This window comes from Oncorhynchus clarkii, chromosome 4 (genome assembly GCF_045791955.1).
Source record: "Oncorhynchus clarkii lewisi isolate Uvic-CL-2024 chromosome 4, UVic_Ocla_1.0, whole genome shotgun sequence".
In the NCBI taxonomy this organism is placed as follows: domain Eukaryota; kingdom Metazoa; phylum Chordata; class Actinopteri; order Salmoniformes; family Salmonidae; genus Oncorhynchus; species Oncorhynchus clarkii.
The window spans coordinates 70,186,810-70,258,898 of NC_092150.1; the positions used below are offsets into that span (position 1 = coordinate 70,186,810).

At 42.1% G+C, this 72,089-nt stretch overlaps 3 protein-coding genes across 3 annotated transcripts; 2 read left to right on the forward strand and 1 right to left on the reverse strand.

Moving 5' to 3' along the window:
• Positions 1 to 7,872: 7,872 nt before the first annotated feature.
• Positions 7,873 to 52,131, forward strand: LOC139408042 (uncharacterized). Its single transcript, XM_071151870.1, is given in 44 exon segments — positions 7,873 to 8,084; positions 8,309 to 8,394; positions 8,531 to 8,645; positions 8,845 to 8,960; positions 9,365 to 9,450; positions 9,586 to 9,729; positions 10,364 to 10,480; positions 10,653 to 10,781; positions 10,972 to 11,041; positions 12,999 to 13,063; positions 17,001 to 17,123; positions 32,139 to 32,386; positions 32,937 to 33,097; positions 33,250 to 33,432; positions 33,661 to 33,706; positions 33,972 to 34,084; positions 34,264 to 34,437; positions 34,599 to 34,647; positions 34,781 to 34,946; positions 37,924 to 38,127; positions 43,661 to 43,791; positions 43,793 to 43,836; positions 44,742 to 44,753; positions 45,095 to 45,099; positions 45,676 to 45,765; positions 45,921 to 45,997; positions 46,114 to 46,253; positions 46,339 to 46,505; positions 46,625 to 46,738; positions 46,882 to 46,987; positions 47,092 to 47,155; positions 47,254 to 47,331; positions 47,638 to 47,726; positions 47,858 to 47,923; positions 48,007 to 48,054; positions 48,143 to 48,302; positions 48,468 to 48,604; positions 49,163 to 49,252; positions 50,459 to 50,600; positions 50,750 to 50,913; positions 51,091 to 51,207; positions 51,313 to 51,375; positions 51,524 to 51,599; positions 52,045 to 52,131. Coding segments are annotated over 44 exon segments (4,785 nt in total). The 5' UTR covers positions 7,873 to 7,961.
• Positions 17,217 to 21,695, reverse strand: LOC139407211 (interferon-induced protein 44-like). The gene is made up of 7 exons (XM_071150776.1): positions 20,919 to 21,695; positions 20,773 to 20,824; positions 20,414 to 20,609; positions 20,143 to 20,295; positions 19,631 to 19,802; positions 19,219 to 19,319; positions 17,217 to 19,117 (listed from the first exon to the last, which is right to left on the reverse strand). The coding sequence occupies exons 1-7, from the start codon at positions 21,397 to 21,399 to the stop codon at positions 18,917 to 18,919; spliced, it is 1,356 nt and encodes a 451-aa protein (XP_071006877.1). The 5' UTR covers positions 21,400 to 21,695; the 3' UTR covers positions 17,217 to 18,916.
• On the forward strand, positions 21,608 to 28,768 carry LOC139407210 (interferon-induced protein 44-like). The gene is made up of 7 exons (XM_071150775.1): positions 21,608 to 22,375; positions 22,476 to 22,506; positions 23,382 to 23,577; positions 27,413 to 27,565; positions 27,825 to 27,996; positions 28,121 to 28,221; positions 28,335 to 28,768. The coding sequence occupies exons 1-7, from the start codon at positions 21,901 to 21,903 to the stop codon at positions 28,578 to 28,580; spliced, it is 1,374 nt and encodes a 457-aa protein (XP_071006876.1). The 5' UTR covers positions 21,608 to 21,900; the 3' UTR covers positions 28,581 to 28,768.
• Positions 52,132 to 72,089: the final 19,958 nt, after the last annotated feature.

Here is a 72,089-nt window from a genome sequence, read left to right on the forward strand (position 1 = left end):
CCCCTGGAGGAATCTTACCCTCCTATTCACCTGTCCTGTTTAACTCATCTGTGATGGTCCGTAGAGGCCTGTACTATGGGAGTCACTGGTAGCAGGGTTGTCTTATTGTGTTTGATAGTGATTTGCAGTAGTCTTACGTTCCGTTACACTTGTCATACTCACGTCTGATACACACGGTATCTGGCACATCTCTTTTCCTAATTTAGTGTTTTGGTTTAGTTTTATGTAGATTGTTATTTTGTAACCACAGCCCTTGTTCTGTTTGTCAATTTCTTTTCAACATGTTTTGAAAGTGAGAATACCAATAGAGCTATAATGGATTGCAATTATCAAATGAAACTTTAATTTGAAATGTGAATAGGATTGAGTTAAGTCTTAGACATATCACACAAACTTAAAGCACACAGCTCGCACACACATACAGGACATTGGTTTGTAATGTTATTTTTTAATCTCATGTCAGAGTCAATAGCAATGACAACACAATGGTTCTGTTTGATGTGTTTTATAAGTGTATGTCTATCTCCATAGCAAGAACTAAGATGGCTGTACTGTGTTTATGTACAGTATAGCTACATATTGACACTGTTGTCACATTCAATCATAGTAAACTGGGCACATCTCAACAGTCTAAAGTTGCCTCCTCCCCTCGTATTCTCTACCTCAACTGCACTGATCTGAAAAGACGTAATAGCAAATATGAAACAATATGACAGAAGCCTAGCTTAGCTTTCATCTATATGTCTGTGTCTTTTTCATTGTGGACAAAGTAAAGGGGACTAGGAGAGGAAGCCACATTTGTCTTTTGAGACATGCCCAGTGTAAGATGATACAGTGACACGAGCCAACCAGACGAGCTAAGTGACTTCTATGAGCGCTTTGAGGAAAGCAACACTGAAGCATGCATGAGAGCACCAGCTGTTTCAGACGACTGTGTGATCACACTCTCCGTAGCCCATGTGAGTAAGACCTTTAAACAGGTCAACATTCACAAGGCCGCAAGGCCAGACGGATTCACAGGACGTGTACTCTGAGCATGCGCTGACCAACAAGCAAGTGTCTTCACTGACATTTTCAACCTCTGTAATACCAACATGTGTCAAGCAGACCACCATAGGCGTTATTGCAAGAACACTAAGGTAACCTGCCTAAATGACTGCTGACAGGTAGCACTCACTTCAGTAGCCATGAAGTGCTTTGAAAGGCTGGTCATGGCTCACATCAACACCATTATCCCAGGAACCCTAGACCTACTCCAATTTGCATACCGCCCAACAGATCCACAGATGCACAATCTCTATTGCACTTCACACTGCTCTTTCCCACCTGAACAAAAGGAACACCTACGTGAGAATGCTATTCATTAACTACAGCTCAGCGTTCGAACACCATAGTGCCCTCAAAGCTCATCACTAAGCTAAGGACCCTGGGAGTAAACACCTCCCTCTGCAACTGGATCCTGGACTTCCTGACGGGCCACCCCCAGGTGGTAAAGGTAGGTAACAACACATCTGCCACACTGATCCTCAACACGGGGGCCCCTCAGGGCTGCGTGCTCAGTCCCCTCCTGTACTCCACATCACCAACGAACTATCATGGTCCAAACACACCAAGACAGCCATGAAGAGGGCACGACAACGCCTTTTCCCCCTCAGGAGACTGAAAAGATTTGGCATGGGTCCTCAGATCCTCAAAAAGTTCTACAGCTGCACCATCGAGAGCATGGTTGCATCACCGCCTGGTATGGTAACTGCTCGGCCTCCGAACGAAAGGCACTACAGAGGGTAGTACGTACGGCCCAAGCTTCCTGCCATCCAGGACCTCTACACCAGTTGTAGTCAGAGGAAGGCCCTAAAAATTGCCAAAGAATCAAGCCACCCTAGTCATAGACTGTTCTCTCTGCTACCACATGGCAAGAGGTACCGGTGTGCCAAGTCTAGGTCCAAAAGGCTTACCCCCAAGCCATAAGACTCCTGAACAGCTAATCAAATGCCCCCCCCCCCCCTCCCCATATGCAGGACCAGTCAAAGGTTTGGACACACCTACTTATTCTAGGGATTTTCTTTATTTTTACTATTTTCTACATTGTAGAATAATAGTGAAGACATCAACACTATGAAATAACACATATCATATGGAATCATGTAGTAACCAAAAAAGTGTTAAACAAATCTTACATATATTTTATATTTGAGATTCCTCAATGTAGCCACCCTTTGCCCTGATGACAGTTTTACACACTCTTGGCATTCTCTCAACCAGCTTCACCTGGAATACTTTTCAACAGTCTTGAAGGAGTTCCCACATATGCAGCAGGGATGCAAACTAATCACCTTTCGGCAAAATGTGTTGTTTTGAATCGAAAATAGATGACCCAAGTGATTCGTGTAGATCTAATGAGAAAAATTTGGGCGTGGGGGCTTGGCATCGGATCACACTACTGGCTGTAAGCGAACGAGTAATGCGCATTTGGAGCAATACTGGCTGTATCCAAGGCTCAGCCAACAACTGCCATTTGGATAGTTTGAGGTGAGGGAGAAAGTGTGGTGGAACAAGTATTGTTAGAGTTAAGTAACGTTATCTTGCTAGCTGGATCAAATTCTCCATTAGCTAGCCAGAGAAATGTTCATCAACATTAGCCATCTTAACTGATCAAATCATGTAGTTTATAGTGTGAAAATGAGCTAACGTTACAACATCAGATGAGCTAACATTAGTAACTTAACCTATTTGCCGTAGTATTAACTGGTATACGACTCCTTGCCGTTATAACGCGTTAGTTGCTTACTGGACCCTGGCAATCTGTGTGAAATGTTGACTAGTTAACTAGCTAGCAAACTAACTACTATCTGTGAACTAATGTTTAACCTCTACAGTTTGTGGTTCATTTTCAGAAAGAGAGAATTAAGTGAAAATGAGGCGTTGCTTGTTAAACAAGTGGATTCAGTGATGAAGTGTAGCTGGAGCCGGGCCTGGCTTAAGCTGGATGCCACTATAGAGGTGAAATGAACACCACACACTTCCCTCTTTCTCACTTTTTCAATACAGCAGATAAAAAAGGGGTATGCCAGGTGTACCATCTGCCTGAAGGAGATCAATTATGCCAACAAAGGGTATCTTGCTCTGCTGGTACATTGTAGAACAGATGTCCACAGGCAGAAAGTGTACACTGTAATAATGTTGTGTAGCCCAAAAACATGGCTTTTGTTGTGTTGAACTTGGCAGTAACACTGTGAGGGGGGATTATTACATTTTTTACTCAGTGAACATTATTTTTGCACACATGTAGCCTTGAGCACTTGATCGATGTCTACTATAGAGGCCACTATAATAGAGACAAAATATAATGCCTTTATGTTTCATTCTATTTCTACTTTAAGATGTTTTTTTCCCAAGTGCAATATTTAGATGTGTGTGTGTGGTCACACGCGTTCTATTATAAAGGCAGTCATGGCTAACTGCAATATTAGTGTATTGTTTTTTTTTCAAGACTTGTAGTGTAATTTGCTGTAAAGTCAAGGCAACTGATAACATTGGATTGCTTTCTTTACATTTTTTAGCTGTGAGTTAGGTTCACATTAACCATTTTTTATTTTACACACAGACTGAGCATGTAATTAGTTAAAACCTCCATTTCCCCCCTTTTTTGCATGTTTCGGTGCAAAAAAAAGTGTCACCTTTTTGGGCCCTCACCAGTTTGCATCCCTGATGCTGAGCACTTGTTGGCTGCTTTTCCTTCACTCTGCAGCCTAACTCATCCCAAACCATCTCAATTGGGTTGAGGTCGGGTGATTGTGGAGGCCAGGTCATCTGATGCAGCACTCCATCACTTTTCTTCTTGGTCAAATAGCCCATACACATCCTGGAGGTGTGTTTTGGGTCATTGTCCTGTTGAAAAACAAATGATAGTCCCACTAAGCGTAAACCAAATGTGATGTCGTATCGCTGAAGACTGCCGTGGTAGCCATGCTGGTTAAGTGTGCCTTGAATTCTCAATAAAATCACAGACAGTGTCACCAGCAGAGCACCCGCACACAATCAAACCTTCTCCTCCTCCATGCTTCACAGTGGTAACCACACATGTGGAGATCATTCGTTCTTTTACTCTGCGTGTCACAAAGACACGGTGGTTGAAACTAAAAATCTCAAATTTGGTCTCATCAGACCCAGACCAAAGGACAGATTTCCACCGGTCTAATGTCCACTGCTCGTGTTTCTTGGCCCAATCAAGTCTCTTCTTATTATTTGTGTCCTTTAGTAGTGGTTTCTTTGCAGCAATTCAATCATGAAGGCCTGATTCCCACAGTCTCCTCTAAACAGTTGATGTTGAGATGTGTCTGTTACTTGAACTCCGTGAAGCATTTATTTGGGCTGCAATCTGGGGTGCAGTTAACTCTAATGAACTTATACTCTGCAGCAGAGGTAACTCTGGGTCTTCCATTCCTGTGGTGGTCCTCATGAGAGCCAGTTTCATCATTGCGCGTGATGGTTTTTGTGATTGCACTTGAAGAAACGTTCAAAGTTCTTGAAATGTTTTGGTTTGATTGACCCTGGGTCTCGACCTCGCCCTGTGCAACTGGACTGGGTCCTGGACTTTCTGACGGGCCACCCCCAGGTTATGAAGGTAGGAAACAACATCTCCACCCCGCTGATCCTCAACACTGGGGCCCCACAAGGGTGCGTTCTCAGCCCTCTCCTGTACTCCCTGTTCACCCATGACTGCGTGCCCATACACGCTTCCACCTCAATCATCAAGTTTGCAGACGATACTACAGTGGTAGTATCAACAACGACGAGACAGACTATAGGGAGGAGGTGAGGGCACTCGGAGGGTGGTGTCAGGAAAATAACCTCTCACTCAACGTCAACCTAGCAAAGGAGATGATCGTGGACTTCAGGAAACAGCAGAGGGAGCACCCACCATCCACATCGACGGGACAGTAGTGGAGAACGTGGAAAGTTTTAGGTTCATCGCGGTACACATCGCGGACAACCTGAAATTGTCTACCCACACAGACAGCGTGGTGAAGAATGCGCAACAGCGCCTCTTCAACCTCAGGAGGGTGAAGAAATTTGGCATCTCAAACACTGACAAACTTTTACAGATGCACAATCGAGAGCTTCCTGTCGGGCTGTATCACCGCCTGGTAAAGCAATTGCACCGCCCTCAACCGCAATGCTCTCCAGAGGGTAGTGCGGTCTGCCCAACGCATCACCGGGGGCATACTACCTGCCCTCCAGGACACCTACAGCACCCGATGTCACAGGAAGGCCAAAAAGATCATCAAGGACAACAACCACCCAAGCCACTGCCTGTTCACCCCGCTATCATCCAGAACGTGAGGTCAGTACAGGTGCATCAAAGCTGGGACCGAGAGACTGAAAAACAGCTTCTATCTCAAGGCCATCAGACTGTTAAACAGCCATCACTAACATAGAGAGGCTGCTGCCAACATCCACACTCAAATCTCTGGCCATTTAAATAAATAGACTTAATAAAGGTATCACAAGTCACTTCAAATAACGCCACTTTAATAATGTTTACATTATCATACATTATTCATCTCATATAAATTAACCCTGTATTCTACAACATCTACTGCATCTTGCCTATGCCGCACACCATTGCTCATCCATATATTTATATGTACATATTCTTATTCATCCCTTTACATTTGTGTGTATTTGTGTGTATAAGGTAGTTGTTTGATTTGATTTGAGAGAATGCCAAGAGTGTGCAAAGCTGCCATCAAGGAAAAGGGTGGCTACTTTGAAGAATCTCTTGACTTTATTTTAGGAAATACTTTCTAACACTTATTTTTCTTAGAACTGCATTGCTGGTTAAGGGCTTGTAAGAGAGCATTTCACTGTATTTGGCTCAATGTGACAAATAACATTTGATTAGATTTTTGATACAGAGACTGGTGGAAGCGGGACTGCAGCAGAGCACATAGTAGCAGGCTGCTGAGTGTCCTTAACACAGAGCTTTGGTGAGTAGGAAGGCTGCAGTAGTGTGGTGTATCCTTGTTCACAACTAAAGAAGACATGACTATTTCCATATAATGTGAGGTTTTCATTTGTACATAATTGAACAAATAATAAAAGACTCCAAATAAAGTGTTTCTGAATGTTTTCTTTTCTGCCTCATCAGTGTCACAAAGGTCAATATTGGTCCTTTGTAAATGAACCCTGTTTTTTTGGACATTGACTTTGCTGACAAGACAATGGATGATAGTTTTATAGTTTACAGACAATAAAATTGTACACTCATTTAAGACGAGCTCAAGTCATGCTAGTTCAAAGTCCTGGGGGAAAAGACTTCAAAAAAAGTGATTTTCATTTATGGAAGACTGTACATTCTATTTCAAACATTTCATAACTCAAACTGAATGGAAGAAAGGGAATGCTTTTTTCCTTACAGTTTTCTAACATTGTTGCAGACATAAGAGCACCTGATCCTCATTAACTTTGACTTTCATAAATGGTATCAATCCAAGGAAAACATTTTACAATAACTTTCAGGGCACTTGTTATCAGTGCCCTCGGAAATAGCCTTCGCCACAATCATGTGATATTTATGCTAGGGCAAAAGACTGGACTGGTCATGTGACAGTAATCCAGGTTCCTTTAAAACAGGAGAGTCTATAGAAATTCAGAATAAGAGAAGAACCGACAGACTGACTGATTAACTGTCTGAGGATCTTCTACCACACAAACCATACAGGTAGATATAAGGATTTCTTCTGGTTTGTTATTTTAACTGGGTATTTCTCTCTAGATGCCAGTATTTGTGAGGTAGACTTGTAATGGTATGAAAGAACGAGCCATAGTTTATTTGCCAGAGCCTGTCACTGTAAGAAGAGGGAGTGTTTTTGAATTGATTGTGCTATTATCAACTCTAGTATTTGCAATAGCGAAACGTTAGTGTGTTAAAGTGTTCATTTTACGTCAGAGGAATGACAGTTTATATTGTAGTATCTGACAAGTGTATAATTACTAATAAATACTGTGTATAGTTGAACCAGCAATTTTGGGGTTTGGGTCCTGGATGCTGATTGAATGAAAGAGCATTTAAGCCATGTGTATATATCAGACAATATATCACGGGTATGAAGGAAAGCAACTTGTTTACTGTTCTATTGCCGTTGGTAACCAGTGTATAATAGCAATAAGGCACCTCAGGGGTTTGTGGTATATGGCCAATATATCAAGGCTAAGTGTAATGATGTGCGCTGAGAATCAGGACGCAAGTTCAGGGAGTGTTTTAATAAAATAAACAATCAACACACTGACATGAAAACAGAGTCAATAACACCTGAGGAAAGAACCAAGGGGAGGGACAGATATAGGGAAGATAATCAAGGAGGTGATGGAGTCCAGATGAGTTGTCATGAGGCGCAGGTGAGCAAGACGATGGTGACAGGTGTGCGGGATAATCAGCAGCCTGATGACGTAGAGGCCGGCGAGGGAGTATACATGACACTATGGGCTGTAACTAGTCGCTTTTGATAGCAAATGTATAGAATTGCAGAACATTTGCTATATAACTGCAACATTTTCTCTCACCCTCATGGGTGAACAAAAGCATGAGATGTGCACCATGGCAAAATGTTGAAATACAGTAATACACTTATTATTTATTTTTTCTCCCCCCAAAATATAAATAGGGCCCCATATGCGGTTGTCCAGCCCTGCCCCCTTCGGTTCTTATTTCTTAAATAGCCTGCAGTAAGGCCACTTATTTAAAGCTCTCGTTAATAAGTAACCATAGAACTCAAGGTACATTTTCATTCTCACTTCCACCTCTGCAGCTCTAGTGGTCTACTGGGAGGAGGCTGCATTGAGGTTGCAGCTCAGCACCTGTCACAAACTCTATTCTTACACTCAGTAGACAAAGAGTAGCCTACATCACGGTTTGAAATACAAAAGTTAAGTCATGTTGTCTCCTGTCCACCTCCAGGATGTGTCGTCTGGCCCTCCTGTGTCTTCTCTCAGCCCTGTCAGTTAGCTGGGCTAAGCCCCGCCTCCCTCTACTGTCTCCTGAGATGGTTCAGTACATCAATAACGCAGACACCACATGGACGGTAAGTCCTACCAGGTATTCCTGTTATAGCAGATTAGATCATTTTATAATTATAGATAGATAATAATCTAACTCATTCAAATATAATAAATAAACCCAGTCTATGCAAATGTTATCTTTGAAATCTTTCCACCGATCTTCATCTCTCCATATTCTCTCACTCCTCTATCTCACTCTTGACTCTTTCCTTTCTCTTGACGCTTTCCTTTTTTTACGTCTCCCCAGGCTGGCCAGAACTTCCACAATGTTGACATCAGTTATGTGAAGAGTTTGTGTGGAACCCTGCTGAAGGGACCCAGGCTGCCAGAGCTGTGAGTGTGTGTGTTTGTCTGTATGGATTGACCAAAATGGACCCAATTCATACTGCTCTCATATTAATGCCACCCTACACATGCAGGCCAACATAAGTTATCAAAGCCCAAGCTTGTTCCTCTTCTCCCTCCACAGGGTGCAGTCTGATGAGGACATGAGTCTGCCAGACAGCTTTGACGCACGGCTGCAGTGGCCCAACTGTCCCACCATCAAAGAGATCAGAGACCAGGGATCTTGTGGCTCCTGCTGGGTAAGACGGTGGATGGATGGAGAGAGGAATGGAGGAAAATATTAGGGAAAAATAGGAGTAAGGAGGAGATAGTAGCATTTAAAAGGGGCCTAATCACTGTGTTAATGCGATAGGAGAATAACTCATCTGAAATCTTAGTAGCTATGACTGAGTAGCTGTGCCTCCTAAACCTTCTCTCCCATGCATTTCCAACCCACAGGCCTTTGGGGCAGCTGAGGCCATCTCCGACAGGTATTGTATCCATAGCAATGGCAAGGTCTCCGTGGAGATCTCAGCTGAGGACCTGTTGTCATGCTGTGATGCCTGTGGCATGGGGTGAGTGCGTGTTTGGCTTTAAGTATAGCAGGTTTAGCTTATTCCCATTATATACTGAGTGTACAAAACATTAAGGAAACCTTCCTAATATTTAGTTGCAGCCTCTCCTTTTGCCCTCGGCCTCAATTCGTTAGGGCATGGACTCTACAAGGTGTCACAAGCATTCCACAGGGATGCTGGCCCATGTTGACGGCAATGCTTCCCAAAGTTGTGTCAAGTTGGCCAGATGGCCATCAGTAAGGGATCATAACTTTCACCTGTTCAGTCTGTCATGGAAAGAGTAGGTGTTCTTAATGTTTGTACACACAGTGTATATTACAGCCAATAGCAGTGTATGTGATAGCTCATGACACCATGACATTGTAAGCAAGCTCACATGGCATGACTGAGGGGTGTGTGTGTAGGTGTATGGGGGGCTTCCCATCAGCTGCCTGGGACTACTGGGCTGAGTCTGGGCTGGTTACAGGGGGGCTCTACGGATCCAATATAGGTGAGTTATGGATGGCTCTGGCACTGGCATTGTGAAACCTACAATATGGATGTAATATAAATGTCAGCAGTGGACTATATTGTTGGCTTTCTAGAGGATAAAATGACATCCTTAGTGACTGTGTGTCTCATACAGGCTGTAGACCTTACAGCATCGCTCCGTGTGAGCATCATGTGAACGGAACACGCCCCCCCTGCTCAGGTGAGGGTGACACGCCTAAGTGTGTGACCGAGTGCAACGCTGGATACACCCCCTCCTACAAGAAGGACAAACGCTTCGGTAAGAGACCTCACTGTGTACTAATGTTGAATATAACCTCAGACTTAAACAATGTTGTACGAGTGTATCTAAATGACTTCCAAGCTAAATCAGGTGTCACATTATCACATTTTAAAGTATTTCGTCTTAAATATACTTCAATATCAAAAGAAAATGTAATTGCCACAAGTATATTTAAGTATCAAAAATAAAAGTGTAAATGTTCCTTATATTAAGCAAATCAGATGGCAGAATTTTTTAAATCTTAAAAAAAAAAAAAACTGATAGCCTGGGGCACAGTTCAACACTCAGATATTATTTACAAATGAAGCATTTGTGTTTAGTGAGTCTGCCAGATCAGAGGCATGACCAAGGATGTTATCTTAATAAGTGTGTGAATTGGACCATTTTCATGTCCTGATAAGCATTCAAAATGTAACAAGTACTTTTCGGTGTCAGGGAAAATGTAGAGTAAAACGTACATTATTTTCTTTAGGAATGTAGTAAAGTAAAAGTTGCCAAAAATATAAATAGTAATGCACATATACCCGCAAAAAACTACTTCAGTAGTACTTTGAAGTATTTTTTACTTAAGTACTTTACACCACTTCTCAACTGTATACCTCAGTGTGTTGACCACTGTCGCCCCCTGTAGGAAAGCAGACGTACAGCGTTCCCCCGAAGGAACAGCAGATCATGACTGAGCTCTATAAGAATGGCCCAGTGGAGGCAGCCTTCTCTGTCTATGAGGACTTCCTCCTTTACAAGACCGGTGAGACTTGTATTTATTTTTTCCTCTCTCACATACATATCCACACAGAGGCGCAAGCACAGACAAACACACACCCACAGGCGCACACACACTCCATAGACAATGCATGCACTCACAGTTCTGACAGGTTGTAGACTCCCAAGGGGTCACTTTCTCTGTTCTATGTTGCCAGGTGTGTACCAGCATGTGACTGGACAGATGCTGGGGGGTCATGCCATCAAGATCCTGGGCTGGGGAAAGGAGAATAACACCCCCTACTGGCTGGTTGCCAACTCCTGGAACACAGACTGGGGTGACAATGGTGAGGGTGGCTAAAAGCAGACACCATTGCATACCACTGTCACTGTGACTCGATACTCTTATTTTGCTTTGTATAGATGGACACTTCAATATCTTCATGTGTAATACTGTTGATGTGACATGCAGTATAATGGTGTGATACGATACCTTCGGCCTAATGCATGACTCATCTGTATTGGTTCTCTTTGAAGGGTTCTTCAAGATCCTGCGGGGAAAGGATGAGTGTGGCATTGAATCCGAGATAGTGGCGGGGATACCCCGGCTTTAGATAAATATTTCAAGGCTGTGTTCAGAGGGTGCTCTCGATGGCCTATCCACCACCCTGCCTCCTAATTCAAAGCGAGGGTGTCCTGCATAATCCTCAGTATGGATGTCTGGGTTTCATAACTGATCCGTTTTAAATTGTAGATTCATTCTATGCTCTTAGGGTTGGTTTCCCAGACTCAGTTTAAGCCTAGTCCTGGACTAAAGGCTAGTTCAATGGAGATTCTATTTTTACCATGCTTTTTACTAGGCTTAATCTGGGTATGTGAAACTGGCCTTTTATGATGGTAATATTTAAAAGCTACTCATAAACTGCTTATGTTGTTGAATTCTGCTTTAGTCGTTATTTTCTCTACTTTCTCTATATTGACTGGTGCAATATTCAACTTGGGTATTTCTTCATTGATAAGCATTCACAAAAAGTGTAGAATACACAACAATTTAATATGTTGTTCATGTTGTTAACACAGGAAATACAAATTAGTTCCTCAAATCCTATCCCCATTCAAATGCCAGGGTCAGAGGTTCCATGCCTGTTCTATTCATTCTATTGCTACGATCACTTGCACATAAAAGGCAGACGGATCAACAAAAATGAATGAAAATACACATTTCCAAGATTACGATGTCTGGAGTGTGAATATAGCATATGTGTATTGGGCCATATACAGTGGGGCAAAACAAGTATTTAGTCAGCCACCAATTGTGCAAGTTCTCCCACATAAAAAGATGAGGCCTGTAATTTATCATAGGTACACTTCAACTATGACTGACAAAATGAGATTTTTTTTTTCTCCAGAAAATCACATTGTAGGATTTTTTATTTATTTATTTGCAAATTGTGGTGGAAAATAAGTATTTGGTCAATAACAAAAGTTTCTCAATACTTTTATATACCCTTTGTTGGCAAGGACAGAGGTCAAACGTTTTCTGTAAGCCTGCACAAGGTTTTCACACACTGTTGCTGGTATTTTGGCTCATTCCTCCATGCAGATCTCCTCTAGAGCAGTGATGTTTTGGGGCTGTTGCTGGGCAACACAGACTTTCAACTCCCTCCAAAGATTTTCTATGGGGTTGAGATCTGGAGACTGGCTAGACCACTCCAGGACCTTGAAATGCTTCTTACAAAGCCACTCCTTCGTTGCCCGGGCGGTGTGTTTGGGATCATTGTCATGCTGAAAGACCCAGCCACGTTTCATCTTCAATGCCCTTGCTGATGGTAGGCTCTGTTACTTTGGTCCCAGCTCTCTGCAGGTCATTCACTAGGTCCCCCCGTGTGGTTCAGGGATTTTTGCTCACCGTTCTTGTGATAATTTTGACCCCACGGGGTGAGATCTTGCGTGGAGCCCCAGATCGAGGGAGATTATCAGTGGTCTTGTATGTCTTCCATTTCCTAATAATTGCTTCCACAGTTGATTTCTTCAAACCAAGCTGCTTACCTATTGCAGATTCAGTCTTCCCAGCTTGGTGCAGGTCTACAATTTTGTTTCTGCTGTCCTTTGACAGCTCTTTGGTCTTGGCCATAGTGGAGTTTGGAGTGTGACTGTTTGAGGTTGTGGACAGAGGTGCCTTTTATACTGATAACAAGTTCAAACAGGTGCCATTAATACAGGTAACGAGTGGAGGACAGAGGAGCCTGTTAAATAAGAAGTTACAGGTCTGTGAGAGCCAGAAATCTTGCTTGTTTGTAGGTGACCAAATACTTATTTTCCACCATAATTTGCAAATAAATAAATTAAAAATCCTACAATGTGATTTTTCTGGATTTTTTTCCTAATTTTGTCTGTCATAGTTGAAGTGTATCTATGATGAAAATTACAGGCCTCTCATCTTTTTAAGTGGGAGAACTTGCACAATTGGTGGCTGACTAAATACTTTTTTGCCCCACTGTATGTATGCATGCATGTATGTATGTATACCTTGTGTCCCTCGGGGGCGTGCCCATTGATGACAGCCAGTGCGTCTGGGAGGGTCAGGCCAGTCGTCTCACCGTCCCCCAGAGCCAACACATCACACAGGGTCAGAGCTGTGGGCTTCTCCCCTTTCTCTGACCGGATGTCATAGCATTTGAGCTGCATGAAGGGGAGCAGGAAGGGTCAAATCAGATGTACAGTAGATCACAACATCTACAATATAAATGGATTGGTCTTGTATAAAAGGTAGATTTTCCTTATCAATAAAAGCTTGAAATGGTTTGTAGGCTACTCAAGCTGTCATTAGGTGGAAAATAGGTCGTCATAACATGATAACAAAAACAGATGAAGAAATGGGACTTGGATGACAGATATAGTAATAGGCCTACCCTCTTGGTAAAGACCTCGGCAGAAATGCCAATATTGGGCAGCAGAACAACTCGCCCATACATCACAGATCTGATAGAGCTAATAAAGCTGGATTTTTCTGACCCAGCAGCAGAACCCTGACCCGCTTCAGAGACTGGCAGGCTGGTTTGAAGGAGACCAGATTCTCCTTCAGAGCATCCCTGTCCCTAGTGATATGAGTTTAAGAGAAGTGATAAATATCATGAAATATTGTTTAGTCATCTGATGTGTTTTCCTTTGTTAAAACAAGAAGGCTACAACCAATGTCTTGATTTTGGTGGGGTAAATATTTGGTCATTGAAAATGTGACCTTGCTAATAAGTTGACTGTATAAATGACCATATCAACCTTGTTCTCTAAAATATTAGAAATAATGATATGCATAGCCTACTTCTCAGTCCACGCCAGGATCCTCCAAGGGCCGGTAAGCAGCACACTCCCAGCATCTTAGGACAGTGAACAGTAGGCAAGATCAGCGACATCTTAGTCCACGTATGGTACAGTAGTTACTGGCTATAATTAAGCCATCGGTTACCTTCAGAATTCCCTTTATAAACTCATTAAATTAAAAACAGTAAAGTAGGGGGATTGAAGTAGTGTTGGCTGAGAACAAAATAACAGTGATCACCGACGTACCTAGCCCTTGATCATGACTTAGTTCCTAGCCCTTGATCATGACTTGGTTCCATTACATTACACATATGGGTAATTGGAGGATGGCACCTTCAGTAGGGGGTGGTTTTTAAGATCCCCGACGCTCAATCTGAACACGGAACTCAAACCGGCTGCGCGCGTGCGCCATCGTGCATTTATTTATTCTGTCCCCCTTCACCAACCGCGATCACGACACGCAGGTTAAAATATCAAAACAAACTCTGAACCAATTACATTCATTTGGGCACAGGTCGAAAATCATTAAATATGTATGGCAATTTAGCTAGTTAGCTTGCACTTGTTAGCTAATTTGTCCTATTTAGCTAGCTTATTGTTGCCTGCTAATTTGTCCTGGGATATAAAAAAAAAAAAAAAAAAAAAAAAAGGCTTTTTCATCGTTTAATTTGTATTCTGGCTTCACAAATGTTGCCTTTATGGCTCAAAGTAGACTGGAGCGCAAGGTAGTTGAGGAAAATGTCTGTCCCAAAGCACTAGCTATGAAACTTCTTCTTTGATGAGGTTTAACGGCAGTTGGCATCCAATAAATGTTGCATTACCGCCACCTACTAGACTGGAGAATACTTATACTTTGCATTAAAAAAATATTTTTAAAAAATACAACAAATACACCACACTCACAAAAAAAATAAAAAAAATAAATACCATACTCCATTATTTAAATATATTTAGTCGTACTTCAGGCCAACAGCCTGAAAGGATGGGGTACAACCACTTAACACACTTTGTAACTCTTCTGATGTAGTCTCACACACACAAATACCTTTCTGCAGCTGCCCCCACAACCTGTATTTTCTGCAACTTAAGATTCGTCCCTACAGTACCGTTGATAAGAATTGCTATAAATTCAATCTTGCTTAAACATATATCACTTGTTGCCCTATCCCTCTGTACTGGTACAGATCTTCTATTCACACCACTCCTCTCGGGATCCCTCCCCTTGACCCATCTTACTCTATTTTCTTCCCTCCCTCAGCATATGACCACTTCTGCACTACTCTAACTCTGAAAACCTCAACCTGCCTTTCTTGCACGGGACATTTAGGATCCCCAGCCCCATGGGCACCCCTACAATTAACAAATACCACTACTTTCCCCGATGCTACACATTCCTTTGTCTCATGCCCTTCTGCACATTTCTCACACCTAGGAACCTCCCTCCTACACACTGGTGCCACACGCCCATAAGCTTGACACATGTAACAACTTAATGTATTTGGTATAAAAGCTCGTACAGGATAACTTATATATCCTAACATCAATTTGTCGGGCAAAGACTCAACATCAAAACTCATAAGAACAGACAATGACTCTTCTGTTTCTCCACTCACGCCGCTCTGTCTCGTCGCACCAAACGACAAGCATCAAACACAGAGAATCTTCCGCTTCAGTTGGTCAACTTTCACATTTACCTTTACCCCAGTAATCACTCCTTTCAATGGTGCCCTTCACATCTCTTGCCCCCATTTGTTTGACACGGAGCGCCTGCTCCCTCTGACCAGCAGAAACACAAACAATTATCACAAGACCACTTCTGGTTCCCCTCACTGATTCCACAGCACCCAACTCTGTTTTAACCCATCCTGAAACATCAAATGGATCAGCCAAAATGCAAGGGCCCACTTTTTCCCAAAACTTCACTCCTACTGGCACAGATTCATCTTTATCCTGACCCTCGGTGCAAGCCTTGGGCTCCGAGAACTTCACCACACCTACACTTCCAATACTTTTCCCTCATTCACTTCCATTTTTCTTCCTGTCTTCAACTCACTCTGCTTACATTTTCCACCATTTTTCTTTAACAAACCATCTCCCTTTTTCCCTCCATTTTTAACAGACTCAAGATCAACCTGTTCCTCCCTCTCTCTCTTAGACCTCCTCTGCCTCTCTTTTCCCCTCCATTTCTCCTCCATTTTCCAGGTATAAGTCTCCTTATGATAATACTTTACTTCTCCTGACATACATCTTGTTCTTGCCTTGTCAAGGGACGCCATTTAACTGGCTGTCACAATATCCGTACAATCAGCACAAACCCCTCGGGATGTAGCGCTCATCAGTGCATCCCACTTGTTCACCTGGGAAACTAAAATTATTTATTTCACTGATTATAAGGGTGGACTTAAATTGGTCAGGGCCAAAGGTTAGTATCACCAGTGAGATTTGGTCTATTAGCCTATAACCTGCTTTAGAGAAAAGGAATCATCAAATATTGTAAGAGCTTTCATTGTCTGCTTAGATGCCCCATTTATTTATCCTACAGTTCTAACTTGGTGTACAGGGAGAGCACTATAAGATTGGCCCATGTTCTGAATTCTGTCGCTGTACATTTCAAAAGTGCTAAACAAATGGTTATATTGTCCGTCCTAGGTCACTCATTGTCTTAATCTATATTACGGATTGCCTCTTATCCACTTGTCGTTCCCTTATGTCGTAGTTAGTACATCTCAATTGTCAGTAGAAACCACATTTGTTTAATCAAGTCAGCCATATCAGCTATGTTTTGTTAAAAAGCAGTAAATGAGACTGAATTAACTTTTTCGCTGCCAGACAAGGCTCCGCTGATAGCCAGGTGTAGCAGTGGTAATAAGTTAGGGCCCACAAAAAGCTGTCCTAACAGTTTGTGGGCACCGTTTGTCACCTTTATAGTGCAAGGAATGTATTGTTTAGTGTTGTGTTGTGGCTTTGCTGGCATGTAATTCCACTTGTTAATTTTTTGCCCCACCAAGATTTACATGCTAAAATCACCACTGTCAAGGGCTAATAGTACACGCCACTGTGGTCCATCATTGGAAACCTAAATGTCAAAGTGGCCACTTATTGAAGGGTCATACTGTTAAATGGTATTGCTCCATTTATAGTAGCACCAACTGTGTTACTACGCAGCCTACAAGGAAGCATTGTAAGTCCTGTATAAAAAACTTGTCAACCCACTTGCTCTTACTGATCTGTGTTCTCTTTTGAAGGTTTCTTCAAGATCCTGCAGGGAAAGGACGAGTGTGGCATCGAATCAGAGATAGTGGCTGGGATCCCACGACTTAAGAGGAGTCCAGGCTTATCCCCAGGACTGGGGTCGACTCAGAACTGTGGTCCATTTAAAATAAAATTGTCTTCAGTTTATGAAGTGGAAATAATAAAACATTCCGTATTTTTTACTCTTGTGTGTAAAACCTAGGAATATCTTTGGAACAAGTAGACATTTTATTGAAATACATATTTGTTTTTACATGTTCATATTTCCAATGATCAGAAGCACGTTGATGGCTAGCTGTTAAGTACAAAACAATAGTTTGTTCTACATTTTTATATTGCAATGACTATTATGTTGACTGTACTCCAATGGCAAGTTGTTTAAAATAACCTAAGAGGCCTTAGGTTTCAGCAAAAACTGAGTTAATGACATTTGAAACAGAGCAGAAAAAAATAACAATGGTGAAAGACAGTATCTTGAAAAATAACCAACCTATGAACTCCATTTAAATCCATGAGCTCACAGTACCATTTAAAGACATATATAGACATTACAAACATATTCTAATGACCGATGTTGGGGAAGTAAAGCGTTACTTATTCAGAAAATATTTCCCCACCGTTTCCATGATCTGATCTGGACTTGTTTCGTCATTTGGTCCTCCGGCGAGCAGAGAAAGCTATTTGGAGAATTGTCACGACAGCTGTCAATAAAAATTGATAGAGGGCGCACCTCTGATATTTGCCATTGATCGCTTCTGTGATAGCAAATCCAGTAGAGGGCTTCACCGTCTCGTGGCAAGTGTGCGCTCTATGCAATGGTCGCACTGGCGGAATATTGCGAATGAAAAGGAAATACAGAAGTTTTGCTTATATAATAGGCTCGGTTGTGCAACAACATCCATTTCATTGGATGACATAAATAGTCAATTCCTATTTTTCTACCTTTATTTTTTCATTAGTTTAACTTTCCCAATGCGAGGGAATTTATCTGACAACAGACTCTCTTCAAATGATTTCCCTGTTCCAAATTATCCATCTTCATGAAATTATTCAGCAAATAGCATGGTCTACTCGTAGTTTTGTATGTATGCCTATTGCCTATGCATATAGACTATAAATTACCATTGCGCATTGTTTAGACAGACTTTAAATTTTATGATCAGTGCGCTGGAATATGGCTGCAGTTTGTGGATTATCAATGTGTACAATTTGTTTTATATCAAGCCAAAGGAGGACACATGGAATGATTGATTTAGATGGTTGAATTTACAGAAAAGTAGGGCGATATTTTCTTGATTTTAAAATGGATGAAAACAACAATGCTTAGCCTACATCTCACCAGTGGAGGCTGCGGAGGGGAGGACTCTTCATTATAATGGCTGGAACTGAACGATATGGCATCAAATGCATGGAACCATGTGTTTGATGTATTTGATACCATTCCACTGATTCCGCTCCAGCCATTACCACAAGCCCATCCTCCCCAATTAAGGTGCCAACAACCTCCTGTGCATCTCACAGTGCATAAAAAGGTTGTCTTGTGTGAGAGGCTACGTATACTTTGGTATAAATCTTCAATGCAAACATAAATACATCAGTGAATAGATCAGACTACACCACTTAGGAAATAGTTGTGACCAAGATATTCCTGATTGGGTTGAAGGAGAAAAAAAAAAGAATTAGATGAACCTATCTTTTGTAGAGTGTGCGTGGCTTACCTCCCTCTGAGGCTCAGAAAGTTAAACAAACTAAGATTTTGAGATTTATTTTCATGAAAGCAACACAAAGTAATATAACAAGTAATGCGTTACTTTCATGTAATATTACTTTTTCAAGTAACTACTCCCAACACTGCTAATGACACATGCATTGCAGCACAACACCCTTCTACCCAGTTACTTATCAAACATTAAACCGTCACTGGACTGGCATCTGCAGGGGTTGAAGGGCAGTAATCCTCAAATGTGTCGTCCACAGCTTGGAGAATGTGATGAACTGCACTCAGCAGCAGGATGTCAGTGTTGCAGCTCACAGACAACTCACTGGAGTAGTTCTTAACTGGAAGCACATAGGACACTGGCAAACCCACCACCTCTGCTGCCTTCTGCATCTGTGGCACAGCAAAACATAAGATTGAAGATGGATTGCAGATATAATGGTTTTACAACACATTATGCTACACCTAATCTTCAACTTTTGAAGTAGGCCTACCTTCTCCTGTAGGATCCGGCTGGAGTAGACAAACTTCACATCCTCTTGGACGGCATGACACACCTGGTCCACATGGGTCAACAGAACCACCTGGGGGATGTCTGGAGAGGACGGTGTCATATAGATGTAGGATCTTAATTGTATCACTCTTTTGCTGTTGAGAATGTTCCTGCACAGCAGGAAATGCAAACTTGTAGTGTATTTGAGTTTTAAAAAGTCTTCGGAAGTTTGTAATTTCCACGTTGACATTTCAGACTGATTTTCCTTATGTAAATTGTATCAACCTCTGTAAAAATGTGAATTAATTATAATCCACATAATAATTCACATTTCCTGCTGTAGCAAACTGGCTCAAATGAAGATCCTACATCTGGATACAGTAGTCAATGTGTGTGTGTTTCTGAAATCTCACCTAGGTCTGAGATTTCAGCTTGAAGTGTCCTCAGTGTCTCTGTAAGGTCCTCACTGGTGGTCATGACTTGGCAGGCATTCAAAACGAACACCGCACAATGGATTTGGTCATTTATCGATGGAACAGGTCTGTAACCTGAAGTCTCAGCTTTGATGGGCGCTTCACTTTGAAACTATTGTGTTGGACAACGTCATTGTGTTGCCATAAAAAGCAAACATAACAAATTAATTAATATTGTTGCGATCCAGTAATGAGCCATGTTATAATTCCCACAAAGTGGGTTAACCCTATTGACACAATGCAACCCAGTGGCCTGGGTTCACGGCCCTGTCCCTATGTTAGCTATAATGTGTGTATGTTGGTTACAAAGTGAATAATATGCATAACATGTTAATAATATAACATCTTCAGTAAAATATTACATGGAGGTTCCTTTGATCTTTATCCCAAGCAAGGCTAGGAATCATCATGAAGACATTGCTACTCCCAGAAAGAAAACAAATGCTACCTACCTTGTGTCCCTCGGGGGCGTGCCCGTTGATGACAGCCAGTGCGTCTGGGAGGGTCAGGCCAGTCGTCTCACCGTCCCCCAGAGCCAACACATCACACAGGGTCAGAGCTGTGGGCTTCCCTCCTCTCTCTGACCGGATGTCATATGACTTCAGCTGGGTAGATAGAGAGAGGCCAACAATGTTGTCAGTCTTTTGTAAGAGACAAACTCAGACAACTTTCTATCTCTGTCAAGGCATTATCAATCTTATATGCTAAAAACAGACACTATACCTTCTTGTTGAAACCCTTTGTTGCAGTGCCAATAAAAGGCAGGAGAAGGACTCTTCCGAACATCACAGATCTGACAGAGTTGATGAAGCTGGATTTTCCTGACCCAGGAGGACCCATCAGCAGAACCCTGACTTGGTTCAGAGACTGGCAGGCCGGTTTGAAGGAGACCAGATTCTTCCTCAGTGACCCCCTCTCTCTGGTAAAATGGGACATCATAGAAAGAGTCGTAATATTACATCAGACAGCCTGCAGACGGCTTTTAGACCACCAATACTAAGCCACAGACTAGCCTCTACTGGTGTAGAACAGATTACTTTGTTATTGATAGATTCAGGAAATTAATTTCCAATGTGACCTACTTCTCAGTCCACGACAGCTCCCTCCAAGGGTTCAGCAGCATGTCTCCAACACCTTGAACATAAAAATAACAAACAATTACAGTAGGCCTAGACTACATTTTCAGAGAGTACATTTAATTCATCACATTGTATTGGGGCAGAATTACTTTGAATGCGATGCAACTCCACAACCATGAAGGGCACCTCAAACTCGTCACTCCAATCCGTGGGTGTGTAGGTATCATCGAACCCCACATCAACACAGAGTGTTTTGTCCTTATTGCTGTAAATGTTTAGGCAACCCCCAAAGCCTATTTTTTCTTTATTAAAAATGATTGAATTATGGTGCTTCACGACAGGAAAGACGTTTGCTTTTTGATGGTCTATTTCGAAGACAAATGCCCCTCTGTCCTCTTGGCAATAAAAACCAGGTCGTTTACTCATATATCCCCCCTTCATCGTGCCGGATTCCAAATAAACGATTACGACGAATCTTCCCTCTTGATCGAATTTAGAAATCAAATCGCTCATCTTAAATCCACGGTGGGGCACCTTGTAGAGCAGGTGAAGTCGGACAGGTTTGGGAAAAAACTGTAACAACTGTTTCTCGCTTCCCAAATCCAGTGCAGATACGGCTGCATGGGCCATGGAGAAATCAAGCGGAGATAACTAGCCTGCTACGAAATCAACGAGCTATATGCAAATCAAATATGTGTGCCTATTTCCAAAAGTAGTCTGTTTGGTAAAAATGTCCGCACCGCAATCAATAATGGTCTCACTGTGGAATGGCCATATCCACATATGCCTAAATAACTGACTATCCGAGGTGAGATATTCCACAAAAACGAAACTTACTGTAGCCCAACCCACATTTACTGTGCACAAAATAACTGCGCCCAAAGGACCGGACATGAAGGCATTGGGAGGGTGAGCAATTCGTAAACAACTATTCTATTTTCCTGGTAGCCTAGGGTGGGTTGGCTAATATTTTGTGATTGGTGACAGGTTTCATTTCTCGGAAACACTCTAGGCCTACTATTGATTTGGTGCGGGTTCGTAGGCTATCCATTAAACCGGCTCAGAGATAAGACTTGGAATTATTTTATTTGCATAGCTGTAGTAGATTTCATCGTGACATCACGTTTTTTAATGGCTTCAGTAGTAGCTGCATTGAGTTTGGAGCAAGAGACGCATTTGTTGAAGCTCCTTCCCGAACCTGCCCAACTTCACCTGCTCTACAAGGGAAGCCGCCATGGGTTCAACATGCATACGTTGAGATCTAAATTTGACAAAGAAGGAAGATTCGTTGTAATAGTGTATTTCAATTCTGGGGATGTAAAGGGGGGTTACCTGAGTAAATCGTCTAATGAGAGTGAGGACCAAGACGCATTTGCCTTCGAAATAAACCATCAAGAAGTAACACACTTCCCTGTTCTGGATGACTCTAAGTCTAAGGCGACGCATTTTTCAACCGCTATGTCAAATGGTTGCGTGACGTTTGGGGATTGTCTAAAGTTGTACACCGAGAATAGATCCATTTGCGTGGAATCGTGGGATATTATGTATCACCAGGGTTGTTGGCGGGAGCCGGAGTACCTGGATGTTGAGCTGTATCGAGTTGGAAGTAAATATAACTATATTCGTCACCCAAATTCATTTTTAATTTCTGTCATTATTGTACTGTTATTTGTAGTGATTATGCTCTTATTCATTTTATATTCAAGGTGCACGGAGGGAGCTGCCATGGACTGTGGAGTAGGTCACATTGTGAATTAATTTACGGAGTCCAACATTCATTAACTTTAAGCAGTCTGCTTCTGCTATGACAACTAGAAACACTATTTGAAGCCTGATGCAGACCTGGGTGCGAATACTATAAGGTTTTTCAATGACTTTCACATAGACTACATTTCAAAGTAAGTTTTAGGATATATTTTCTTAGAAAATACAAGCTGTTGAATATTTGGAAATGTATTTGAAAATACTCATACATTGACAAGTGTATTTTCAAAGACATTTGTATTTGAACCCAGGTCTGTTTGGTGCTAGGGGTATTTTAAATATATTTGGAAACAAGTAGCCTATTTGAAAATAGTTTCAAATAGTCATCATAGGAAACATTATTTGCAAATACATAGAAAATAAGTAGTTAAAATACAAATACTTAAGCATGTCTTTGAACTTGGGCTGTCAAACAAGAACATTGTTTTATTGAGTTATTTGCAGGATTTGCTTTGATTTAATTGCGATTAATGGTAAATTCCGTATTTGCTCAAATAGAGCTGTTATTTACAATTTTCCATGCAAAAAAAACATTTCAAGTATATTGACGTCTGATGTTGTCTAAAGTAACTACCAAATTAGGTACATTTAAAAGCACATTTTCTTTAACCTCAGTGTCAACTAGTTTTTACATGGCATTGTACATTTTAGCTGTATAGATCTATTTTGGATGTTTAGAGTATTTCCAACGCTTTCAGACAATGCGATTAATCACAATAAAAAAATGAGTGCACTAAATGTCAAAATGTTAACTTGAGTTATCTGATTAACTCTGACAGCACTTATTTCAACCCAGGTCTGATCTGAAGTAATATTATGACTATTTCTGTGCAATTCCATTTAACCAGAGGGAGGGGGTCACTGAGGAAGAATCTGGTCTCCTTCAAACCGGCCTGCCGGTCTTTAAACCGGGTCAGAGTTCTGCTGATGGGTCCTCCTGGGTCAGGAAAATCCAGCTTCATCAACTCTGTCAGATCTGTGATGTTCGGAAGAGTCCTTCTCCTGCCTTTTATTGGCACTGCAACAAAGGGCTTCATCAAGAAGGTATAAAGTAAATAATCTGTAACAAGGAGTATTTTGCATGATACAAACAGTGCCTAGTGAAGGTCTACACACCCATTGCACAGTCTTCACATTTTGCTGCCTTAAAATGTAATCTAAAAAGGGATCCACTTATTTATTTTCCTTTCGATCTACACAACCTAATCTACATTATTTTATACACAACAAAAATATAAACGCAACATGTAAAAAGATCCCAGAAATTTTCTGTATGTAGAAAAAGCTGATTTCTCATAAATTTTGTGCACAAATTTGTTTACATCCCTGTTAGTGAGCATTTCTCCTTTGACAAGAAAATCCATCAACCAGAAATATGTGGCATATTAAGAAGCTGATTAAACAGAATGATAATTACACAGGTGCAACTTGTGCTTGGGACAATTAAAGGCCACTCTAAAATGTGCAGTTTTGTCACACAACACAATGCCACAGATGTCTCATGTTTTGAGAGAGCGTGCAATTGGAATGCTGACTGCATGAATGTCCACCAGAGCTGTTGGCAGAGAATTAAATGTTAATTTAAGTCGCCTCCATCGTCATTTTAGAGAATTTGGCAGTATGTCCAACTAGCCTCACAACTGCAGACCACGTGTAGCCACGCCAACAGGAAATGTGAATTATGTGGATTATAATTTATAGACGTTTTTTGTAGGGGTAGATACATTTAGTTAAATCGTTGAAATTGTTGCACGTTGAGTATATATTTTTGTTCAGTATAATTGCTTTTGTCGTGACTTGACTTTAAAATTCATCTGAAGACTGTCATTTATCTAATTAACTAAGTATGTTTAATTGTTACCTGATTAACTTAATCATGTAACAATTAACTCATTAGGATTTGGGGCACCACAAGAGCAGTTTTTTAAAGAGTTACCATCTCCCGAATGAAACTCTAAAAGGTATTTACCTATCACATCATATAAACAGTCAACTTATTAATCATAACCTCGTATCATATCATCATTCTGAACAGTCGTAACCTTACTTATGATTCAGTACCACACAAATTGGTTTAATTATTTATTTACTAGCTAATTAAGTGGGAACACAGGATAAACATACACACTCTGCACCTGTTATTGACTGGAGACGTAATACGCTGAAAACAGGCCCCTAGTGGAATGACAACAATGTTGATGCTTGTTAAAGAAGAGATGGAGAGAAAGGGACAGAGACACTTAACATTGGTACATTCAGAAAGTACTCTCACCTACAGTAACCATATACTTTGACCACAAACCGCCACCCGCTTTGAGTAAGAAATTATGAATGTATTTACGTGAAATGCCTGGGTTCGCCGGGGGTCTCTTGGTGAACAGGGCAGCCTTGGAAAGGGGTTTGGGCCTTTTCGCGGCACGCTTGTAAGGCTTTGATAGTCCGAAATGGTTCCAACAAGTCTTCTATTGTTGTCCTTCTTTGTCATTGTCCAGTATCCGGTGACTTGTCGTGAAGTCCTGAACAGAACTACAGAGTTGACTTTCGTTCCATTCACTCTTGAAGAGGCTTCTTTGAAGATAGGCTAGCCAGCCGTATCGATGGTTTGAGCTGAGTAATAGGATAGTCCTACTTCAATTCACTTTGGAAGAGGACAGCTTCACGTTTTTCTGTTCTGATGTGTTTTTTCTTAACCCATCATTTATATAGTTTGCTCAAAAGGGGCGGTTCTGGCAGGCTGGCACGCTCCCTGACCTCTCTCCGGGCGGTAACTACTCAGTATGTAAATATTATGGAAAACAATTATCTTATAGCTTGTCAAAATACATCCCTCTCTTAACAAAAACACTTTCATAATTTGTCATATTACATGCACAACGCATAGTATGGAAACTTTGTATATGTAGTGGGTATACATTCCAAGTTACAGTATTTCCTTTATAACATGTTTAAAACCTCTTAGAGCTCCCCCCTACTTTGTGCAATTTCTGCCTGAAGACATACCCAAATCTAACAGCCTGTAGCTCAGGCACAGAACCAAGGATATGCATATTCTTGGTACCATTTGAAAGAAAACACTCTGAAGTTTGTGTAAATGTGAATTGAATGTAGGAGAATATAACACAATAGATCTGGTTTAGATAAAACAATGAAAAAACCATATGTTTTTTATTTTCATTTTTGTATCATCATCTTTAAAATGAACAAGATAAAACAAACATTCAGATAGGATGATGGGGACAATTTCAGTGGAAAATATAAGAGGGCAACAGTACTTGTGCAAAGTTTCAGAATGATAACTTCCAAAATGAGTGTGCTACATGAAATTTATCAAGAAGTCACCCAGGTGTCCCACACAAGTAGCCCACATGTACCCAAGTGGCCAAATTGGTGAAGGTATACATTTTGAAACAAATAACTATATACAAAATACCAAAATGGTAATCTAACACACTTTCAATATTTGGAAGACCCTCAGTCCTCTATCAAATCAATTTATATAGCCCCAGCCTAAAACCCCAAACAGCAAGCAATGCAGGTGTAGAAGCACGATGGCTAGGAAAAACTCCCTAGAAAGGCAAAAACCTAGGAAGAAACCTAGAGAGGAACCAGGCTATGAAGGGTGGTCATTCCTCTTCTGGCTGTGCCGGGTGGAGATCACAGTGGTTGTAGAGGGTGCAACAGGACAGCACCTCAAGAGTAAAAATGAACAGTTTAGGGTTCCATAGCCACAGGCAGAACAGTTGAAACTGGAACAGCAGCAAGGCCGGGTGGACTGGAGACAGCAAGGAGTCATCATGGCAGGTAGTCCTGAGGCATGGTCCAAGGGCTCAGGTCCTCTGAGAGAAAGAAGGAGAGAAAGAGAGAGCAGACTTAAATTCACACAAGACACCGGATAAGACAGGAAAAGTACTCCAGATATAACATACTGATCCTAGCCCCCACCCACTTTGCGATATAACCCCACCAACTTTGCCAAAACTCTAGACAATATTCTGCTGCTGATGCCAGATGCCATAGCAGTCTCTTTCTGATGTAAAGCAGAGGGTCACTGAGCATGTGGTGCATGTGATGGGAGACTTAATCTTGCAAACAACACAGCAACGCCTCCATGCTGTGCCCTTTTGGCCCAAAACATATTTGAACTTTTTTTGGGCCTGCCATAATAAAGGGGTTTACATTTCAGCATTTCAGTTTTCATGAATTAGTAAACATTTCTAAAAACATAATTCCACTTTTACATTATGGGGGATTGGGTGTGTAAATGCAGGCTGTAACACAAAATGTGGGAAAAAGTCAAGGTGTGTGAATACTTTCTGAAGGCACTGTATGCTGCCCTAAGAGTTGTGCAAAGTTGGTGGAATGTATTATTCGAGATGATTCACAGCTGTAATGGCTGCCAAATGTGGTCCACCAAGTATTAACTCTCGGGTATGAAGACAAAATCAAGACAAATTCATTGATTTATTTTGAATACATTTTTAAAATGTCTTTTTCTTTCACTTTGAATATATGGAATAGGTTGTTTACATCTGTAGGGAAAAATAATCTAATTTAATCCCTTTTAATATGACATTTTAAGGCAGAAAAATGGGAAGACTGCAAGTGGTGTAGACTCACTAGCATCTTTAAGATACTGTAGATAGTGCCTTGACTGAGATAGAGAAACCCAATGAGTATAATTTGTAGCAGACAGAGACATGCTTGATGTTTGGGAACATCTGGTCTTCCATATCAATGTGTTCATGTGTGTGAGGACTCGCCCTGTGGTTGGGAGGGATGAGGAAATGTGTGTTAGGTATGTCTGTCTCTTTAGCAGTCGTCTGAGTTTGTCTAAAAAAACGTGCTCTCAAAACACTGTCCGCTCTCCTTATCTATCCAGCTGAAGTCGTATGACATCCGGTCAGAGAGAGGGGGGAAGCCCACAGCTCTGACCCTTTGTGATGTGTTGGCTCTGGGGGACGGCGAGAGGACTGGCCTGACTCTCACAGACGCACTGGCTGTTATCAAGGGATATGCCCCCGAGGGACATGATGTATAGTATTACCTATCTAAATGTAACAATACAATCAAGATTTTAAAAACCCTTAGTCTTACTGAGGATAAATATCAGAAGAGATGGGCCTATATTGCTTGCTATGGTTTGTCCACATTTGACACATGTAAACTTGGAAGGCCTACTTTTTAAATGTTTTATTGTTGATGCTGTTATAACCAACTTTGATAAATATACTAAATGTACAGTATCTGTTTTCTTTGCTTCTCATCAATAAAATGATTCTCCCACACAATAGTTTCAAAGTGAAGCGCCCATCAAAGCTGAGACTTCAGGTTACAGACCTGTTCCATCGATAAATGACCAAATCCATTGTGCGGTGTTCGTTCTGAATGCCTGCCAAATCATGTCCACCAGTGATGACCTTACAGAGACACTGAGGACACTTCAAGCTGAGATCGCAGATCTGGGTGAGCTCATCCCAAAACTTCAGAGGGCAAGTTTGATATCAGTTGATGTTATGTTTAACTGCAGATCATAGCTATAACTGATTTCTCACTCTCTCCCTCACACACATGACACCGTCCTCTCCAGACATCCCCCAGGTGGTTCTGTTGACCCATGTGGACCAGGTGTGTCATGCCATCCAAGAGGATGTGAAGTTTGTCTACTCCAGCCGCATCTTACAGGAGAAGGTAGGTTAAGTAATTCAAACGTTTTAATCAATTTAGATTCACTCAATAATATGATGGAACAGTATTTTTTAAAGTTTTATTTGCAATCTATCATATGTTTTGCTGTGCCACAGATGCAGAAGGCAGCAGAGGTGGTGGGTTTGCCAGTGTCCTATGTGCTTCCAGTGAAGAACTATTCCAGTGAACTGTCTTTGAGCTGCAACACTGACATCCTGCTGCTGAGTGCAGTTCATCACATTCTCCAAGCTGTGGACGACACATATGAGGAAAACCACCCTCCCACCACTGCAGATGCATCTGCAGAACCTCCATCTGCAGAATTTCACAACAAGCCCAGTAACCTTTTAATATTTGACTAGTAACCATTGGTGAGAAATCATGTGCAGTTGTTTATTGTGATTGGATAATGTTTTCTTTGTTTTCTTTTGGGTGTAATTTTTTTCTCTCCAGATGTTGGAACCTACTTATGTTTATTAGGTTTAAAAATAACAAGTTAATTCAAGTGAGACAAAGTATGTTGTTGTACAATAAACCAATGAGAAGATGACAATGTCTGTTAGATTTTATGTTGGCCTATTGTATACTTTGAAACAGTGACGTGGATGCCAGTGGTTCCCTACAAAATGTACAAATAACATACACTATTTTTTTCCTTCAATTTGCAAGAGTCTGCATCTATCTCACTGGAGAAAGCATCCGAGCGAGCTAAACAGCGCCCCTCTGTCTCTGTAGCCCATCTAGCTGATGCTGTCTGGTCAAAAAGATTGATATTGTTGCCACCAGTAGCATTGAATGCAAGGGAATCTAGTGAGAATTTGGCCTCCCTTGATATTTTTTGTTGTTGACAATAACAGCCAAGTGTTGAGCTAAACTGAGTGAGCTCAACTGTGAATGGTTCTGGCACACCAAAGAAAAGTGTCAAGGGAAGCCAGTTTGGATTTGGCTTCACACCCATCACATCAAGCCAAATGTCATTGACAGAATTTAATTGTTGCAACTTGTGTTGTCCTCAGGTCAGATAAAATTGGCCCTTTCCTAAATTAGCCATGGACAGAGATAAGAATTTGGACTTGTGGTTTTACTTAATTCTAAGTACTGGCCAATGATTATAACAGCGATTCTGATCCAAACATAAATTCATACATTGTGCCTCTGGCCTGAGAGGATAGAAGTTCAATATGTAGGTAGATTTAGTTGGCTAAAGTTATGAAAAGGATTAGGGTGAGTATATTTTTTTGTGTTTTTTTGCTAAGTACATTTTACAAAAGCTGGGGGGGTGTATGTGTGGACCGTGATAATTCCTTATTGATGTGGATAGCGAGGAACTTGAAGCTCTCGGGCTGCTTTGGAGCGCAGAGGGGCCTGAGCCCCTGATTCTGCCAGGATACAGATGGATGATGTAGATAGCCCACATAGGGGATTCACACTGGGTGTTTCAATAGAGCTTCAGTTGAGTAACATTACTCAAAATGTCAGTTGTAATTACACCTGCATGAAAAATCATCATATTTGTTTTCTTAGTGCTGCCTGAGTTAGAATATCCCACGATAAGCTGCCGACCATACTATTTACCAAGAGAGATTTCATCTATATTTTTCGTAGCTGTCTATTTACCGCTACAAACCGATGCTGGCAGTGACTGCACTCGAACTGTGTTGGGCCATAAGCAAACAAGAAAATGCACATCCATAGTCAGCGCTCCTAGTGGTCAGTGATTTTAATGCAGGGAAACTGAACTCCTTACCTCATTTTTACCAGCATGTCACCTGTGGATCTAGAGGCGAAGAAAAACTCAAAATCACCCTTATTACAGACACAGAAATACAAAGCCATATATTTGCCAAATCTGACCATAACTCTATCCTCCTGACTCCTGCTAACAAGCAAAAACTGAAACAGGAAGTACCAGTGACTCTCTCCCTACATTTAAAGTGCATGCCGCCACCTACAGTGATGGAATGTACGATCAATCACGATCTTCTCAATTCTGTACTACCATGAAAATAAAATTCTAAACCAAATTAATTGCTAATTTCACCCAGAAGCACCAGCCCCGACAGACAGTAGGTCTACTTACTACAGGTTACATCCATGTAAGATCCATCAGTCCACATTGTATTTCTAACAATCTGTTTTACGGCATCTGCATATGATACATCATGACTGATCCTATATCGCTGAACCTCTAGCCTCTCTCTGTACCTGGCATCCACCAAATGCTGCAGTGTTCTCCCCCACAATTCAGCATTTAACCTTCACATTGCTTCCACATTCACTGTAATCATGCGCTCCTTCACACATCTTTTCTTTCCTTTACACTGAGCAGCTAGCTACATGTCCCATTATTTGGCATTTAAAACACTGCAGTGCATATGGGGCTAATTACATAACATTGCAACTAAGGAATCCTATCTGACTTTCTCAGACCTCAGCATCACTAATAAGCTTTCACTTCTTTGACCCTCTTTCCTACTGATCAATCTTTTGGCCTCAATCACTCTGCCTCCCTTCACATTTTCTTCAGTATCATCTGTGGACATAGATATTGAGAGCCCAGTGATGACTCTACTCAATCTAGCATATGCACCAGGGACGTGGCTTTTAATCACCTTCCCATTTTCCATTTTCAGATTCTTCTCTTGCTGAGCCTGGCTACCACACAATATTAACACTCTACCATTTCCAATGAACCAAGCTAATTTCACTTCACCCACTTTTCTCTACGACATTAGTTAGTCAGATAAGGTGTAAGTGAGGCCCTGTTGTCTCATCAAACACTATCACCACTTTCCACCAACACATCATTACTCTTGCTTCCTACCTTGACCCTTATGCTTTCTTTACTAGATGCGCCAATGCTTTCTGTATCATGAGCTCTCTTCTTCCTGTTTTTCAACTACCGACCATTCACGTCCTTGAACCTCATCCTACCGCTCCATACCATCAACACTGACACACATATTGTTCTCAATCCAGCACAGCTGTTGCTTCACCAACTTTTCCTCCATTCCGTCCTCACTACTCGCTGCCATTTCCAATTTCTCGTCCCAATCGCCTCCTCTCTTCAATTATCTTGGACCTTTTTCAAAAGGAGGCGAGAGAGGACGGAGGAGAGAAAGCGCAGAAGTTGAGTAGTCTAATTGAGAATAAGGTCTGTCTCTCAATCCCCATCCCACCCCAGCCCAACAGTTGGAGATATTGCATTATCTAGCTAACTGCTGAGCTGCAACATAATTCCAAAGAAGAAGAACGGATGAGTCGACAAGGGCAGAGAAATACAATAACGGTGCCGATCCGGAACTGAGTTGTTGCTTTTTATTCGATTGATTCAATTTAAATGAAAACGATTTCGTTGCAGAATTACCAAGTTTGACACGAATAGAGGAGAAGATAACACCCGAAAGGCGCATCTTTAGATGTTTCTTGTCAAGGCAGGTTTACGGACAGCTGTATTACTTGGAGGTTGCCCTAGTGACATTAGCTAGCTAGGCTATGTAACTGTTTCTGTGACGCCGACTGACTTATATGTTATTGTTAACGTTTAATGTTTTTTTTTGTGTATTCGTCCACGATTTGCGTTTACTGGGAGTAGTGAGCGAGTTTCTCTGGATGTAGGCTATACCAACGAGGTTTTCTCCCAGGATCATCTTGCCAAAGCAGGCCAGAGTTGCTACTTTGTTTCAACACTTTTTTTTGCAGTCAGTAGGCTATCAGTGTTTGAGAATATCCACCTAACTTCCCCACTTTTGATTGACGCTTGAAACATTGTTGACCTTCTGTCGCAAGCTGCTAAAACGCGGACCCGGTTACGTTGTAACCTGAAGGGCATCTCATTGATAAGAAACAGTACGCATCTGTTCTGTAACTGCTGTGACAACGTTTCGCTTTGATATATATATTGTTTTACTAGGCTTAACTCTTTATTAATAGGCACTCCGTAGCTAGTAAGAGTCTAACGCCCTCGGACCTCTGTACGTTGACATTCTGCCTCCGCAAATCCCCCCTGACGAGTGTGTTTGCATTCGTGTGTCATCACAGCACTGTCATGCTGCTGTCTCACTCCGACCTATGGAAAGTGTGTTTGGAGAACATCTACAGACCCTACACGGTTGTCCTCGCCACCATCACCGCTGCCCTGTACTACCTCTGGGGCCGTGAGGGCCAGGTCAGTCGCTCAGCCAGAGACTAGCTGCCTTCGGGGTACTGTCTTCTGGCTTTGAGAGCATGTGCATCTGAGCTCCGTCTCATTTAACCTCTAGTATTTTACTCTTGAGTGCTTCATACCTCTATCTGCAGGCACTTGCATTATGTCCATCCCTCACCTTAGTTTTTAGAGCAGGTTGTAAGAACCAAATAAGTTAGCACCCAATATTGTATAGATATTGGACTTGATACCCCTATCGGATATAAATTAGGCCTGCACCCTGTAAGATATGCTTTCATCCACTGTTCCCCAGCACCTTTTACTCATATGCAGATTTTGTTCCATTGCCCAACCACTACAGCTCGCAGAATATATGTCCCACAGTGTGTGATTGTCTGTCTGGTTGTCTCTGCTTATTCCACACTGTTTTCACCCATTTCCATCTTCTCTTTCATTCTCCCTCTGTCTCTCTCACACCCACACTTACTCCTGTACACATCTTTGATTAGTCCCTTTTGCTTAAACACACACATGCTCACATACCCATGTCCTCTCTCTCTCTCACCCTCAGACACCAGTCCTGGTGTGTAGCGATGCATTCCGTGTGTTCCTACAGAGGCACTGCCCCGTGGTGGCTGAGCCCTTCAGCCCTACTCCCTGGTGCTGGGGAGGCCGGCTGCAGACACTGGTCAGAGTGCTCATCAAGTCCAGCCCCCAGGTCGACTACAGGAAGTAAAACAACCCAGAACCCACAACTTCCTTCCTTCCTTCCTCTCTACCCATAACCTCTCTAGTCATCTGCATATTGGGCCAACCTACTGTATACCATTTGAAACGTTATTCACTTAAAAGACTAACCCTCCTGTCTCCTCCACTATCCTCAGTGAGTTGATCAGGACGGCTGACGGAGGTCAGATCTCTCTGGACTGGGTAGATAACGGGGACAGCGCTGCCTACCCAGAATGCTACTCTCGTCCCACAGTGCTCATCCTGCCGGGCCTCACAGGGAACAGTCGTCAGACCTACGTCCTCCACGCCGTCAGCCAAGCCACCCGCCGCGGATACAGGTCAGCCTGAGAGGCCATGACCTTTCACTTTACCTGTCATGCTATATGGAATCCTTGGTTTAATCTCGAATACGTTCTTGTTTGTTCTGGATTGGACTAGATTGGTTTTACAGTGCAGTATGGTAACTTGATTGTCATCTGGAGTTGAGAAACACCGACATGGGGCTCTTTGTCACTGTGCTGAGGTTTGGAATCTGAGGTTAGATCTTTGTCTCTCTGTTTCCCCAGATGTGTGGTCTTCAACAATAGAGGGTTTGGAGGAGAAGAACTACTGGTAAATTTAGGGAATGCCTTTTTAAGTGCACTATCATGCATATTCCACCAGGGTCTGCCACAATGCAATTTTGCAAGCAGTTTGATAAGACATTATACTTCTGTTCAAAGGTTACATTGCACACAAACATCAAGAATGTAACATAAGGTCTGTGCAGCGCTTCAGACTCATAGTCTCATCCACATGTCAGCCCATGTCTTCTCTCCCAGTAGACTGATGATCCCAGTCCTGCCCCAGTAACCTACCCCCCCCCCCTCTCCCCCAGACCCCAATGACCTTCTGTGCGGCGGACACCTCGGACCTGGAGCGGGTGGTCCTCCATGTCAGGGAACTCTTCCCACAAGCCCCTCTGCTGGGCACCGGCGTGTCTCTGGGAGGGTAAGTGCTTAGAAAGGAAGAAAATGCTTAGAGGTTATAACTGCTTAAGTCTGTTCATATAGTTTTTTTTCTCCCTCTCTATACACTCTTCTTTCCCCCATCTTCTATCCTTCTCTTGTCTTTCTCTACCGCTTCTCCTGTCTTCTCCCTCACCCCTCCTATTCCTGACTGTATCACAGCATGCTCTTGTTGAACTACCTGGCTCGTAAGGGTAGTGAGGCAGGGCTTGTTGCCGGCCTCACAATGTCTGTCAGCTGGGACACGCTGGAGTCCTGTGCCTCGCTGGAACAACCAATCAACCGCCTGATCTTCAACCGACACCTCGCCAGCAACCTGTGCCAAGCCATTAACAGGTAAGACTGACTTGTCGTCTAGTTGTTGTGGTATCCATGTACGTGTTGCTGTGAATGTTGTTGCCATGGTTATTGGCCTTTCAAAATGGAACAAGACCTGTCATTACTAGCCTTGGTGTGATTACAACCCAAATATCTGTCTCTCTCTCGCTTTCTCTCAGACACAGGAAGATGTTGGAGACTGTGGTGGATGTGGACCATGTACTAAAGGTAAGAACCCGTTTCATATGGTTTATCTATGAGGTTCCATATCATTGTGTGTAGAATGAGTGTATTAGTTGTGCGCCGGTGCCCTTTTTTAAAATCTAACTCTCCCTACGCTCCTGTGTGTTTACCCTCTCAGGCACGTACTATCCGGGAGTTTGACGAGCGCTACACGTCAGTCTTGTTTGGCTATAAGTCCTGTCTGGACTACTACCAGGAGGCCAGCCCAAACTACAAGCTTCCCAGGACGACAGTGCCCATTCTCTGCCTCAATGCGGCCGACGACCCCTTCTCCCCCAAACATGGTGGGTACTGCCTGGGTCAGAGGGAGACGCGATTGGGCCTGGGGTATAGATGGTTCTTAATTAGATTTTGGAAGCAGCCCTCAAAGTTGATCATATATACAAAAGTATGTGGACACCCCTTCAAATTAGTGGATTTGGCTATTTCAGCCACACCCGTTACTGACAGGTGTATAACATCGAGAACACAGCCATGCAATCTCCATAGACAAACATTGGCAGTAGAATGGCCTTACTGGAGAGCTCAGTGACTTTCAACGTGGTACCGCCATAGGATGCCACCTTTCCAATAAGTCAGTTTGTAAAATTTCTGCCCTGCTAGAGCTGCCCCGGTCAACTGTAAGTGCTGTTATTGTGTAGTGGAAACGTCTAGGAGCAACAACGGCTCAGCCGCAAAGTGGTAGGCCACACAAGCTCACAGAACGGGACCGCCAAGTGCTGAAGCGCGTAGCGTGTAAAAATCATCTGTCCTCGGTTACAACACTCACTGCCTCTGGAAGCAATGTCAGCATGAGCTGTTTGTTAGGAGCTTCATGAAATGAGTTTTCCCGTGCACAAAGCGAGTTCCATACAGAAATGATTTGTCAAGATCAGTGTGAAAGAACTTGACTGGCCTGCACAGAGCTCTGACCTCAACCCCATCGAACACCTTTGGGATGAATTGGAATTCCGACTGCGAGCCAGGCCTAATCACCCAACATCAGAGCCCGACATCACTAATGCTTTTGTGACTGAATGAGCAAGTGTCCGCATACTTTTGGTCATGTAGTGTATATATTTGTTCAGTATATAATCACAACATTCAACAATTTATTCAATTTTACTGAGCTACAGTTCATATGGGGAAATCAGTCAATTGATATAAATTCATTAGGCCTTAATTGATGGATTTCACAGGACTGAGAATACAGATATGCATCTGTTAGTCACAGATACCTTAAAAGAAATGGGCCTCACAATGGGCCTCAGGATCTCATCACGGTATTTCTGTGGAACACAATTGCATTTTATCAATGGCAATTTGAATAGTTGTCCGTACCTTTATGTCTGCCCATACCATAACCCCCCGCCACCATGGGGCACTCTTTTCACAACGTTGATATCAGCAAACCGCTCGGTTGTGAGGACGATTGGATGTACGGCGGCTTATGGTATAGAAATTATGTCAAGAACAGCTCAAAAAATCAAAGAGAAACGACAGTCCATCATTACTTTAAGACATGAAGGTCAGTCAATACGGAACATTTCAACAACTTTGAAAGTGTCTTCAAGTGCAGTCGTAAAAACCATCAAGTGCTATGATGAAACGGCTCTCATGAGGACCACCACAGGAAAGGAAGACCAGATTACCTCTGCTATGATGAAACTGGCTCTCATGAGGACCGCCACAGGAAAGGAAGACCAGATTACCTCTGCTATGATGAAACGGCTCTCATGAGGACCACCACAGGGAAGGAAGACCAGATTACCTCTGCTATGATGAAACGGCTCTCATGAGGACCGCCACAGGAAAGGAAGACCAGATTACCTCTGCTATGATGAAACTGTCTCTCATGAGGACCGCCACAGGAAAGGAAGACCAGATTACCTCTGCTATGATGAAACGGCTCTCATGAGGACCGCCACAGGAAAGGAAGACCAGATTACCTCTGCTATGATGAAACTGTCTCTCATGAGGACCGCCACAGGAAAGGAAGACCAGATTACCTCTGCTATGATGAAACGGCTCTCATGAGGACCGCCACAGGAAAGGAAGACCAGATTACCTCTGCTATGATGAAACTGTCTCTCATGAGGACCGCCACAGGAAAGGAAGACCAGATTATCTCTGCTATGATGAAACTGTCTCTCATGAGGACCGCCACAGGAAAGGAAGACCAGATTACCTCTGCTATGATGAAACGGCTCTCATGAGGACCGCCACAGGAAAGGAAGACCAGATTACCTCTGCTGCTGCGGATTATAAATTCATTAGAGTCAACTGCACCTCAGATTGCAGCCCAAATAAATGCTTCACAGTGTTCAAGTAACAGACACATCTCAACATCAACTGTTCAAAGGGGGCTGCGTGAATCATGCTTCATGGTCGAATTGCTGCAAAGAAGCCACTACTAAAAGACACCAATAAGAACAAACTTGATTGGGCCAAGAAACACGAGCAATGGTGGAAGGTGGAATTCTGTCCTTTGGTCTGGAGTCCATATTTGAGATTTTTGGTTTCAACCACCATGTCTTTGTGAGATGCAGAGTAGGTAAACGGATGATCTCCGCATGTATGGTTCCCACCGTGAAGCATGGAGGAGGAGGTGTAGGGGTGCTTTGCTGGTGACACTGTTTGTGATTTATTTAGAATTCAAGGCACACTTAACCAGCATGGCTACCACAGCATTCTGCAGCGATACGCCATCCCATCTGCTTTGCGCTTAGTGGGACTATCATTTGTTTTTCAACAGGACAATGACCCAACACAACTCCAGGCTGTGTAAGGGCTATTTGACAAAGAAGGAGAGTGATGGAGCGCTGCATCAGATGACCTGGCCTCAACAATTACCCAACCTCAACCTAATTGAGATGGTTTGGGATGTGTTTGACCGCAGAGTGAAGGAAAAGCAGCCAACAAGTGCTCAGCATATCTGGCAACTCCTTCAAGACTGTTGGAAAAGCATTCCAGTTGAAGCTGGTTGAGAGAATGCCAAGATTGCAAAGCTGTCATCAATGCAAATGGTGGCTACTTTGAAGAATCTCAAATATATATTTTTTTGGTTACTACATGATGATTCCAGATGTTTATTTAATAGTTTTGATGTCTTCACTATTATTCTACAAAGTAGAAAGTAGTACAAATGTAAGAAAAACCCTTGAATATGAGTACTTTTGACTGGTGTGTGTGTGTGTGATCAATTGTTGGTCTTCATCTAAATGCTTCAAACTGAAATTCTCCTCCTTCTGTCTCACTCCCTTTCTCTTCTCTTCTCTTCAGCTCTCCCGGTGGCCCTAGCCAAGCGCCTGCCTAACGTAGCGCTGTTGGTGACGTCCCACGGCGGACATATAGGCTACCTGGAGGGCCTTTACCCGCGTGGGGAGGGCTACATGGACCGCCTGTTCGGCCAGTTCATTCAGGCAGCCTTCGATCACCCAGGGGACCTCAAAGGGGCCTGCAGCATCAAGGAAGAGCTTCTGGATTGACCTCAGACACCCTGGTCATGTGATTCGGTCCTGATTGTTCTGGGACTGACCGATTAACCTCACCGGCATTACCACCCTCTCTTCTTTTTCATCTCAGGTGCTTATCCGTTGACCAATCAGACAGAGCTTAATGCAATAGACACTGACATCATGTAGGTAGGGACTTACAGCCTTATATTACTACACACAGAATGAGAATATCTGGTCTTAAAGCCAGTAACTCTTCATAAGTTTAGAGTTTCAAATGACTTACTGTTGAAATGAATCTGGCACACAAGCCGTCACCCTACTCTCCGACGGTGTCTCGGGGTGAGTGCGATATGCAAAATGACACATCCATTCACCATACACTGTACAGGTTACACACTTGTACATGTGTGAAACAAGACAAATATAAGCACCCCCCCCCCCCCCCCCCTATTTGACTTTTTGAATTTCACCCTTACTATTTCCTGTCATAATAAATCACATTGGCTTAGACGATGTAAACAAGGACATGAATAGATCACTCGCATTCAGTCTTCAAAAAGACAAGAAAGGGAAACGTTCATTTAAAATATTTCCCCTTGAACTGATGTTTAATTATGACTAAAGCAACTGATTATGCTTGAAGAATATACTTAGCTTATCACACAACACACAAATACTGGAAAAACTTGAATGAAAAGTTTATTTTAATCTTGTTTTTAAGCTACTTGGGTTTTATTCTCATATATATGTGATTGTAATAGTGGTTAGCATACACAATAAAATACATGGAAATGTCTATGTATAACGTACTGCAGTTAATACTTTATCATGTTGGTTAAGTACATTTAAATTTAGGAGATAATTGAAATATCAGTTAAGTGGAAGTGCAATTTATTTTCAATTAGGATTTTTTTAATTGAATTGGAATTTTGATTCACATCCAGATTTGACTGAACTGAAATTGAATTTTGACCTCATCTGATTCCACCACAAAGAGAACAGATACAATATTTTGAACATGAAGGAATGTTGTTATAAAATATACACAGTATGTATTATGTATCTGTGTAAAGGCTATATCGGAGAATGTATCAAATGCAAGCTGTCTAAGACTTGCCTTACCGTTGGTCGTATCTCAGCCCGGACAGTGTGTTTGACAAAGTAGTATTTTTATCATCAAAAGTGTTGGAGATTGTTTTTGACTTTCTTGCAACATCCAAACCCAAGTTGGGAGGTCTATGATGAAGTTTTTCACAATTCCATTTCAAAACAATCTGGGATTTCCCACACATTCCACAACATAGCTTAGTTCTGTATACGTTCATGCGCATGATATGACACAGAAAATCTATATCTTTATTTTCCTATAAAGTACTGTACACATTAGGCTAGACATGCTAAAGTAAAGGAGAGCAAATTGCTATCAGAAATGTCTGCTGGCTGTCCTCTCTTCGTTTACAAATACAAGTGTAAAATCCCCGATTGTTTCATATGGACCAGTACCACTATACTAGCTATGCTATTTTAAATACAGCCTATGTTTGATAATTATTCTTGTGATTTTTGGTTGTTTATTTGATTTGCAGTATTTTTTTTAAACTGAGGATGCACACATAAAGCTCTGAGATTGTCTAAATTATAATCAAATTTAAGATGCCGTGTAAGCTCTGACCTTTCCCAAGGACTAAACTATTTAATTCGATGTGGGTACAAGGGTGAGTGACAACTCAGTGGTTTAAACCTAGGGAAAGCTCACATTTGACTTTATTTCTTAGTTCTGGACGATTGTCTCACGCTTTGACTTGTTTGAAATTTGCACACAATTGTAAAAGTTTGAGTAAATCTGTTTTATGATTATGGACTATACTATACAGAATGTCGTGTGGTTATGTAACAGTTATCGGTAATATTGCACAATGTGTGTCATGACAATGGATCAACTATGTCTGTCTGTTTGCCTATCTTGCACTGAGTCACCGACTAAAGTAGTTACGGTAAAACAGGAAGATGGTGTGATGTTTTTATGACGCTGCCATGACGATCACCAGCACTACCCTCCTCTCCCATCACCACCCTATTAACTCTTATACATGTGTTGATACTCAGTAATAACAGCCGCTGGGACAAGACTGCCTGGACCTTGGGGGGAACGCCCAATATACACCACTATACCTGCTGCACTGCAATGATAATGTGATTGCAATAATAATCTATTGTAACTTTTTTGTGACCTTCCATTGTTATTTTCTGTTACCATGCCACTAATTTAAATATTTGATCTGTATTCCTTAATAAAAACACAAACAGTTGTTATTTCTGTCGATATTCATTTATAAGGTGCTTTTCCAGTTAAAGAGGATGTTAATTATTCATTTCCTAGACATATCTGACTTTATCTTAATCACTGCTGTAATTATCTCAAATAAGAGCAGCAATTCACGTTAGTTTGTTTGGTTGTCTTTATTATACCACTGTGTTGGTCTCAGTGGTAAAACTAATAACAGTTATTGTTGGTGTTCCAGGTCTAAACCTCTCATCTTGGCGCCATACTCAGGTCATTAATGTAGTTACACGTAGAAATTGATTAACAGGATGGGTATCAATAATTAACTTAAGACAATAAAAATCCCCAGTCACAATGTGAATCCTTCAGCCTCATTTAGATTACTTTAATGATGCTGGGCTGGAAAAGATCCAATGGCTGCCCGGTGGTTTTGTGTGGAAACAGCACCTGATAAAGTAGAGGGAGGTTTTCCCACCTCTTGTTTTCCTCTCGGCATAAATCTAATCTGTTTATTGTACGATAAACGCACATTTCTGCTGGTTGAAACTGGTGGTTGAAAGTCACTTGTGGTGTTTTTCGTAATGTGCTGTTATGGTTTTTACCTAACTTTGACTCTTTTCTATCACTCCCATCTTTAAAACCTGCTCTGGCACATTTTAGTGCTAATACAATGTGGATATTAATCTCTGTTTTAGCGCACATGAAAAAACAATTTACTCTAGAACAGTACAGTGCTTACTATAGAATTGTATAGTAAACTGTACAGTGGTATACTGTATAATAATATACTACACACTATAGGTTTCCACGGGGGATGGGGGACATTTATTAATTAAATAAAAAGTCCCTGGAGGTCAGGGATCTCCCAGATAGCATTAGAACAGGTCATAGGCAAGGGCAAAATGTGTAGAATTGCAAGAAAGCTTAGCTTTAAAGGTCGAATTTGGAAACAAACATCTTTCCATATCTTTTGATATTTGTTTCATTAGTCCATTGTTGATATAGTCCTTAAATGTTTTGCCTGTCAGCAATCAAGTTTTCAAGATGTATAACTTTCAAAATACAGAAATACAGCTGGTATGATGCATTTTGCATCACATAAGGGTGTGTTTTGCATCATACCGGCTCTATTTCTTTACTGTGAAAGTTATATATCTTGAAAACTTGATTGCTGACATGCAAAAAGATGTGGAACTACTGTATATCAGCAATGGACCAATTATACAAACACCAAGTATATTTTTAGTGTAAAGTACTTAAGGATAAATACTTTTTGGGGTATCTGTACTTTACTATTTTTCTTTTTGACAACTTTTACCTTTACTTCACTACATTCCTAAAGAAAATAATATACTTTTTACTCCATACATTTTCCCTGACACCCAGAAGTACTTGTTACATTTTGAATGCTTAGCAGGTCAAGAAAAAGGTTCAATTCACACACTTATCAAGAGAACATCCCTGGTCCTCCCTACTGCCCCTGATCTGGTGGACTCACTAAACACAAACGCTTCATTTGTCAGTTATGGCTATCCGTAAATAAATTAAAAAACAAGAATAGTGCCATCTGGTTTTCTTAATATAAGGATTTTTTAATTATTTACACTTTTAATTTGACTTTTGATACTTAAGTAAGTTTTAGCAATTACATTTACTTTTGATACTTAAGTATATTTAAAAACAAATACTTTTAACCTATAGTTACACAGGTAGACATTTATTTGGTGACTTTCAATTTTACTTGAGTCATTTTCAGTTAAGATATCTTTACTTTTACTCAAATATGACAATTGGGTACTTTTTCACCACTGGTTGGAGGTCATTCCACTTATCCTTCCACTTACATTGTGTTTTCAAAATATCCCTCCATATACAGTAGGTCGGAAGTTTCCATACACCTTAGCCAAATACATTTAAACTCCGTTTTTCACAGTTCCTGACATTTAATCCTGGTAAAAACTCCCTGCCTTCGGTCAGTTAGGATCACCACTTTATTTTAAGAATGTGAAATGTCAAAATAATAGTAAAGAGAATGATTTATTTCAGCTTTTATTTCATTCATCAAATTCTCAGTGGGTCAGAAGTGTATATACTGTACACTCAATTAGTATTTGTTAGCATTGCCTTTAAATTGTTTAGTTTGGGTCAAACATTTTGGGAAGCCTTCCACAAGCTTCCCACAATATGATTGGGTGAATTTTGCCCTATTCCTCCTGACAGAGCTGGTGTAACTGAGTCAGGTTTTTAGACCTCCTTGCTTGCACACACTTTTTCAGTCCTGCCCACATATTTTCTATAGGATTGAGGTCAGGGCTTTGTGATGGCCACCCCAATACCTTGACTTTGTTGTCCTTAAGCCATTTTGCCACAACTTTGTAAGTATGCTTGGGGTCATTGTCCATTTGGAAGATTTGGTGAAGTGCACCAGTCCCTCTTGCAGCAAAGCACCCCCACAACATGATGCTGCCAGCCCCATGCTTCACGGTTGGGATGGTGTTCTTCGGCTTGCAAGCCTCCCCCTTTTTCCTCCAAATATAATGATGGTCACTATGGCCAAACAGTTCTAATTTTGTTTCATCAGACCAGAGGACATTTCTCCAAAAAGTACGATCTTTGTCCCCATGTGCAGTTGCAAACCATAGTCTGACTTTTTATGGCAGTTTTGGAGCAGTGGCTTCTTCCTTGCTGAGTGGCCTTTCAAATTATGTCGATATAGGACTCGTTTTACTGTGTTTATAGATACTTTTGTACCAGTTTCCTCCAGCATCTTCAAAAGGTCCAGGATTGATTTTCACTTTTCGCACCAAAGAACGTTCATCTCTAGGAGACAGAACATGTCTCCTTCCTGAGCGATATGATGGCTGCATGGTCCCATGGTGTTTATACCTGTGTACTATTGTTTGTTCAGATGAACATGGTACCTTCAGGCATTTGGAAATTGCTCCCAAGGATGAAACAGACTTGTGGAGGTCTACAATTTTACAGTATTTATACTATAGTTACCTGTAAATACTACAGTATTCTACAGTAAAGTCCACAAAACCACTACAGTAATTACTATAGTATTTATACCATAGTATACCAGAGTATTTTCTTCATGTGGTAACCGCTCTCCCTTCCCCAGCCTGTGTATTTATGGGTGTTTTGAAGGAGTATGAGGAGTTTCTCTTACCACTCCTTCATCCCCCTGTTCCACAATCCTCTGCCCTCCCTAATTTCCCCCCTTCACCTCCATCTCTTCTTTTTCCCTGGCCCTCTTTACATCCACCTCCCTGAGTCTCTGCCCTCTCAAACACCCTCTCCCCACCCATCCCTACTCCCCCCCCCCCCCCCCCCACCCGTCACTCCTCCTCTTCCTCCTCCTCCTCGGTTCGCCCGTCTTCCTCTACCTGGTGTAATAGGAGGAGCATCGGGGGTCTGGTTAATGATCCAACACTCTGGAGCTGTTGAGCAGTCGGATAAGGAGAGAGAGGGAGAGAGAAAGGGAAAGAGAGAGGGAAAGAGAGAGAGAGAGAGAGCAGTACGAGTAGAGGTATAGAGGGACCTAGGTGAGGTCAGAAAGAGGGGAGTGAGGGAGAGGAAAGATACAGGATTAGGTAAATGTAGTGTGTTTGTGTCTGTACAAATGAGTGGACTCTGCATGGGGCCTAGGAGCATTTGGATCAAGTTACCCCTTCAGATGGAGACAACCTGATACAGGACCTACAATACTTTACCGTATCAGTGGATTTACGGAGTGCTGGAGGAAGGTCCTGAGCCTCATATGAAGATCCATGTAGGAACTGTAGCAGCTACACAGACTCACGCTCCTTCCTACCCCACCTCTCTACACAACCTACAGGTGAGTCTGACCGAAGTCTTTTCCCTTGTAGAATCAATGTCTCTGAGCCTAAATGAGTCCTGTTGGAGCTACATCAGAGCTCAGTTGCAGTAACATGCATTTCATTTTAATGGGTCGAGTTGTGATTGTGGTGACTGGCTTGGGGGCCAGTAGATTTTTATGTGAGGTAATCATTTCTCAATGGTTAACCCAGGTAATGGAGGTCATTATCCCAATCTATCCCATTTGAGTGTTTTTGTAGAATGGCTGCACTCCTAGAAAGCTAAATTATTGACAATTGCCTTACCTTAATTGTCATGGGTAAGAAGAGCCTGAAGTGAAAATAAGCAAGTAGTTTGTTGCAACATGACGGACATGCACTTTACATTTAACCAATGACATTTAGAAATGAAATAGTTTTGTCTTTAATTACAGAGTGGAAAATGTCTCTTTATCTCCTATATTGTTGTTAGTTGTTTGCTGGGTGACTTTACAATCTGTAACACCACGCCTAATCTCTGCCCTGTCCAATGTTCAGGGTGAAGGAAAGGTAATTGGGGTCATGTGAAGTGAGGGCGCTAGGCTAACCCTGGCTCAGTTTGTATTGATGTGGATGTGTGTGCTAGGCTAATTGCTAGGCTAACCTTGTGCTTTGTTTGCTCTGTCAACAAATGTATGCTCTGTCAACAAAGACCAAAACAGTTTTTAAATGACCACGAAATTAAGATGGTGAATCATCTCACAATCAGTGCTATTGTAAACTGGTCAATGGAAACATCAGTTGGGTTGAATTTGTTCTTCACAGGTGTGTGTGTGTTTGTCCAAGTGTGTGTGCCTGTGTGTGTGTGCCTGTATGCTCATGCACATGCAAGCAAGGATCTGTGTCCCCAGGCCCAGTGAGATTATTGACATTGGAGGGGGTCGCTACATGTATATGCACAGACACACACGTTCAAGAAAACACAAACATTTTGTGCTACCATGAGAGAGTGGATGTCTTAAGATATGCACCAGTTTTAATTCATGCCTGCACACACACTAAAGGTAGCTTCGAATCCCCAAATAATTGTCTGACCTGTGAGAATACCAGGGATACGCATATAATAGAGTCACAAAATACTGCAGGTGGTAGTGACCATCAATAAATGACCAACAAGGCTTGGGTTAGTGATACCAGGTTCTATATGAGATGTCTTCCCAGGGTGGTACAGTATTCACAGTGCCCCTAGCTGGCAGCCCATCATTAGTGTCCATTATTCATGATCACAGTGTAGACCTCTCACTGAGAACTGACTGTGTGCCAATTTAATGACAGATACTGGGCATACTGTTTGTGTGTGCATGCATGTTTCGTGCAGCTTTTATGAGTGTGAATTAATGTGCAAATGTGCTTATATTTCATGTGTATGCTTTCATGTCCATGTGTTTACCTTCCTGTGACTCCTCTCACATGCATCCACCCCTCCCTTCAGCCATGGAGGGCCAGGTAGATGAGCTGAGGCAGCAGCTGGAGAAACAGACCCTGATCAACCAGGAGCTGCAGAACCACAACAAGGACCTAGGTACGATCACGACCATGACTACCATGACCGCAAGCATAACTTAGATCAAGACCATATGAACATGATTGACCACAACAAAGACTGCAGCCATGAAATAAACCATGACTTAAAACACATTTATCCCAACCAATACAATGCTCTCCTGTCACCTCCAGAGAGAAGACTGCAGGAGAAGGAGAAGTTGCTGCAGGACCTTCACAGTCATTATCATGACCTGGGTAAGGGGATTCATGTGACTATGGCAACCCCCTGGGTGACGAATGGCAGCCATTTTGTGTCAGATCACTAACCATAGAACATCATGTATCTTAACCCTAATTTCCTGTGTGTGGTGTCTATATATCCCAGAGTTCCCTGCTCAGAGGAACAGTAATGAAGGAGAACCGGAGGTCAGGAAGAGCAGAGCGGCTGTCATGGCCCCTGAGCCAATCCCAGAGGAGCAGCTGGAGATCTTGAAGACCAAAGTCAAGAAGACCGTCAGGTGATTGGTTAGGGCTATGCATGATTGGCAAGGGCTATGCATGAGTTATGTGACACCAGTACTGTATGGTGGTGTGATGCCTCCTTCCGCAGCGAGACAAGTCTGATCGTCATGGCCATCCAGAAGAACGACTTCCTGAGTCGCCTTGACGATGAGCAGATCACCATGATGGTGGAGCTCCTGGTGGCCATCGACTTCAAACCAGGAAATTATGTCATCAAGGAGGGTAGTGAGGGAGACAGTATGTACATCGTTGCAGGTATGTGTGAATTTCTCTAAAACATTGCTTGGTGTTGCTACTGTACGTCTGATTATTATTCCCAATTAAACAATAACCCTCACCCCTCAAACCCCTCACCCCTTCTTCTCCACATTCAGAGGGGGAGCTCTATGTCAGTCAAGCAGGTCGTAACCTTCGAACCCTGACCTGTGGGGATGTCTTTGGAGAGTTGGCTATTCTGTATAACTGCAAACGCACTGCCACAGTCAAAGGTAAGATGCTTTAGAACTCGACTATTGAGTGGTACAAAATAACTAACTACGTGTAACTTCCTACTGTCTGTACTGTGCGTGTGCACTGAAATTAATATTGCTTGTTGTTATGAATAAATTGTCCGCCTCACTCCCCATCGTAGCTAAAACAGTGGTGAGTCTGTGGTGTATGGAGAGACAGACGTACAGAACCATCATGACCAATAAGTCCAAGAAGAAACGTGAACAGATAATGGGCTTCTTGAAGACGTGAGTTTACACACTTAACCTCATGACTTACATACTTGGTCATAGTCTCTTGGTCACACACACATGCACACTGCTAATTCTGCTCTTATATGCTTACCTATCAGGTCTCGGACTCTGAACACCCTGAATGACGTTCAGCTCTCTAAGATCATTGACTCTATGGAGGAGGTTTGTGCTCAGCCATTTTACACACCTCTCCCATGCTAGATCGTTTTTTCCAGATCATTAGCACATAAATCCCATATAAAATGTGTTGTTTCTTTTAGGTGAAGTACCAGAACAATGACGTCATTGTGCGTGAGGGGGCAGAGGGCAACACATTCTACATCATCCTTAAAGGAGAGGTACAGTAACGGGGACATGTTTGGTGGCTCTGTGATCCAAAACACTCTGTTTCTGTAAATCCTTTGTTTGATGATCACAGCGAACAACAACTAACTACGCTAGTGGAGGATTGGCGTCTACAATACTCTTACCTGTGCTTACCAACCGATTTGTTTATTGCCAAACTCAACCTTTTGACCCGTCTGTGTCAATTTAACTTTATTTGCACTGCTCTCTTTTCAATGTCATAATGGTGCTAAATTGCCTATCAAATAAATCTGGCCTCGAGGACAAAAACGAGTGTGTGTGCATGTGTCTGCCCTCAGGTCCAGGTGACTAAAAAGGTGAACAGGCAGCAGAAACAGATTCGCAGGATGGGCAAAGGGGAGCATTTCGGGGAATTGGCCCTCATACGGTAACCATGGATACATTAGTACCTACAGTAAAACTATAAAGAAACTTGCTGTTGTACAATAAAGGGGCCTTGGTGTGCAGTATTAGCCAGTGTGGCTGCTCATTATGTGTGGATCTGTATATAACCTACAGTGAGATCCTGAGGACTGCAACCTGCACTGCTCTGGGCCCTGTTACCTGCTTCTCCATCGATAAGGAGTGAGTCTGAACAATTCAAATTGGATTTCTTGATCGGTTAGATTTTTTGGAATGATTGATGGTCTGTTATGTTCCCCCTCCAGGGTGTTTGAGGAGACGATCCCCATTGAACACCTGGAGCTCCATGATGAGTGAGTACAAAGACACTCTTAGTCCGTTTAGTTCTATATTTACCACTCTAGTCAGGCAATCTAACTGTAGTCTGTGGTCCACCATCAGCTCTACGTTCCTGGAGGAGCCAGATGCTCCAGAGAAGACCAGTCCTAGTTCCTCTCTGAGGTTGAAGGACCTGATCCCTGTGCTGTACCAGGAGGGGCGCTACCAGGGAGAACCTGTCACCCTCGGAGTGGGAGGATTTGGTCGCGTTGAACTGGTACAAGTGTTTGGTGTTGTTGTAGTGTTTGGCTTTTTATTGGTATAGTTAGTGGCTGAAACTAACTAATGAAAGTTTACTGCCCCCTTTAAGGTGCTTGAAAGCAAAATTCAAAGTGAAACGGCTCTTTTTAGATCAAAAGTTTATAACTGTTTTTGTTGTTTTCCCCAGGTGACCACGCTGCACCATGGGATGTACTTTGCCATGAAGCGGGTCAGTAAGAAGCACATTGTTGCTAAGCAACAGGAGGAGCACGTCCTGTTTGAGAAGAGGATCCTCAAAGCCATCCAGAGTGACTTCATCGTCAGGTAACTGTGGGGCTAGGTGGCAGGTACTGTAGCCTCGTGGTTAATATTGCTCTTTCAAATCCCTGAGCCGGCAACGTGGACAAATCTGCCGTTCTGCCGTTGAGCAAGGCAGTTAACCCCAAACAACAACTGCACCGATAATGTCGATTAAAGCAGCCCACTGCACCTCTTTAATTCAGAGGGGTTGGGTTAAATGTGGAAGACATATTTCGGTTGAATGCATTCACTTGTGCAACTGACTAGGTATCCCCTTAACCTTCAACCATCATCATCTACAATAACACTTTAACCCTCTTTGTCCCCTTGTCAATTGATGGTATTCATTAAGACTGTGGGGGTAGGCGACCCCTGACCTCTAACCTTTAATGTCCAACCATCATCATCTAAGTTAACATGTTAACCCTCTTTGTCCCCTTATCAATCGATGGTATTCATTAATCACTAAAGTACTAAGGGAGAAGGGAAAACCATCAGACACTGCTGTGGCCCTCAAGGTCCAGGAGAACTGAGGAAACTGTACCATATTTAACCCTGTGTTATCTCTCGCTCACTGTTCAGGCTCCATTTTGCCTTCAAAGACACTCGCTACATCTACATGATTATGGAGTTCTGTGCAGGAGGGGAGATCTGGACCAAGCTCAAAGAAGTGTGAGGAAACATTGCTGACTAAGTCTACTTTTAAGTGATCATGCACGAAAAGCTGGAGTTTTGGAGGATTTGTCGGCACGGGTGTTGTTAGGCCCGAGATGAAATTGAGCCAATATATCCTCCAAACACTGGCTTCAAGGGCATCCCTTTTATACAAAGGGTTACCAACATATTCAAATATTGATTGACATACTTTCATTTAAACTTCCTTTTGCTTAATTTATTCATACTATTTCATCCTTCCACAAGATATAGTCCCGACACAAAACTATGGTTGCTACACAAACCGGCTCGTCGTTCGTTCTATCGGTTCGGTTGACAGAGACGCGACCCAGTAGTTCAGTCTTTTTATCTATATCTATGGATGCGACCCAGTCGTTTGTTCTAAATGTTCCATTGCCATACTGGCTGGCAACGTTATTATCCCTTGCTTGCTAGCTAGCCAACAACGTCAAACAGTGCAGCCAGAATAACAACAGTAGCTGCCTTTGCATTTGTTTAAGCAGTTTTCTAGTGACATTTATTTGAATACGTCCATAACAATAAGTTAATGAGGCTAAATTTCGCCTGGCATAGAAAATGTGCTCTCTCATCAGGAGACTGTTGTTCAGAGGAGCTAGCCAACAACACCGCTAACACAATCACTTCAAACGGAAGCTAGAAAGACTGCAAACTAGTTGCACTTCATTTAGTTTGACCTTTTTTCAATTGATATTTCTTTGTATATATCCATAAATATGATGCCAGCTTATTCATGATTTCGACTGGCTGAGAAACGTTGCCTGCCTGTCTGTCTCGTTCCTTCTCCCGACACGTTCATTACTATGGGACAGCTGGAGATTGAATTTGAATATGGAAACAATGTTGCAAATGTCGGAGAGACAAACAGCAAGGTTTATACAAATCTCCGCTGTTGAAAACCAAATGTTAGTCGAAAAGAAATGTGAGATAATGTCTTTTTATAGTGGAAATCAAGTTTTTAAATTGCCTGGCTGGGCTGATGAGACAGTGGATTGCGCAGTCAGATGGAAGAGTAAATAGACATTTTAAAGTCATAGATTTAGCCGGTGGTAACTTGTGGAATAGACACCGTCTGGAATGCGGTTTTAACCAATCAGCATTCAGTATTAGAACCCCCCGTTGTATAAATTCAGACATACACAACTGAGGTTGAAGATTTATCTGCTTTGTCTCTGTGTTTGGCAGTGGTCGCTTCGATGAGCCCATTGCTGTGTTCTGCACTGCCTGTGTAGTAGAGGCCTATGCCTACCTCCATAAGAAGGGCATCATGTACAGAGACCTCAAGCCTGAGAATCTGATGCTGGATGCCAAGGGCTACGTCAAACTGGTGGGTGATATGTTAATGATAACATCAGGCTCTCCCTCTTTCATTGCTTCAACTCTTCAATCGCTTGCGATGCTAAAGAGTTCATGCATTCAGATAACTCTCTGTGTGTGTATTTGTGGATGTTTGAATGTGTGTGTTTTTACATGTAGGTGGACTTTGGTTTTGCTAAGGAGTTAGTTCACGGTGATAAGACCTACTCATTCTGTGGTACTCCTGAGTACATGGCCCCAGAGATCATCCAGAACCAGGGACACGACTTCGCTGCTGACTTCTGGTCCCTGGGCATCCTGGTCTATGAGCTGCTGGTGGGGAGGTACTGTACAGATCAGCACGGAAAGGTTTAAAGCAGCTTGATATTTCAGTAAACAAGAAAGGTGACTGACAGAATGATTTACTGTATAGTACAACATTTACAACAGCTCCAACACCAACATACACACACCGGATTATCTAAAATACTGTTTTACCAATGGACTGTTTTGCCTTTCAGCCCCCCATTTTCCAGTTCCGAGCCCGCAAAGATCTACCCTAAAATTTTGGATGGGTTGCTCAAGTTCCCCCCTTACATGGGCGAGGGGGCCAAGTCCCTCATCAGTAAACTGTGCAGGTTAGAGATTACGTGTTAGGTGCAGGATATAGTGTGATGTTATAACTCTTTTTCATACTTGTTTTGATTGGTTATTGATGGGTTGTGTTGTGTTGTGGCCCACAGACCTCGGCCGGGTCAGAGGCTGGGAAACACCAAGAATGGGATCAAAGATGTCCGCCATCACAGGTAACCATGAGGATCACAACCGTCTGGTGTGGGTTTGTTGGTGTTGGAACTGTTGTAAATGTTGTACTATACACTGTACAGTACATTTTTTCTGTCAGTCACCTTTATTTTATGAGGATTCATCCCCCTCTCCTGTATTCCCCTCCAGGTGGTTCAGTAGTATGAATTGGCACAAGCTTCGTGTGGGCCAGGTGGAGGCTCCTACAATCAGACTCATACACAAGGTCAGTCTAGCCTCAGCACACATCTTAAAAAAAAAAAATCTATGTGAAGCTCAATAGGTAACTCTTTACATTCAAGGTATACTTCTAAGGATTTATAAACGGGTTGATAAGTAGTTTACAAATGGTAAATTATTAGTTTACAGTATATGTGGTCTATAACGAAGTTCCCCACCATTGCGAGAAAACCTACTGCGAGAGGTTCTGATGCATCGACATAATACCACAGCGCAACGAATCAAACCAAATTTCTCTGCAACAGCTGTTGCTTTATTAGTGAACACAAATTCCTTTATAAAGCTTTTCACACTTTATAAAGATCAAATACAAGTTCAAGGTACGGATTGAGTGGTAAGTAGTTGTCATTTAGTCACTGTGTCATAGCCAGTGTCAACGTCATTCCCAGACAGCCACTGATCTGAGCTCTTCCCCTCCCCTTTTCCTCCAGGGTCCATGCTACATCAACTTTGACCGCTTCCCCTTCGACCAGGCTAAGGCCGACGAGGAGTTCTCCGGCTGGGACAAAAACTTCTGACTCCAACCAGAACCAGAACCAGAACCTGAACCAGAAACAGTCCAAGAGGGTCAGAGTTCAGAGGTCACACCGGGGCTCACTGATAGGTGGATCCAGACCAGATTACTTCTTGGTGACCTCAATGGTCCCGTTACCTTTTAGACTCTGAAAGACCAATGCACCGTAGGGGCAGGAATAGGACTATGCCCAGAGCCATAGATACACATGGATACACATGGATAGGTTCTGACTACTTTGTAATAAGGCTCTAATTTCACCATGCTGGCTTCACAGAACCCTCTGGTAAAAGATACTGTACAACACTGAGAGGTATGAAGTCAAATGTGTGAATAAGAACAGCCACTCATGCATACCTTCTAATCTTTGTGGATGTCATCTTAACTTGACATGTGCTCACTGAAAGCTGTATGTGTGTGTTGTGCTCAAAAGAAAGATGAGTAAATATAAATGGCTGGATGTAATGTCTCATGTTGGACAAAATTAATGAATTTACCCTTGACACTCATTGTACTGTGTAACTCTGGATGGCATTGTCATTGTATTTACTCTGTTAGTGTCTATGCCTTGTAGCATATACTGTCTGTAAAGAATACTAAATGTATGTGTTTCACTTTCAAATAAATATAATGACCCCTTAATAAACATAGAGAACAGGTGTTGTAGTACAAAATGTCAACACTAGGGGGCTGAATAGGAAGGAACACTATCTGCTCTCAGCACAGCATAGTGTGTTCTCAATGTCTGTTCTCTGAGTCCTGTAATGTAATTTAGTACAGACAGCAGGTTTTGTATGGAGTGATGTACTATGTATTATTCAAACATCATTACAGTGTCTGTTAGATTGACTAAAGCTCTTTTAAGTCATCAGTCCACTCACGACAAACAACTCTTATCAGGAAGGAAATACAAAACAACAAATCAATCTCCTGGGGCTATGCCTAATCTGTGATGGTGGGCTGAAGTACATCGGTTTCCTATTGGATTAAAAAGGCGCTGAATGATTGATCAATATGATTGGTCCAAGGGCAGTACACATTGTCATTGACAATAATACTATTATGATAAATCATATTTTTGATAAGCTGCCAACAACAGCTTTCAGTGTTTGTTACTATTGTTTTTTCCGTTGTGTGTATCTGCCAGGCTGTCATTGTAAATAAGAATTTGTTCTTAACTGGCTCGCCTGGTTCAATAAAGGTTAAAGAAATAATAAGCTAGATAAAATACATCTGTATGGATCCTGACTTTTTGTGAAGAGTATTATAACCACTGTTCCACATCCTGATTAAGGTATCCCGTGTGGCTTAAATCAACTTAATAAACATGTTTCTTGTCATATGTCTTACTGACAGTTTGTTTCACCCCAGGGAAACCTGTTCTCCTCACTCACTGTGCTACGGATTTCAATGCACTTTATGAATGTGATCCGATTTAGAGGTTTTCTACCACAACTGATTTTGAATTGAAGTCACAGAGAGGTAGAGCTCTGTCATGGCAGGCTTTTGAGGAGGAGGAAGAAGAAAACAACATTGTTTCCTTCTGTAAGGCATGGTTTGAAATGTTCATCATTGGGACCTGGAGGAAAATTGGGGAGGGTCATGTTTTTTGCATTTCTGTCAGGGTGAGGGTTTAGATTTGAAAAAAAATAACTAGTCCAGGGGAGGTTAATGTAATTTGTAATTGATGAAATGTCAATATTTCTCAGTGTTTTATAATTAGTTGCTTATTAGGCTCAACACTGAGTGTAGAAAAAAACATTAACACCTGTTCTTTCCATAACATAGACTGATCAGGTGAATCCAGGTGAAAGCTATGATCCCTTATTGATGTCACTTGTTAAAGCCACTTAAAATCAGTGTAGATAAGGGGTTGGGGACAGGTTAAAGAATGATTCTCAAGCCTTGAAACAATTGAGACATGGATTGTGTACGTGTTCCATTCAAAGAGTGAATGGGCAAGACAAAAGATTTAAGTGCCTTTGAACGGAGTATGGTAGTAGGTGCCAGGTGCACCGGTTTGTGTCAAGAACTGCAACGCTGCTGGGTTTTTCACGCTCAACCGTTTCCAAAATGTATCAAGAATGGTCCACCACTCAAAGGACATCCAACCAACTTGACACAACTGTGGGAAGCATTAGAGTCAACACGGGCCAGCATCCCTGTGGAACGCTTTCGACTCCCTATGGAGTCCATGTCCTGACGAATGGAGGCTGTGCTGAGGGCAAAAGGGTAGGGGGACCCAACACAATATTAGGAAGGTGTTCTTTATTTTCTTTAAGGGGTGGATCAGCTTAATATTGCGAAAAGATTGTTGCTTCCATCAATGTAATTGTCTGCATCATTTCCATTCCCCCATATATTTTTGGGGAAAATATATATATCCATATGCATACAAGTATACATGCATATATTCATATACTGTATATATACACACATACCTATATAGATATACATACTTTTTAAAGAAAAAAACGTTTTTTTTAAGAGGAAGGTGTTGTTGTGTGTGTATCGATGTGTGCCTGATGCCACCCCTCATCTCTGATTAGCCACTGAGCGCACAATATTGTAACGGGGTTCTTCCGTCGAAGGAGAGGCTGACCAATACACAGCGTGGTTGAAGTTCATGTTTTTTTAATAAGAAAAACTATACATGAACTAACTACAAAACAATAAATGTGACAACCCGAAACCAGTCCCGTGTGGTACAAACACTGACACAGGAGACAATCACCCACAAAACCCAACACCAAACAGGCTACCTAAATATGGTTCCCAGTCAGAGACAATGACTAACACCTGCCTCTGATTGAAAACCATATCAGGCCAAACACAGAAACAGACAAACTAGACACACAACATAGAATGCCCACTCAGATCACACCCCAACCAAACAAAACATAGAAACATACAAAGCAAACTATGGTCAGGGTGTGACAAACATCAAGTGCGCCTATAGTCTATTTAGCGTGGTCTCAATCAAATGATCCATAGCCTATATGAAGTGCATGCTCGAGAGCAAAGTTATATTTCTAAGAAAATGTGCATCCTTCCTGAGTCTTTTGCGCTGCTGGGATGGTGGAAATAAATACTTTCTGATTAGCCCTAGTCTCAAAAATGCAATATTGCACTCGCGGACGAGCCTATATGTTCTGTTCAGTTCAAAAAGGAGAGCGTGAATATGAGAAGAAGGACCAGAGGTCAACTTTGATAGCTTGCTACCACTATTATTGATTTGAATAAAACATTATGTTTCTTGCCATGATGTATTTATCAGAGGTATTGACGTCACAATAAGCCAGATTCAAGTAACTTGGTGCTGAAACTTGAAGCGGCACGATCAATCGGAGCAATCATGGTGCTGGCTCCTAACCAATTATGCTATTTTGTCAGTTTTTTCGTAATATTTGTAACTTATTTTGTCACATAATGTTTCTGCTACCGTCTCTTATAACTAAAACTAGTTTCTGGATATCAGAACAGTGATTACTCACCTCAAACTGGATGAAGATTTTTTCTTTAATGAGTCTGACGCAAAGGATATACTGTTTCTCCCAGACCAGGCCCAAATCCCCGTCATTCACATGAAGAAAAGATGGAAATACAGGGGGCGCAGATCTGGGTGCCTTGTGAGAATTTATCTAGGCCTTCCTCTGACACTAGGCGGTGTCAGAGGAAGGCCCAAAGAATTGTCAAAGATTCTAGTCACCCAAGTCATAGACTCTCTCTACTACCGTACGGCAAGCACTGCTGCTACTCGCTGTTTATTATCTATGTATAATCACTTTACCCCTACATACATGTACAAATTACCTCAATTACCTCGACTAACCTGTATCTCCACACATTGACTTGGTACCAGTACCCCCTGTATATAGCCTCGTTATTGTTATTTCATAACTTTTTTAAAAACTTTAGTTTATTTAGTAAATATTTTCTTAACTATATTTTCTGAAAACTACATTGTTGGTTAAGGGCTTGTAAGTAAGCATTTCACGGTAATGCTGTTGTATTTGGCGCATGTGACAAATAAAATTTGTTTTGATTTTAAATGTAGGCCTAACTTTTGAAAGTAACATGCTTAGATTCATCATGACGTCTCAGATTTAATTATTTGCAAACAGGGACAGTTTTGTTGTAAACAAGACACACTGATTTGGCATTGGAGAAATATGATAAGATGAATGCATAGGCCTTTCTCTCTGTCAATTCTTATCCTGTAATTTTTGTGGTATTAAAAAAGATTGTAAAATTAAGTAGAATTTGTCTTTTTTCCTGGATCTTCAAATATGATGATCGATTCATGCAAAGCTTTTACTATTAAGGCGATCTCTCCACACCTACTCTTGTCCACCATGGTATGCTAACCCATAACCTTCTGGCTCGCAGGCCTGTGCACTATAAAAATGCATGCGTTGCCATGTAATGGACAAATAACAGTTTCTAAAACTACATATCTAATTCTGGTAAGTGGTAGCCATGTTTTCTGCTATCCTCTTTATGTTTTCATTTTGACATATTTAAAATATATGTTTTATTTCAGAGGTCAGACTTTCTCCAGGTAACCCTTATTATAAATAACGTACGGTGTAAGGTGAAGTGATCCGTAACCTAGAGAGCTCTGGGTTCTGTTTGTCAGGACAGAAGGTAGTTTCAGATATCCTCCTTCACTTCAGACAGACAGTCTGCCTCAGAAGGGCAAGGCTGACAGGGCTGAGGCCCTGACTTCCCAACTGTGGGCCCCTGGAGTAAAGTTTTCTGTGTATAATAATAATAATAACTTATTCAACTTTCATAGTGTTATTCATTACATAAAGAATCTCAAAGTGCTTTTAAGCAGCACAAAAAAGTCAAGCAATTTAGAAAACAACACCAATATCATTCATGAGATGGAAGGTCATGTGGAGGGTCCGTAAAGTGTATGGCTCAAGTGGTCATCGGAGGGAGGTGGTTAAAGGGGGAGAGCAAGCAAAGATGGTCAGCTGGAGCAAGTCCAGGGGCAGGCAGCACAGTGTCATCAAGGTGTATCAGAGTCCTGATGAAGTTTGAGCTCAGCACTTGCAGTTCACGGACTCCCCAGTTGGTGTAGCTAGATACAGTAGCTACTGCTTCACTTCTACCAAAATGAAGAACCCACTTGGGCACAGATCAAATTCAAATAAAATGTTATTGGTCACGTGTGCATGCATGTGTGTGCGTGCATGCATGTGTGTGCGTTTTTTGTGTGTGAGTGTATGTAGTGTCTGTGTGTGTATGTGTGTGTCACGACTTCCGCCGAAGTCGGCTCCCCTCCTTGTTCGGGCGGCGTTCGGCGGTCGATGTCACCGGCCTTCTAGCCATCGCCGTGCCATTTTTCATTGTTCCATTTGTTTTGTCTTGTCTTGGTTTACATTCCCTAATCAACTGCATATATATATTCCTCTGTTCCCCCCATGTCTTTGTGTGGGATTGTTTTGTTATGTGTTTTGTCTTGACGCGCCTAGCTGGTTTTTCCCCCGGGTTACTATGTTTGTTGGACACTGTTGCGTCCGTTGGTTGTTTGCTTCTGCCAGAATAAAGTGTGCGCCTGATCACAACTCTCTGCACCTGACTTCTACACCAGTAGCGCATACGCTGACAGTGTGTGTGCGTGCTGGAGTGTCAGTGTAGTATCTAGTGAGTGTGCATAGAGCCAGTGCAAAACAATTAACATCAATACATTCATAAATAATAAAGGAGGCCAATATAAATAGTCTGAGTAGCCATTTGATTAACTGTCCAGCAGTCTTATGGCTTGGTAGAAGCTGTTCAAGTGTCTTTGGCCCCCTACTTGGTCCCAGTGTAGCCTTGTAACTTAGTCCTCCCTATGATCTTCACACCTCAGCTGTCTTGCTTTCGAGCTTCTCTCCATCCTCAACCTCCAGACACTGGCTGGCATTCGAATCAAAACAATTGCCAGCCAGCTAACATTAGCTAGCTAGCCAAACAAACAACTTGCCAGCTTCAGTCTTGAAACTCTGTGGTAGATTTTGATTATATTAATTAGCTATATTAATTGTTCATTCTTTTTTATAAAAGTTTGTAGGGAAAAATGCAATAAAAATGTATGAATTTTTACAAATATTTACAAAATGTACAGGATAGGTACAGTGGGGCAAAAAAGTATTTAGTCAGCCACCAATTGTGCAAGTTCTCCCACTTAAAAAGATGAGAGAGGCCTGTAATTTCCATCATAGGTACACTTCAACTATGACAGACAAAATGAGGAAACAAATCCAGAAAATCACATTGTAGGATTTTTTATGAATTTATTTGCAAATTATGGTGGAAAATAAGTATTTGGTCACCTACAAACAAGCAAGATTTATTGCTCTCACAGACCTGTAACTTCTTCTTTAAGAGGCTCCTCTGTCCTCCACTCGTTACCTGTATTAATGGCACCTGTTTGAACTTGTTATCAGTATAAAGGACACCTGTCCACAACCTCAAACAGTCACACTCCAAACTCCACTATGGCCAAGACCAAAGAGCTGTCAAAGGACACCAGAAACAAAATTGTAGACCTGCACCAGGCTGGGAAGACTGAATCTGCAATAGGTAAGCAGCTTGGTTTGAAGAAATCAACTGTGGGAGCAATTATTAGGAAATGGAAGACATACAAGACCACTGATAATCTCCCTTGATCTGGGGCTCCACGCAAGATCTCACCCCGTGGGGTCAAAATGATCACAAGAACGGTGAGCAAAAATCCCAGAACCACACGGGGAGACCTAGTGAATGACCTGCAGAGAGCTGGGACCAAAGTAACACACTACGCCGCCAGGGACTCAAATCCTGCAGTGCCAGACGTGTCCCCCTGCTTAAGCCAGAACATGTCCAGGCCCGTCTGAAGTTTGCTAGAGAGCATTTGGATGATCCAGAAGAAGATTGGGAGAATGTCATATGGTCAGATGAAACCAAAATATAACTTTTTGGTAAAAACTCAACTAGTTGTGTTTGGAGGACAAAGAATGCTGAGTTGCATCCAAAGAACACCATACCTACTGTGAAGCATGGGAGTGGAAACATCATGCTTTGGGAATGTTTTTCTGCAAAGGGACCAGGACGACTGATCCGTGTAAAGGAAAGAATGAATGGGGCCATGTATCGTGAGATTTTGAGTGAAAACCTCCTTCCATCAGCAAGGGTATTGAAGATGAAACGTGGCTGGGTCTTTCAGCATGACAATGATCCCAAACACACCGCCCGGGCAACGAAGGAGTGGCTTCGTAAGAAGCATTTCAAGGTCCTGGAGTGGCCTAGCCAGTCTCCAGATCTCAACCCCATAGAAAATCTTTGGAGGGAGTTGAAAGTCTGTGTTGCCCAGCAACAGCCCCAAAACATCACTGCTCTAGAGGAGATCTGCATGGAGGAATGGGCCAAAATACCAGCAACAGTGTGTGAAAACCTTGTGAAGACTTACAGAAAACATTTGACCTCTGCCATTGCCAACAAAGGGAATATAACAAAGTATTGAGATAAACTTTTGTTATTGACCAAATACTTATTTTCCACCACAATTTGCAAATAAATTCATTAAAAATCATACAATGTGATTTTCTGGATTTTTTCCCCCTCATTTTGTCTATCATAGTTGAAGTGTACCTATGCTGAAAATTACAGGCCTCTCTCATCTTTTTAAGTAGGAGAATTTGCACAATTGGTGGCTGGCTAAATACTTTTTTGCCCCACTGTATGCTGCTGTTGCCCTCTTTCCATAAAAGTCTGATTTACTCAGCTGTGAAGTGAATACTGATTCAGCTCTGTCCTCTGGCAGCTGCTATGCAAATCAGAACCAGAGGAAGGTTCAGTCAAATAAGTAAAAAAAGAAAAAAGGTCTATTTGAGTGTAAATCAGCACATAAAGTTGTCCCTAGCGTATCATTTGAGGTAGGATAATGGTGTGTGGAGACATAGATTTCTTTGGAATTCTGGTTGGAACCCTTAGGGAAGCCGTGTAAACGTTTTGTGAGCACCCACACTCTGTAAGGCAGTGCCATAAAAGCACTCACATAGGTCTACAACCCCTTTGATACATTTGTTTACAGATGAGTATGAAACATATACCCAGTGGTACTCCCACACAACATCTGTACAACACCTCAGCAAATGCTTTTCGCCAATTGGGGTTCTTTCACAGTTACCAAAACACTCACTATTCACTAAAACAGTTTAACTCCTGAGACAGACACAATTCCATTTCATGGGCCCATAGCCATGGGAAATAGGGGTGCTGGGGGTGCTGCATGAAATTATTTGGCCAAAATTAGTCTACAGTATATTATATTACTCCTGTCTGAACGTTAGAGAACATAATGTATAGCATAAAATACTACACCAGAGAGCCTAATTTAGCTACAGAGGATCAATAGCTTCTAAATAAATTGCTGTGGATTATGTTTATCACAAGCACTTACAGTTGGGAAGGCTGCAATTTGGGCAGCACGTGCACCAACTATAGAACAGCTTGTTGTGTTGTGGCCAGAGATATAATCTATTGAATTTTGGAACATCTAACCCTTGCACTTTGACTGTTAAACTAATGAGTACACTAGCAATGGGTACACTAGCGATGGCTGCCAATCCTGACTTGAATGGGAAATGCCATCTATGGATTGTTTATATTCTTATATTCGAGGTCTTTCACAGTTTTATTTGAGACGACTGTACAACCATTAAGATGAATTGTCAGATTCAACAGAAGATCTCTTTGTTTCTTGGGACCTAGAACAAGCATCTCTGTTTTGTCTGAGTTTAAAAGTAGATAGTTTGCAGCCATCCACTTCCTTATGTCTGAAACACAGGCTTCTAGCGAGGGTAATTTTGGGGCTTCACCATGTTTCATTGAAATGTACAGCTGTGTGTCATCCGCATAGCTGTGTAAGTTAACATTATGTTTTCGAATGACATCCCTAAGAGGTAAAATATATAGTGAAAACAATAGTGGTCCTAAAACGGAACCTTGAGGAACACCGAAATTTGAGAAACACAGAGAACCATTCACAGAGACAAACTGATATCTTTCCGACAGATAAGATCTAAACCAGGCCAGAACTTGTCCGTGTAGACCAGTTTGGGTTTCCAATCTCTCCAAAAGAATGTGGTGATCGATGGTTTCAAAAGCAGTACTAAGGTCTAGGAGCACAAGGACAGATGCAGAGCCTTGGTCTGATGCCATTAACCAGTTGAGTCTATGGGGGCGCTATTTCATTATTGGATAAAAAAACGTGCCCGTTTTAAGCGCAATATTTTGTCACGAAAAGATGCTCGACTATGCATATAATTGACAGCTTTGGAAAGAAAACAGTCTGACGTTTCCAAAACTGCAAAGATATTATCTGTGAGTGCCACAGAACTCATGCTACAGGCGAAACCAAGATGAAACTTCAAACAGGAAATGAGCAGAATTTCTGAAGCTCTGTTTTCCAATGTCTCCTTATATGGCTGTGAATGCACCACGAACGAGCCTGCCCTTTCTGTCGTTTCTTCAAGATGTCTGCAGCATTGTGACGTATTTGTAGGCATATCATTGGAAGATTGGCCATAAGAGACTACATTTTCCAGGGGTCCGCCCGGTGTCCTTAGTCTAAATTGGTGCGTAATCTTCAGGTGCGGGCATTTTCTCCTGGGATTCAGGAGAGAAAGAACACTTCCACGAACGATATATCATCGAAGAGATATGTGAAAAACACCTTGAGGATTGGTTCTAAACAACGTTTGCCATGTTTCAGTCGATATAGTGGAGTTAATTTGGAAAAAAGTTTGGCGTTTTGATGACTGGATTTTCGTTTTTTTTTGGTAGCCAAACGTGACGCACCAAACGGAGCGATTTCTCCTAAACAAGGAAAAACAGGAAAAACTGAACATTTGCTATCTAACAGAGTCTCCTCATTGAAAACATCTGAAGTTCTTCAAAGGTAAATGATTTTATTTGAATGCTTTTCTGGTTTTTGTGAAAATGTTGCCTGCTGAATGCTAACGCTAACGCTAATGCTAAATGCTACGCTAGCTAGCTACTGTTACACAAATGATTGTTTTCCTACGGTTGAGAAGCATATTTTGAAAATCTGAGATGACAGTGTTGTTAACAAAAGGCTAAGCTTGAGAGCTAGCATATTTATTTCATTTCATTTGCGATTTTCATGAATAGTTAACGTTGTGTTATGGTAATGAGCTTGAGGCTGTATTCATGATCCCGGATCCGGGATGGCTAAGTGCTAGAGGATAAACGGTCCTTTACCACCTTCTCAAGTGCAGTCTCGGTGCTATGATGGGGTCTAAAACCAGACTGAAGCATTTCGTATACATTGTTTGTATTTAGGAAGGCAGTGAGTTTCTGCACAACAGCTTTTTCAAAAATGTTTGAGAGGAATGGAAGATTCGATATAGCCCGATAGTTTTTTGCCCAGGGTCCCTGCTCATCTGCGTGAACGTGCCTTAGGCAGGCTGCAAGGAGGCATGAGGACGGACTGCAGATGTGGCCAGGGCACTAAATTGCAATGTCCGTACTGTGAGACTCCTAAGACAGCGCTACAGGGAGACAGGACGAACAGATGATCGTCCTCACAGTGGCAGACCACGTGTAATAACACCTGCACAGGATCGGTACATCCGAACATCACAACTGTTGGACAGGTACAGAATGGCAACAACAACTGCCTGAGTTACACCAGGAACGCACAATCCCTCCATCAGTGCTCAGACTGTCCGCAAAAAGCTGAAAGAGGCTGGACTGAGGGCTTGTAGGCCTGTTGTAAGGTAGGTCCTCACCAGACATCACTGGCAACAACAACTGCTCACCAGGCGATGATGATGTGGATGTCGATTAAGGCAGCCTTCCCGCACCTCTTTGAGGTAGGTTTGGATTAAATGTGAAAGACACATTTTGGTTGAAAGCATTCAGTTGTGCACTGGTTAGGTATCCCCTTTTCCGAATGTTTAGGAATCCATTTCATAAATTGTATTATAGGACATTACAGTTGGAACTTAAATTGGCCAAAGAAAATGTCTCAACAGAATGAAACAAAACACTTGAGAACTGTTTTAGACCTTCACAAACGTTTTGAACAGACTATATTGCAGCCATTACCAAGAAAGGCTAGTGCCTACCATACCCAACCAATGACAGCAATACGCTAATGATAGTTATTTTACAACAGGCCTACTTATAACCAATGTTAATCTAAATATAGAGCACACAATTAAAAAGACAGATTGAACTGAATTTAGTCAACGAAAATGTTTCAAGAGAATGAAACAAAGCAAGTTTTGCATATATATAATAATAATAATGAAAAAACAAATTATTATAAATACGAAGAAAAAGAAAAAGCCCTCTGAACAGTCTCAATTCGTCAGGGCATGGACTCTACAAGGTGTCTTAGGTGTTCAACAGGGATGCTGGCCCATGTTGAATCCAATGCTTCCCACAGTTGTGTCAAGTTGGCTGGATGTCCTTTGGCTGGTGGACCATTCTTGATACACACGGAAAACGGTTGAACATGAAAAACCCAGCAGCATTGCAGTTCTTAACACAAACCGGTGCGCCTGGGACCTACTACCATACCCAGGTCAAAGGCACTTAAATATTTTGTCTTGCTCATTCACCCTCTGAATGGCACACATACACAATCAATGTCTCAATTGTCTCTTAAAAATCCTTCTTTAACCTGTCTCATCCCCTTCATCTACACACTGATTGAAGTGTATTTAACAAGGGACATCAATAAGGGATCTTAGCTTTCACCTGGATTCACCTGGTCAGTCACCTGCTCAATAGAAAGAGCAACTGTTCTTAATGTTTTTATACTCAGTGTAGATGCATTATTTATTATAAAGGACCCCCCCCCTCCTCCAGCACTTCCAACTCAAACATCATCCCGAGGCTATGCATAGGCCTAGTCTGTCTGTCTGTCTGTCTGTCTGTCTGTCTGTCTGTCTGTCTGTCTGTCTGTCTGTCTGTCTGTCTGTCTGTCTGTCAGGTGAATATAGCTTCCCCTCGCACGCCTGGTGCTGCAGATACAAAACATTACCCAAGCTCTCAGCCCTAATGAACTGTTTCTATAGCAACCACCATGCTGTCTCCTGCATCTCTCAGACACAGAGAATTGCTAAAAGGGTCGTTCCACCTCAAAAAAATCCACCATCCTCCCCCCTGAGTATTATTTCTTCATCCTATGTAATGCATACCCAGAGAATTGGTGATTCCCCCCATTCAGATAAATTAGTCACTGAAGTTGTCCCATCCTATATCCTGGCTGCCAGTTCCTGATCTTTGATAACATCATGTGAAGAGTTGTTTGAAGCGTGACAAGAATGATGGATGGAGGAATACAACAGTGCAGAGGCAGAGGGCTCGTAGAGAAGTTGACTGGTTACTATTTTTATCTTAGTGTGGTGAGCTTTCTGGCTCCCAGTTGCTGTGGCTCACCCAAGTGGGTGATTCACAGAGTGGAAGAGGAAAAGTCCAGTGGCTATATGACTCAGGCTGATTCCCAGACTTGCCCTCTACAAGGTCACCAGCAGACTCCATCGCCAACATTTACCATCCTCCGCTCAAGTCATGAACTGACCCTCTCCATCTGCAGAGGATGTAGCTTTCAAAGACTTGGCCTCTATTGGTTGACCTTCTGTCATGATATTCTGCTTGTTTGTTTTTTTGTTGTTGCAAGTTGGATGTTAAATACTATATTTGTTGAATATTATATAAATGCTATAAATTAAAATGGCCAACTTGGCTGTGATCAATTAGCTTAATGTCTCAGAGATCTAATTATATTTCAATGAAATGATCTTGCAGGAATGCTAATCGTAACTGTTTTTAACAACAGAAATGATTTCAGAAACAATCTGAGATGGTGTGTGTCATGGCTTGCTGAAATGACATGGAACGACCCAAAAATGAAAAGTCACTTGTGGAAATTTTGGAGGAACAGAGCAGTTAATAAAGATGACATCAAAACACAAACAAGATACTGAATGAACCAGAAATTAACCATGTGGATATGCCCGGAAGACAGTTAATTAAGTTATCTACCAAGAGAATTCTCTTCGATTATAATCACAGCCGTATATATCCCCCCCCAAGCAGACACATCGATGGCTCTGAACGAACTTTATTTAACTCTCTGCAAACTGGAAACAATTTATCCGGAGGCTGCATTCATTGTAGCTGGGGATTTTAACAAGGCTAATCTGAAAACAAGACTCCCCAAATTTTATCAGCATATCGATTGCGCAACCAGGGGAGGAAAGACCTTGGACCATTGTTACTCTAACTTCCGCGACGCATATAAGGCCCTGCCCCGCCCCCCTTTCGGAAAAGCTGACCACGACTCCATTTTGTTGATCCCTGCCTACAGACAGAAACTAAAACAAGAGGCTCCCACGCTGAGGTCTGTCCAACGCTGGTCCGACCAAGCTGACTCCACACTCCAAGACTGCTTCCATCACGTGGACTGGGAGATGTTTCGTATTGCGTCAGATAACAACATTGACGAATACGCTGATTCGGTGTGCGAGTTCATTAGAACGTGCGTTGAAGATGTCGTTCCCATAGCAACGATTAAAACATTCCCTAACCAGAAACCGTGGATTGATGGCAGCATTCGTGTGAAACTGAAAGCGCGAACCACTGCTTTTAATCAGGGCAAGGTGTCTGGTAACATGACCGAATACAAACAGTGCAGCTATTCCCTCCGCAAGGCTATCAAACAAGCTAAGCGCCAGTACAGAGACAAAGTAGAATCTCAATTCAACGGCTCAGACACAAGAGGCATGTGGCAGGGTCTACAGTCAATCACGGACTACAGGAAGAAACCCAGCCCAGTCACGGACCAGGATGTCTTGCTACCAGGCAGACTAAATAACTTTTTTGCCCGCTTTGAGGACAATACAGTGCCACTGACACGGCCTGCAACGAAAACATGCGGTCTCTCCTTCACTGCAGCCGAGGTGAGTAAGACATTTAAACGTGTTAACCCTCGCAAGGCTGCAGGCCCAGATGGCATCCCCAGCCGCGCCCTCAGAGCATGCGCAGACCAGCTGGCCGGTGTGTTTACGGACATATTCAATCAATCCCTATACCAGTCTGCTGTTCCCACATGCTTCAAGAGGGCCACCATTGTTCCTGTTCCCAAGAAAGCTAAGGTAACTGAGCTAAATGACTACCGCCCCGTAGCACTCACATCCGTCATCATGAAGTGCTTTGAGAGACTAGTCAAGGACCATATCACCTCCACCCTACCTGACACCCTAGACCCACTCCAATTTGCTTACCGCCCAAATAGGTCCACAGACGATGCAATCTCAACCACACTGCACACTGCCCTAACCCATCTGGACAAGAGGAATACCTATGTGAGAATGCTGTTCATCGACTACAGCTCGGCATTCAACACCATAGTACCCTCCAAGCTCGTCATCAAGCTCGAGACCCTGGGTCTCGACCCCGCCCTGTGCAACTGGGTACTGGACTTCCTGACGGGCCGCCCCCAGGTGGTGAGGGTAGGCAACAACATCTCCTCCCCGCTGATCCTTAACACTGGGGCCCCACAAGGTTGCGTTCTGAGCCCTCTCCTGTACTCCCTGTTCACCCACGACTGCGTGGCCACGCACGCCTCCAACTCAATCATCAAGTTTGCGGACGACACAACAGTGGTAGGCTTGATTACCAACAACGATGAGACGGCCTACAGGGAGGAGGTGAGGGCCCTCGGAGTGTGGTGTCAGGAAAACAACCTCACACTCAACGTCAACAAAACTAAGGAGATGATTGTGGACTTCAGGAAACAGCAGAGGGAACACCCCCCTATCCACATCGATGGAACAGTAGTGGAGAGGGTAGCAAGTTTTAAGTTCCTCGGCATACACATCACAGACAAACTGAATTGGTCCACTCACACAGACAGCATCGTGAAGAAGGCGCAGCAGCGCCTCTTCAACCTCAGGAGACTGAAGAAATTCGGCTTGTCACCAAAAGCACTCACAAACTTCTACAGATGCACAATCGAGAGCATCCTGGCGGGCTGTATCACCGCCTGGTATGGCAACTGCACCGCCCTCAACCGTAAGGCTCTCCAGAGGGTAGTGAGGTCTGCACAACGCATCACCGGGGGCAAACTACCTGCCCTCCAGGACACCTACACCACCCGATGTCACAGGAAGGCCATAAAGATCATCAAGGACATCAACCACCCGAGCCACTGCCTGTTCACCCCGCTATCATCCAGAAGGCGAGGTCAGTACAGGTGCATCAAAGCTGGGACCGAGAGACTGAAAAACAGCTTCTATCTCAAGGCCATCAGACTGTTAAACAGCCACCACTAACACTGAGTGGCTGCTGCCAACACACTGACACTGACTCAACTCCAGCCACTTTAATAATGGGAATTGATGGGAAATGATGTAAATATATCACTAGCCACTTTAAACAATGCTACCTTATATAAATGTTACTTACCCTACATTATTCATCTCATACGCATACGTATATACTGTACTCTATATCATCGACGGTATCCTTATGTAATACATGTATCACTAGCCACTTTATACTATACTATGCCACTTTGTTTACATACTCATCTCATTTGTACATACTGTACCCGATACCATCTACTGTATCTTGCCTATGCTGCTCTGTACCATCACTCATTCATATATCCTTATGTACATATTCTTTATCCCCTTACACTGTGTACAAGACAGTAGTTTGGAATTGTTAGTTAGATTACTTGTTATTACTGCATTGTCGGAACTAGAAGCACAAGCATTTCGCTACACTCGCATTAACATCTGCTAACCATGTGTATGTGACAAATAAAATTTGATTTGATTTGATTTGATTTGATTTAAACAATGGCTCCAGTATAGTGCTGTAATGTAGGGGCCACAATGCGGTATAACATCTCATAACATGTATCTGATTCCTAAAATAACACCCTGACACCAGCCCATGTTTTATCTAGCCACCCAGTAGGTGGGCTTGGGCAGAGAGAAGGTCAGAGGACTATTCATCCTCTCAGCATGGGAGGGGACCCCACAGCCCCATGGACACCCTGTCACAGGCAACATAAAGGTCAAACAGTCAAACATACCACTTGTCCCCTGCAGCGGAAGAGTAGCCATGTTCAACGTTACAGTGCCTTCAGAAAGTATTCACACCCCTTGAATATTTCCACATTTTGTTGGGTTACAGCTTGAATTTAAAATGTTACATTTAGATGTTTTGTCACCGGCCTGCACACAATACCCCATAATGTCAAAGTAAAATTATTTTAAAGTATTTTTAAAATATTTTAAATTAAAAATTCAAAGCTGAAATGTCTTGAGTGATAACTATTCAACCCGTTGGTTATGGCAAGCCTAAATAAGTTCAGAAGTAAACATTTTCTTAACAAGTCACATAATAAGCTGCATGGACTCAATTATAGCGTTGAACATGATTTTTGAATGACTACCTTATTTCGATACCTAACACATACAATTCACTGTAACGGTCCCTCCGTCGAGCAGTCATTTTCAAAAACAGGATCAACCACAAAGACCAGGGAGGTTTTCCAGTGCCTCATAAATATTTAGAAAAGCAGACATTGAATATCCCCTTGACCATGGTGAAGTTATTAAGTACACTTTGGCTGGTGTGTCAATACACCAAGTCACTACAAATATACAGGCATCATTCTTAACTCAGTTGCCGGAAACGAAGGAAACCGCTCAGGGAATTCACCATGAAGCCAATGGTGACTTTAAAACAGTTACAGAGTTTAATGGCTGTGATAGGAGAAAACTGAGGATGGATCAACAACATTGTAGTTATTCCACAATACTAACCTAATTTAGAGAGTGAAAAGATGGAAGGCTGTACAGAATAAAAATATTGCAAAACATGTATCTTGTTTGCAACAAGGCACTAAAGTAATACTGCAAAAAATGTAGCAAGGCAATAACTGTTTTGTCTTGAATATAAAGTGTTATGTTTGGGGCATATCCAATAAAGCACATTACTGAGTACCACTCTTTCAAGCATAGTGGGGGCTGCATTATGTTATGGGTATGCTTGTAATCGTTAAGGACTGGGGAGTTTTTTAGGATATGAAAGAAACGGAATGGAGCTAAGCACAAGCAAAATCCTGGACAAAAACCTGGTTCAGTCTGCTTTCCACAAGACACTACTTTCCATAATTCACCTTTCAGCAGGACAATAACCTAAAACACAAGGCCACATCCACACTGGAATTGCTTACCAAGAAGACAGTGAATGTTCCTGAGTGGCCGAGTTACAGTTTGGACTTCAATCTACTTGAAAATCTATGTCAAGACCTGAAAATGGTTGTCTAGCAGTGATTAACAACCAATTTGACAGAACTTGAAGAATTTTGAAAATAATAATGGACAAATGTTGCACAATCCAGGTGTGGAAAGCTCTTAGAGACTTACCCAGAAAGACTCACAGCTCTAATTGCTGCCAAAGGTGCTTCTGCAAAGAATTGACTCAGGGTTGTGAATACTTACTTAAATTACATATTTCTGTATTTCATTTTCAATACATTTGCAAAAACTTCTAAAAACCTGTTTTCACTTTGTCATTATGGGGTGTTACGGATACAAGTATCCTGTGTGTGTATCCTGTGTGTGTGTTTCTTTTCTCTCCTTCTCCCCTCACTGGTGGGAAAAGGGGGAACCGAGACAAGTCGCCCATGGGCATACACTACCCGTAGGTAAACTTTGTTAAATACCCTAGTTAGAACTGGGCGGACCACCCACTGTATTTTTGGTTAGTTAGTTAGCTGTTGTTGAAATAGGCTAGTCTAGTTTAGGGGTGTTTTTGAATACTTATTGTTTCTTTCCTTGGGTCCAGCTCAGCCCCTTTTCCTGCTCCCTCCATTACCGTGTGTTTATTAATGAACCCTGAGTTTGACGGTAGATTTCAGTTGTCGTGGTTATTTCGTTCACACTTTTACTTTGTCACTATTATAAATTACATGAGTTATGTTACGGGTCTCATTACCATCCCCACTAGACTGTCGGGCCAAAAGGGATTCGTAACAGGGGCATTATGTGTAGATGGGTGAAAAAAAAGATTGAATCCATTTTGAATTCAGGCTGTCACACAATAAAAGCAGTATGTCAAGCAGTATGAATACTTTCTGAAGGCACTGAGTGTACAAACAATTATGGACACCTTTCTAATATTGAGTTGCACCCCCCCTGTTTTGCCCTCAGAACAGCATCAATTCATTGGGGCATGAAGTCTACAAGGTGTGGAAAGCGTTCCACAGGGATGCTGTCCCATGTTGACTCCAATGCTTCCCACAGTTGTGTCAAGTTGGCTGGATGTCCTTTGGGTGTGAAAAACCCAGCAGCGTTGCAGTTCTTGACACAAACCGGTGCACCTGGCACCTACTACCATACCCCGCTCAAAGGCACTTAAATCTTGTCTTGCCCCACCTTGCCCCGTCCTCTGAATGGTACACACACAATCCATGTCTCCGTTGTCGCAAGGCTTGAAAATCCTTCTTTAACCCGTCCCCCCCCCCTTCATCTACACTGATTGAAGTGGTTTTAACAAGTGACATCAATAACGGATCATAGCTTTCACCTGGATTCACCTGGTCAGTCTACTTCATGGAAAGAGCAGGTGTCCTTAATGTTTTGTACACACATTGTATATGTCTGAGAAAAATGTTGTTAACAAGTCCAAATGTGCCTTTTTGAAGAATTATGTGTTTTGTCCTGTTTCCAGAAAGCTGGTGTCACAGTGGTTGGTTGAATAGGGCTCTTTAAGGACACAGTAAATAGTTTTTTAACCACACCACAAGTCTAATAACACATTTCCAAACCACTAGTTTTTATTGATCTTTAAAAAAGTGTGAGCTACCTTCTTGCATCAGTTTTACTGTTCCTTTATTGTTGTGTTACTGTTGTTCTCAGCAGTTATTTATTAGATTTGCAGTTTCAAACTCTGGTCCGTGAGATAAAAATTAATCAAGCCCTGTTTTTCCCCTCCATTTGAGCTGCTGTGACCATTAACTTAATCTTGAGGCTATTGTCTGTAGAGGATGAAAGCAGGGTGACAGTGACAGTCAGAGGTTTTCTCAGAATCAAAAATGTCTCTTCCTCTCGTTTCTTAGAACTTGGAATTTGGTGAAGAACCCTATTGTCTGAACCCTATTGTCTGAACCCTATTGTCTGAACCCTATTGTCTGAACCCTATTGTCTGAGCCCTATTGTCTGAGCCCTATTGTCTGAACCCTATTGTCTGAACCCTATTGTCTGAACCCTATTGTCTGAGCCCTATTGTCTGAACCCTATTGTCTGAACCCTATTGTCTGAACCCTATTGTCTGAACCCTATTGTCTGGGCATCAATGAAGTCACCCTGAAACAGTTTGAGTGGCCTAAAGCTACCTCACAAAGACCATTGATGAGAACATAAAACCTATACTCTCCATTTCACGAGATGCTCTGTTGCTTGTGCTATACATGCATTTTCCTAACGAGGCAGTTTGGCAATAGCAAGTGTCACAGTGCTAGCATTTCTCGTACATTGCCTCCTCTGGGTTTGGAAGCAGTGGCTGGGAAATGCTTTAAATTAATGAACAGCATCTAGCTTAGCAGAGGCTTGTCTCATGACTAAAGACTAAATCCAAGTGTACAATAATGAACAGAATAATAATGTTTTAAAAGACTCTCAGTGATGTAGAAATCAAATCAAACCTTCCCCCTCTATGCCCCCCCCCCCCCCCCCCCCCCACACACACACACACGCACAACCACACACACAGCTCTAGCCTCTCTCAATCTAACACCAGCTTGTCTTGACTCGTCCTCAGAGGATCCCTGTCTGACTGAGCCTGACACATCCTTTTCAGTCAGAGTACAAACGCATTAAGAACTCAGTCAATCACTCAATCCTTCAATCAGTCATTCAATCAAGTCTAGAC

Excerpts from the sequence above, each read along its gene's own strand:
- LOC139407211 (XM_071150776.1), bottom strand. The coding sequence starts at position 21,399 with ATGGCCCATGCAGCCGTATCTGCACTGGATTTGGGAAGCGAGAAACAG. Across the intron at positions 20,296-20,413 it reads CAAAGGGTTTCAACAAGAAG|CTGAAGTCATATGACATCCG; the intron begins GTATAGTGTCTG and ends CTATCTACCCAG. Across the intron at positions 19,320-19,630 it reads AGCTGAAATCTCAGACCTAG|ACATCCCCCAGGTGGTTCTG; the intron begins GTGAGATTTCAG and ends CGTCCTCTCCAG.
- LOC139407210 (XM_071150775.1), top strand. The coding sequence starts at position 21,901 with ATGGCTTCAGTAGTAGCTGCATTGAGTTTGGAGCAAGAGACGCATTTG. Across the intron at positions 22,376-22,475 it reads TGAGCTGTATCGAGTTGGAA|GTGCACGGAGGGAGCTGCCA; the intron begins GTAAATATAACT and ends TTTATATTCAAG. Across the intron at positions 27,997-28,120 it reads AGCTGAGATCGCAGATCTGG|ACATCCCCCAGGTGGTTCTG; the intron begins GTGAGCTCATCC and ends CGTCCTCTCCAG.